Source organism: Glycine soja, chromosome 16, assembly GCF_004193775.1.
Source record: "Glycine soja cultivar W05 chromosome 16, ASM419377v2, whole genome shotgun sequence".
In the NCBI taxonomy this organism is placed as follows: Eukaryota; Viridiplantae; Streptophyta; class Magnoliopsida; order Fabales; family Fabaceae; genus Glycine; species Glycine soja.
This window is the reverse complement of record NC_041017.1, coordinates 35,551,517-35,622,015: the sequence shown is the minus strand read 5'-3', so window position 1 is coordinate 35,622,015 and position 70,499 is coordinate 35,551,517. Positions and strand designations below refer to the sequence as shown.

Here is a 70,499-nt window from a genome sequence, read left to right as displayed (position 1 = left end):
CTACTATCATCTTTATGATTGATTTTACCATAATTGTTATGGTTGTTGTTGCAACAACTACTAAGATTATCCACTACCACCATTATCACGTGATTGTCATCATGATCATGGTTATCATCTCTAGCATATTTATTAACCCTATGAGAAACTTGCACTATATTGATATAATTAATTAATGAACCTCAGGCTTTACTTATGTTAAACCAATCCAAAAGTTCATTAACAATCCTTAATAGTTAAAAGAGATGACCCAAAAATGCATCAATATTAAAGAAATTAATTAATTCTTCTAAATACATTGGACAAATATGAATGATATTATCATTTTTTTTAGAGGGACTAAGAACATCAGGAACCTTATGTCTTTTTTTAACAGGTATGCCGAAGCTTCTGGTCAGGTCATAAACAGAGCCAAATTCCCTTTTTATTCTGGCTCAATATCTCAGCACCGTAATTCTGAGTTATCAAATATTTTGGGATTCAAGCATGAGGATCTTCCTTTTATTTATTTAAGGATTCCCCTGTTCCAAGGGAAGCCAAGGAACGAAAATTCATCTTCAACCTATTGTGAACATCATCAAGAACAAGCTCTTAGCCTGGAAAGGGAAATTGCTTTCTTTCATGGGAAGAATTTTGCTCGACAAATCGGTTATCCACAACATGCTCACATACATCTTCCATGTTTATCTTTGGCCTAAGTATCTCTTGAAAGATAGTGGCCAATGGATGAAGAACTTTATTTGGAGTGGAGATGTCAAACTTAGAAAGACAACCACTGTGGCTTGGAAAGCTCCACCATCTCCTTGGATAAAAATCAATACATATGAGGCAGCCAAGGGGAATCCTGGGAGAGCATGTTGTGACGGTTTATTTATGAGCCCAATATGCAATTCTTGGGAGCTTTTGTTGCAAATATTGGCATTAATTGTGCTTTCATGGCTGAGATTATGGCAGCCATTATTGCTGTGGAAAAGACCATCTCTGTAAACTGGTTATGGATTTGGCTGGAAACAGATTCCAAGCTATTGGTCCATGCTTATAAGCCCCTTGGTCTATATATAACTATTGGTAAATTGTATAAAGTTTACTAATTCTATAAACTTTAGGATGTCTCATATATAGAGAGAGGGTAATGTTTGTGCAAGCAAGCTTGCATCTTTTGCTGCTTATAACTTAGGTTATAGATGGTGGGATTCTCCACCTATTTTCATTTCTCAAAAGCTCCTTTGGTGCTGAAATGGGCTCCCCATTAGGTTAAGATACATGTGTGGGTTAGGTGTTGTCGAGGTGGAAATGTCAACATAGTTGGGAAGCCTTTCCTAGTAGCTTTGCCTCCTCACTCCTTCCTTTTGGCTTTAAAAAAAATTCAATATTTGACATGAAAACTGACTTGAAAATATCCTTCAAGAAAAGTTACTAAAAAGAAACATCAAATAAGTATAAATACTAATGATAATAGGTTTTGTCAAGAGTTAACTTATTTTTCTAACATTTTTTAAAGCACATATTTATGAATATCATTAACAAAAACACACAAACACACCAAACTCTCAAAATACAAAAGGGTGAAATTTCTCTACATCGAATTATTATGCATTTATGCTACCATTTCTTTTATTTTCCTTTTCCAATTAATGATATATTTTTGTTTTGGTGGCTTAAAAGTCTCAGTTCAAATTCAAATGGTACTTATCCCATCTTACTATTCTGAATGGCCACAAATGAATCTTACCATCTCCAAGATTCTAGTCCAAACAAGATTCTAATGAAACATGGCATGTGCAATTCCGAATACCAACAAAGGGATGGAATCATGGAATAAGCAAACAGGTGTTTTTTGTCTCACTGAAACAGTGTGCAAGGCAAGGGGGTATATAGTGACAATTTCCCGGTCAATTTCACAATTTGTACTTGTTTGTTCGACCCACATCATCCATTTTTTTTTCCTTGATTATCACTTTAGTTTTCGTGGTTTAGGATCACACTTGGTGTCCACATTACACTTGTTTGTTTCCGTGATTTTACAAGAGGAGGTAACAAAAAGATAAGAAAACTACTTTAACTTCTACTCCAATTTGAATATGACACCCGAATAAGGACATAATCTCATCAAATAAAAAATAAATAAGTGGATAAATCGTTGAAGCAGGTTGGGGGAAGCAACACCAGCCCCACATCATATTTACATTTTTCATAAACATGAATTCACCAACCAATTTACCAAAATCTCCGAGCTAGCATTAATTTGGGTTAACTAATAGCGTGTTTGGAAACGATTCTCAATGTAACACGACATGAATTTTATGAAGCAACTAATCTTAACTTCTCTATCAATACAATGTTTTGACGTGAAAATAAAAGGATATATGTGTCTGTCTAAATTAAACACATTCCTAAACACGCACTAATTAAGATCTTTAAAAAAAGGGTTAACTGAGTAAACATAAGATAATAATTCTTTTGCAAGTGATTTTTTTATTTAAAATGAAAATCTCCCAAGATTAAACATGATAAGTAAAATTAAAAGCAATACAACTTGTTTTACACACACACAAACACCTTGAATGGGATGACATGTTAATATGAGCCCTGTGAGTTGCACTCTGGATAATGGTTTTGAGAAGAGAAGCTTAACCAAAAATGACTTTGCTTGACGTATTTAATTAATAATAATGAACAATATTCGTTGATAACAAAATCAAGGGTGATATGGTTAACTCTATAAAAAGAAAAAATATTATTATTTTTAATTGGTGATATTTTTTCCTCGGAAGAATTATAAATATCATAAAAGAATATCAAACCTTTTTAAGCTCTAATATAAGCGGCGTCCCTTGGTAGATGGTAGATGTATTCCTTCTCAATTAGATAAAAAAAAATGACGACCTTAGAAAAAATACATTTTTTATTATCTTTTGAATAAAATAACTTATACATATATTTTGTTCAACCAACTAAATTAGATATCCTCAGTTAACATTAATTTGTATTAGGGCATAAAAATTGAGTTTATTTATTTTAGAAAATATTTAAGGCACTGAAAATTTGTTAATTTAATAAAATTTAATTTATAATAATCAATTCAAAGTTAAAATTTAAAATTAGTGTGAGCTTGTTTTTGTTAAAAATGAATTTTATTGTATAGAGTATTTAGATTTTTTAAGAAAAATACAATTAAAACTACAATTTTTAACTTCTAAGGAAAATATTAAAACACTTTTATAATTTACCTAATTATTATAACAATTTTTATGCATATTATAACAATTTTAAATATGTTTTTAAGTTGATAAAAAATACTTTTTTTCTTACAATTAACACCATTTTAATAATTAATCTCATCATTTGAATTACTTTAAGATACTTATTTTAAAAATCATTTAACTTATATGAATTGTGGTTGAATAATTGTGTAAAACTTTTTACATCATTCATACATAATTTTTTTCCTTGGAAGGATATATCAAAATCGAATGGTTATTATTTTCAATTAACTAAAATTAATTTGGCCATGAAATAACCAAAGGATTACTCAAATTTAATATGTTGAAACAAAGAACGTCAACTTAATTTATTGCGATAAATCAAAAGCAAGCCCATCCTTTAAACCTACCATATCTAGGTGAGGTTTGTTTCAAAATCATAACATTGAAATCTAAAATATATATATATATATATAAAAAGCTTCGATAATAAGATTTCACAAGTTGAGCAAGAAACCAACTTAGTTGATTGAGACCGATTGGGATACATGATGAGGTTGTCTTTTGCGGGTATAGCTATGATGAATTTTCCTTCGAGTCTTTGACATGGTGGGCTCACACGAAAGATTCCGTTGTGTGCACGATATTAAGGAATCTTGATCATAACATTTTGAGATGAAAATTTCCCATTTTGCAAGGTATTCAAATACGGCAACGTTTAAAGCTGCTAGAGCACGTTATATTATGTGTTAATTTATATGTGATGTAACCGAAAACACCAATGAATGATCAATTTATCATCATCAATCAATAGATTAATTAGGAGGGTGATTACTTAAATAATGTTGGTTTACTTTATTGTATTTATCACAAATTTCTTTGCCTACAATGGCGTGAATAATCAACCACACAAAAGAGTAACAACAATTCATGGCTATTTAATTAAATATATTACTTTCCCTAACAAAACGATCAGGAATTAAGGAACATCTTCCGAACAGAAGCAAGTTATTCCAAATTGACAACAAAAATATTAATGCGTTAATTCAACTACAAAATAAATTATAATTAAGTGTGGATGATAAAGTTAGAACTTAAGGGTTAGTGCAATGGTGGAAGAAGTATGCTTCTTACTTTTCTTATTGCGAATCAAATCTTAGGGTAAGCACATAGGGAAATCGATTATCATAAATAAATGCAGTGCATCCTTATTTGAAGGTAATAAACTGTCAGCTGAAAAATTATTTAAAAACTCAAACATAAATTGAACTAGTAAAAATTTATGAATAATTTAATGAATTTAATTTACTAAATTCATGAACAATGCTACAACTAAAAATATAACGAATCACTATTTATCCGGTTCAATTCAGTTCTGTCTTGAAAAATCCATGAATCTAATTAAATAAAAAATCAGATATCATAACAACCTTTTTTTATTATTTTATTTTAATCCAAAGTACCATATATGCTCTATTTGGATTCACCCGTGGTACCATTAAAATTACCACTATTCCTTAATTCAATGTATCGAAACTGGTAGGGGGAAAAATCATGTCACTAATGAAATCAAGAAGAAATTAATGAAAGGACCCACCAAGAACAGGTGTAGTATGGTGATTGAGCACTTTGTTGGGTTTATCCTTTTTATTACTTTTGCTTCTATAAATTGTTAGCATGTGTAGCTTTCCTAGTCCTCAATGGTCTCTATATATTGTTACTGTGCCAACGCATTGTGAGGCCACAAGTACCTAACACCCAGCTAAGCTTTTGGAACTTAGAGTTAAGCAGTTACCTTCCTCCAACTATAATATCTCAACCAATCAAAATCCTTTTTCCCAATTCTCTCTCTCTCTCTCTCTGACTCTCTCCACAATATGTGTTGATTTTTTCCTAAATAAGTGAAAGTGTAGTTACACCTTTTTTTAGTGTTTTACCACTTTTGTGTGCCAGAGTTTTCTGAGTTTCATAGGAGAAAAAAATGACAGAAGAACAAACCAAAACGGCTGAGTCAGAATCAGTGACACCACCACCTGCTGCTGCTCCTTCACAGGCTCCTCCAGCTGCTGAGGCTGAACATGTTCCTGAGGCTCCAAAGGATGTGGCTGAGGAGAAATCTGTAATTCCAGTGCCTTCTTCTGATGACAAACCTGATGAGTCCAAGGCTCTTGTCTTAGTTGAGAGTAAGATATTATAATACTGATTCTGGTTGTGTTGTCATGTTCCCAAAGGAGGGATTATATATATGGTTGGTGAGGATTAAAAAAGAAAGAAAAAGAAAATTGAAATCTGTGTGCAATTTTTTGTTGGAGTCTCTCTGCATATGTTTTGTGCTTTATTTATCTTGTTTTTTAAAATAAAAAAAATCCGTTATGGTTAATCAACCTATTCTTTGAGGAACTTAATTTGTGTTTTCTTTATTGCAAAGGGTGTTTTAATTTTACTATCTTGTAACTGTTTGAGAAAAAAAAGAGAGATTTTCTTATTGACAATTCCTTTAGCTTCTTTGAAATTTCTTTTTAATTATTACATGGTTGCTCACTGGTTTTGGACTTGATTTTTCTGAAAATTTCGTGCCATATTCCTTGTTATCCTCAGAAGAATCTTCTAGCAGCAAAATATTTTTGTTGTTTTTCTCTTAGATAGTTACAAACAATAAGTTAGAATTGATTAATTTCTGAGAAGATGGTTTTTTTATTATTATTTTCTGACACTTTTTTGGAGAGAAAAAAACTCATTTTATTTGATTATTAGTTGTTACTTGTACTTGGTTGTGTTTTCTTGTATTTTTTCATATTCACTTTTGCTGGAACTTTCCTGTTGTAGTTCAATCCAAAACATTATTCTCAAATTACTCTGCACCTTTCCACTTGTATTAGCGAACAGAGTGATTCTTCTCTAAAATCCAAGCCTTGTACAACATTATTTGGCATAAAGTTTTTAAACTATTATTATCACCTAATCTCAAGCTTGTTAAGAATCTAGCTTTCATGCAAAATTCAAACCTTTCATATTTTACGCCAAAGTACCCGCAAATTTAAACCTACCCATATTTTGTATCCATTTACAACTTCAGTAGGCCTTATGATTGGAATTTTTCTGAGTTTTACTATTTTTGAGCCAGTTTGTAGCGATGCATTGGTGTGTTGGTTCAAATTTTCATAGTGCTTGTTTGTATGTGACTTAAAACAGAGTTACCTCCTTAAAAATTTTATCCACACACAAACTTAGAGGATTGATTAAAACAGAGTTACCAAAAAACTAACTAGAAATATGAGCTTTCCAGTTCAATGATTGATTGGAGCGGAATTAGAGCAAAATATTTATATTCTGTTGCATAAGTACTCTGTACTCAAATGGAATTAATTTCATTCTCAAAATAAATACCATACTTTTCTTTTCATTTCATAAGAAATACAAAGAATGAATTTTGTTCATTCACATGTGAGGGATTAATTTCCTTTCAATGTTAAATCTTGGAACCATGTTACATGCCATATAAACAGGGACGACATAAGGGTAAAGCAACTAAAGCGTAGGCTTTAGGTCCACCAGCAAAAAACTATTTGATATTAGTACTTATAAAGTAAAAAAGGCCTCATCATATACTGATAAAAAGAAAACCACATATGTTAGTAAAAATGCCCAACGTATTTAAAGTGCAAAATTTCTTTTAAAAATTGTTTTAGGTTTTGTTTATCGTTGGACGGACCCTGCATATAGTAATAGACCAACAATAGTTTGCAACAAAAATAACCTTATGTTTCATCATCATATGTATGAACATAACCTCTGTCTCCACATTTGTTTTTGTTTGTTTATTGTTGTTAATTTGGTTATTGCCAGAGACTCAAGAAGTTGCCGAAGTGAAACCAACTGAGGGCTCTGTCAACCGAGGTATGTCATTTGTCATTATGATGTTTAATTTCTCTTCATGTGCCCTTTTTTATTGACATTGCAGATTATGTCATTAAGCCTCATTTGTCTTCAGATGCAGTGCTTGCAAGAGTTGCAACTGAGAAGAGATTGTCACTAATCAAAGCATGGGAAGAAAGTGAAAAATCAAAAGCTGAAAACAAGTAAGAGTCTACACTCTTTGGTTCAGAAGCTAGAATCTTCAATTGAATCACCTTAATCATGGTGATTAATCGACCTAACATCAAGCTTTATCTAAAAATGCTCAATCTAACATCAAGCTTTATCTGAAAATTTATTGGTTGGTTTCCTTGTTTATCTTGTGCTGATCTTTGATATTTTTTGCACATTGAACTCTCTTGGAGCCTAATATACATCATAGATTCATAGTATCATACATTGTCAAGTATCACCATCATTGTCAATTTGGTAACAAATATGTCTAAATATTGATTCCAACTAGAAAATAAACCACAGAGATTCATATTTAATCACATGTTATGAATATTTGAGGTCAACAATGTCTAGGAAACCAATTTAAATGAAATTGTTGTGCAGGGCTCACAAAAAGCTTTCATCCGTTTCTGCATGGGAAAACAGCAAGAAAGCTGCTGTGGAGGCTGACCTGAAAAAGATTGAAGTAAGAATTAATTTCATTAGTAATTCTATCATGTTTTATGTGTTCATTTTCTTCTATCGTGTAATTTCAAATCTTGGTTTCTTGTGATTCTTTCTGCATTGAATCTGGCCAAAGAGAAAAAGAAATTAAAGTTCACTTTTTATTTTTTGTATCTGATAGGAAGAACTGGAGAAGAAAAAGGCAGAAGCTGCAGAAAAGATAAAAAACAAAATTGCTGCAATCCACAAGGAAGCTGAAGAAAGAAGAGCAATAATTGAGGCAAAGAAAGGGGAAGATCTTCTTAAGGCAGAGGAACAAGCTGCAAAGTATAGAGCAACTGGAACAGCTCCAAAGAAACTCCTTGGTTGTTTCTAATGCTTCAAATCTCAAGCATTGTGGGGAAAGAAAAAGTTATTTTTTATTGTGTATCTTTGGTCATTAAATATCATTAATACAAGTGTGGTTTTAGTTTACATGTTGGAGATTTAGCCCATGTTCATTTATTATGTGTGCAAACCTGACACATTGGCGTGTATATACCAACTACTTTGTGGATAAAGAAATTAAATTATTCAATCTGTGCATTAGTTACTTGTTGCCTGAAGTCATTGACCAACTTCAGTCTCTCTGAACTAGTTAGAAATAAATAAATAACTGAATATATCTTTAAAATCTCTGTATATGGCTTTATTACTTCTAGGCTTTCAAAAAAAAAATATTTTCTTTTAAAAATTTTAAAAATAATTTTTGTCACCACTTAACAGTGATGTGGTCTATATCCAATCATACATACTACATTAGCAATTATTCTGATATAACATAGTATAACCTAACATAAATAGATGCAGGTTATCAATGCCAATTATTTTAATAAAAAATCAATTTATGAAAATCAAAATACCGAAAAAATTTAGAGAAAAAATCATATTGAGTCGTACTTACATATATTAAAAACATATTTTAGTCAAATAAAAACAAAAACTAGAGTCAAGCAAGGATATGGGTGAAAAGTTATTTCTTTCATCACCATGTTATGTGAAGAGTAGACTAACTTCAATAGGAACCAAGTGATTAGGTAAAAGTTATTAATATGTTGAAGTTTGAGATTGACCATTGGCTTAGCCGTTCGTGTCCTGTTGACATAATTCTCGTTTGAGATGTTCTGCTATTATAATTCCATTTTTCATGCTGTTAACAATCTGGAGAGGCTGTGATATTGACATACATGTGCCGAAAATAACTTGAAATTTGTGATTTAGTTTGATTCCTGTGTCTTTTTTACCCTTCTCACTAATTGATTCTTTTTCCTAAATCATTTGCAAGTTTGCAACTGTTCCTAAGGTCAAGGTCTTACGGTCAAGGACTGAATCATATGCATCTGGCTCTAAGCATGTGCTGAGAAATTGTGAAGGAATAAACTGAATGAGACATGCCACTATTTTGCTACGTTGACTCCTTGATTTGAAGCAAATTTACCTGAGTATGCTAAACACCACCAGAAGAATCACAATGAAATACACTTTATTCATATCTTACTGAATTTATTTGAGTTGGGTAGGAGTACAATTCAAACAATTTGCAGAATAACTTTACATTGCTAAAATTTGTTTTGTTTTCTGTATGTTTAATTACAAATTATTCTTCCTTTTTGAACAGCCTTGTAATAGTACTTTTACATAGCATGATTGGTTAGGCTGAAATTGCTACACAACTCATTCCCGGGAATACAATTGATGAAGTCACTTCCATCCACTTGATTTGTTGACTTTAGTTGTGAATTGTAGACCTCAGTGGTTGAACTGTGAATTAGACTATTATGATACTCTTCACCAAAGTTTTCTTCTAACATATGCATTATAGCTTCTTGGAAAGTTGAATTTTGATCAAATTCATTCCCCAAGACCAAGGAATCATCAGAATTCACTGAGCTTCCACCATCTACTTGATCCACTGAAAGCCACTCAGAAAATAGGAGTTTTGGTAATGGTAGGGAACTCTGACAAGCCTCCTTGGAAAAGTTATAGCTTTGTGAGAAAAAGTTATCATTGTGTGCTATTGATTTGTCCAGGTTTTCTAACAAACTATAACTTGGATCTTGTGTTGCAAGTTTCTGAGGAGAGAGTGGGTTTTCCATTGTGTCTGAACTTGAGCTAGCATGCTGAATTTCTTTATCAGATTCCATTTCCTTGGCTTTGATCTCTTTCTTTTTCAAATATGAATGCCAATAATTTTTTATCTCATTGTCAGTCCTTCCTGGCAAATGCTGTGCTATTTGAGACCACCTGGCCAATATGATTTAATTTGTTTTCAGAATTTTCCATTAATAAAAAAAATATTATAGCAAAGAAATAGGAAAAATCAAAGAGTGTACACTGGAAAATGAGTAGCTAGAAAATGCCAACTATTGATTAATCTATCAAGCTTTGGTTTTGAAGAGTTATAAGCAATTAAGATGTCAAACATGGATCATGATGAAATGTCTCCTCAAAATAGCACTAGTTATATTGATCTTTGAATTTTATTGGATTGAGATCATGATGTCCTTTAACTAAATTAATAGTGGATATATCTTTATTTACACCCTTCACAATTATAAAAAATACTAATCCGCATTTCATACCAAAACAAACATGAGGAAAGAATACCTAGGTATATTTGCGTGCAACATATTTAATAAACCGATTGTTAATTATATATGATGGAGACGTCTAAAACAATTAATGTTGGGGAAGATTTAATTTAAATTAAAAAAAATAAAGACTTCTAGAACAATTGTCTTTTCTATGTACATTCACTTCTCCCCCTCCTTTAAAAATGGAAGTTGCTAACCATGCCAGTTCATGGTTTGATCGTCTTATCTATTTTTCTTTTTAGTACTATTTAAATAGAACCCAATTGCTTCTGCAAAATAAAGTTAAATAGAAATAGCTAACTGGCCTATCCAATTGCATTCTTTAACTCAAGGCCTCGAAAAAAGAAAAGAAAAAAAATGTTTGCCTTGACTTGTCCATTTGCACTACTTATTGGGTATCTAAGTCTGTATCATTACTCTGACCACAATTACAAAATTAACTTCAAACTTGCAAGTAAACTTAAAATCATTAAAATTTTAAAAAAAATTAAAAAATATTCTGCTTGCTTACTTACTTGTTTCCTAACATATGGTGTAGGACCATGATTGTATCTTCCTCATGTTTGCTGAACACCCCTCTCTTCAATCCTGGCCTCAAGTAGTTAATCCACCTTAGTCTACAGCTCTTCCCATTTCTTTGCAAGCCTAGATATTTAAGTGAAGTTAGTTAGCAACTCAACATCAAATAAAATAAATAGAAACTCACCTTATATGAATACTACATAAATAACGAATAATTAAAAGTTATTCACAACCAACACCCATCATATCTCTTCTTAAATTCAACATTTTGAATTTTACTATAATGTTGGCTCAAAATGCGTATCTAATCGGTCATAAAATATAAAAGTTTGCAAATCAGAAGCATGAAAAATGCATAGGTAGTCTTTCACAATGAAGATTCTGAACTTTTAACCACATTTCACCCTTTTTCTAATTTTGGAATTGATTGGACAAAGTTATTAGAATTGATTCAGCCAAATAATGTCTTAACTATTAATTCATTTGACTAGATATGTCAAATTTATTAGTGCCAAAAAGTTTCTACTTGGTTATTTAATCTGAAGTTAAGTAAGTTCAAGGTAAGAGAAACCAAGGAATGATATATGACACCATAAGAGCCAAGAATAATGAACCTTTACTAGGTATTAGGTAATAGGTATACATCATGAATATGCTCCTGATATGAGTGATAATGAATCATAGGGAATAAAAAAGGACTAACCTGCCTTAATAGGGACAGAGCTCCAGCAGCCATGACCATGCTTAATGATATGGTTTCTGAGTTTATTATCTTCTTCAGGTGACCATAAGCCTTTTCTGTATTTTGGTTTTGCTTTTTCTAGTGGCTGGCTCTCCATTTTGCCTTTTTTCTGTCACAATTTCAGTTTAATGGTAAGAGTGGATTCCCTAGCATAGATATGAACTAAAGAGAGAACAAACAGACACACAGAAGGGAGAGAATATTTGGCATTGAAATAGTGCACAAGCAGACTAATATATAATGCAATAGATAGTTGTGATTGTGCAGTATATGATCATAATTTATGCCAAAAAAAGAGTTGAAACTTGAAATGAGAATAAATAAATAAACATATATAAACCAAGCATGAAATTCCTAAATGATAACTTAACTACTTCTACCTCACTAGAAGGGTACCAACTTGGAAATTGTTGACTTAGTTTTGTACCACAGGTATCATTGTTTGTCAATTTTATCGGCATTAATCAATCATTCATAAAAATAAGTATACCACAGTTCAAAAATCCCAAATGAAACATGATTATTTTTCGTTGTGCTCTGAATGGCCCATCTTTAAACATTTTTATTTGCAGGTACTTTCAGAAATCTTTGTCGTGACCATTTAATTAAAGACCATACTTAACAATTGTAAATGATCATATATATTTAAACCGTCACCTAGTATTTTAATATCTATAATTTGTTTTCTTACCTAATATCAAAATCTTATTTTATGCAAAAGCCCGTTAAAGATATAAGAGAAGAATCTTCAAACTTCACCTACAACTTAAATTCGGGGCATTCTAGGGTAGACAAATTGATTAGGTTGTAAAAAGTAGCGTAAAGTACACTGAAAATGACCAAATAACTGCGACAACACAGGTGGAGCGAAGGGTTTGTTGACAGAGCAACCCATTATTTGGAGGCTTAATCAAGTCAACATTTGCCAACACATTCTCTATCTCCAATAGCAATCAACCAAGTAGTACTATATATTACAAAACTTGATCATTTCTAATTTGTTCCACTCTAACTAGTTGTTACCTACAAATAGTTAAAGTACATGAAAATACACAGAAATCTTCCATTGTATGCTTTCATTTTTAATTCCTTTCTCCAAGACTAGTAATAAGATTTACTAGAGAGGAGGAGAGAGAAAAAGGAAAAGAAATGAGGGTAAAGAGTATTAAAGAACATTGAACTTGTGCAGTTATAAGTCGTGTCTCACAAACAAGATTAATTCGAGATGACAGATTTTGATTTTAATCATATTTTGGGTATTGTAGTATCTTTTATGTTCTAGAATTTCATGATTAAAAATTCAAACCATTAAATAAATGACAGGGAATAATCGTACTTTTGATAAGTAATGACAAATGGAGAGAAAGACCATTAGGTTGGTATTGATGGCATATAATTAATAAAACGACTTAGAAATGAATATCTAGATATAGAAGATGATGACACAAAGAAAAAGACAAAAAAATTGGTATGAAGAAATCCCCTTATTCCTTTTACATACATCAAAATCCAAATCCAAATATTGTTACAAAGTTAATGCAGTTAAGAAAAACAATGTTTCTCCTTAGTCATTGGCTGATGACATAAATACCAGCTCCAACCAATCAGTTATTATTCAAGAATTTGAGATTTTGTGCTAGTGAATGCTATAGGAGTAAAATTGACTCTACTAGAGTCCTTACACCTTCATAATTTGCTTGTTAAAAGAAACAGTTTTTTTTAATCATTTTTTTAACGAATATATATAAGTATTTTTTACATGATGATGTAATTTTGGTTGAATCGAATAAAATTATCTTTGAACAATAAATTTTTTTTTTTTTAAAAAATATTCAAAACAGTTTCATGCATACACAAAATTGTTTATCATTAATTAAGTTAAAATAATTATGCTTATTTTATTTTTTTATCAGCTTGTTCAGTTAATCTTTGCTTTTAGGGATAAACAGTTGTGATAATTAATTGCATCCACAACGGAGTGCATGATGAGAAATTCAGTAAGCAATGGATTACTGGTTATATCATTTATAATCAATTGATAATATAAATAAAATTATACTATTAATTATTTTATTCAATTTACTTAATATTGTTTTAACTTAACTAATGATCTTGATTTTAAATTTAAATGTTTGTGTTAAATATTCGATTGAAATTTTTTCCCTCGTAATATACTAATTATTTTATTACCTTTCTCAGTGATCTAGGTGGTTTCTCTTAATCTTGTGTTTCATTTACTCATAAAAACTCTCATGATTATTTTTTCAAATATTGTTACTTAAGTATTGTTTGCTATAATTTAAATTTTAAATATTGACATGATGTTAAACTGTCAGAAATAAAGATATATGTGTGCTGTAACTATCATCTAAGTTTAAAATTTAAATTGAACAAAAAGTAAAACAAAAAAATAGTGGAATCGATTTTTTATTTTTATAATTTAATTTTTTTTCCTTTTTCTTTTTTACAAAACAAAAATCATTGTTATCCATGTAAATAGTGTTTCTTTTATATTTTATTTTCTCCCAACCAAATTAAAAACTCTTAAGGGGTAGTGCAAGCAAAATTTAACTTTTTATAATTTTTTTCTTAGAATTAAATATATTTTTAATTTTTTATAAAATGAGTGAATTTTAATATTATTCTTAAAAAAATTAATTTTCATCTCTCAAAAAAGTTAAAATGAACAACATTTTAAATCAATTTTTTTGGTGTACACTCCTTACAAGTTTAATAGAAGGTCAAGTTGATGTAGGATTGGATGATGTATCCATGATGTGACATTACATGTCTCAAAATTATACAATTAGATAGTAAAAAAAAAACTTACTTCGCCCAATTAAAATCTAAAGAAAAATAAAATAAACAATCTCACAATTGAATAGTTAAGGAATAAAATGTGTAATTAAATAAAAAAAATTATACATTAATGAAAAAAGTAACATTAAATTATAAACGAAAGTGAATTTTTTAACACAAGATCAAACGAAAGTGAATTTTTTAAGGTGAGTTGAATTAAATCACACTTATGCACACAACCATAAGAAAAAATATCAGGTAATTAATAAGTGGATTTGAAAAAAAAAAATCCATCGTAGAGTAATAAAATATGATCACGTTTGGAAGAAAGAAAAAAATAACAAAAAATTTAATAAATAACGAGTCATTATGATTAGTTGTAGGATTCATTAATTGTAGAAGATAAAATTTAAAATTCAAATGTACGATTATTCTTTGACATCCTATATAAATAAATAAATAAGACTTTAACATATTTTTTATTAGTTGGCACATGTATGCCCAATTAAATCAATAAAATTGCATCCTAATTGTACTATAGTGAGAAGGATGATCCTATTTTATCCTTATGTTTTATAATGGAACCCGGTACATCTACAAGTTGGAAGATTTAAAAGTCTTTGATGTAGACTTTTAAATTTTCTAAGTCCAGTAATGATTATATGTAAAGACTTAGCAGTGTTTGATGTAAAAAAAAATCATTTTAAAAATTCATTTTGGCATAGAAAAAAATGTTATAATTTATTAGGATTTTTTAAAATATTTTTATAATTAACATTATGATAATATTTTTTTATAGAATGTGTTCAATTATTAATTATTTAACTATCATTAAAATAATATTGATAATTAATCATTTGAGAAAGTTTGTTTTTATTTATTTATAAATTAAAACTTTCAATAATCTTTTATGTCAATTTTTTTTATTACGTAGGGAAAAAATGTATTGAGAAGTCGATTTTTTAAAATATTAAAACATTTCCCATATAGCAAATATCACGTAACAAAACGAATTAGTTGGCACGTGTATGCATAACTGAATCAAGAAGAAAAAAAGATCATATTATACTACATGCTGGTAGTTTCCCAGAACGAAGCATATGCCAAAAGTGATACAGGAAAATTATCGCATTTAATTTGGAACTAATTAATCTCCAATAGGCTTATTAAAAAAATAATCCCCAATAGGCATTTAGGTTGGTGAAGAAACATGCGAATCTGAGAATAGACAAACAGACACGACAAGTAGATATCAAAAAATTATTAAGAGTCAAAAACTATTATGGTATTAGCTAATCTTTATATAATATGAAATAATATTAAAAATAATTAAATGAAAAACTTAAATGCATATTATGAACAGACTAATTAGAATTACAAACAGTTAAAAACTACCTAATAATTTTTCCTTTGGACTGTGGCCATTTCCTTTTACATTGTAACAAGAAAATCTCAATCTAAACCATAGATAATTTTTATTTTTATTTTATTAGATTCATCTAGGTTTAAGGGTTTTTCATTGTACATCCACTGCATTGGATTAAACCTCCTCCGTCGTGCGTTGTCGTCGTAAGCAATTTCCCACGATGGCACCACGTCGTTTCCCTCCTTCATTCATTGTCATAGCTGAACTAATTCAGTTATTAGTCTTGAGGAGGTGTTCGAGAACCGATGTAATAAAGTCTCCCATAAATAAATATATCTATATAAACATAAAAAGTTGACTTTGATTGATTGAAATCTTTTGAACAATACTATGTCTTATATTATGCTTGATACAGAATCAACTCAATCCACTTGCACTTAATTTCCTATCCAACCCATGCTTCACATTACAACAAATTCTTTCTCTTTTAAGGATCAAAATCTAAACCTGTGACAACTTTTTTATTTTTTATAAAGTGTGGTAACCTTTTATATTTACTTAACTTATTTTAACAAACACACCTTCCATACTTGATATAGATCCAGTATAATCCATACTCTTTATTAATTAGACCCGCGCTCCACATGCATGACAACAAATAATTGCTGTTTCAAAGATGAAAATCATATCTTAGACTCAAATGTAAACAACTCCATTGTTGGTAAACAACTCGGATTCACCAAGTATTTTTATTTCTCCACGTGATGAGCAATCAAGAGGGAAAAATTAAAGAAAACACAAGCCAAAGTATAAATGGACATTTGCTATATATTGGAAAAATAAATTCAGCCTCAGCGGAATCATCCCATTATTCCCAATCTTTCAAGCTATTGTACCTCAAATTTCTATATTCATGCTTTCACAATCACACGACAATTCATGGTTAAATTAGTTTATGTTTGATCGACAGGGGATCATAATAATTATTGTAAATATCAACAATGAGGTTATTCATTGCATAAAATAAGAAAGTTTATTTTAATCTTGTGCTTTAACTCATACAAGACTAAAATCCCATGCCAGACTGTACTTGCAACCAAAAATTGGTTAAAGTACTAGGCATGTATATTTAGTTAATTGGAGAAAAAAATGTCGCGAAATATAGAAATTGGACATGTGATTAATTATTAACTTACATTAAAGTTGTGTCTTGGTGATTTGTTGGTCGGGTTCGAATCCGGAAACAGCCTCTTTGCATATGCAAGGGTAAGACTGCGTACAACATCCCTCCCCCCATACCTCGAAGAGCCTCTGGACAGCAATAAGAAAAAAAAATAATCTAAAGCTGCAGTGACCTTTTTTAGCCTTAATTGTCCATGAAAATTTAAGACAGATTACGCGTATATATAACGTGAGGAGGCTTTTCTTTGTACATAAAAATTATATATACTTTAATAAGTATAATTATATAAATATGAATTAAAATAAAAGAATTATACGGACAGACACTTCATTGGTATAAATTAAATTCAAATGAATAAAAGTATACAAACAAATTAATGAAAAATTATATTAAAAAAACAAAGAGTTTTAAGCTAAAAAAACATATAAACACAGAAACTAATACTATTTTATTTTATTTTATTTATAAAAAAAAACTAATTTAAGGGTCGTTACTCATTATGACTTATGACTATGGCAGTGATAATGAAATGGATGACAATCAGCAACAACGATGAGACAATGAAAATAATTAAATAAGGAATATAATACTCCTAATCATAAGCAATGATAATGGTGGGAGAAATACTGGCTGCAGTAACAAGGAGCGGTGATGACAGTGAAATGGTGTCGGTGATACCAAGAGTCTAAGAGAATTTTTTTTTTTTTTTAACAGTAAGGGAAAAATGTTGAAAAGATACTAAAGTGTACAAATAAACTAATACATTCAAAATTAACAAGTAAATATTTAATAATTTATTATATTATTTTTATGTAATTAATGATAAAATAATATTAAAAGGATGAAAAAGTAAGAAAGTACATTTATATAATTATCAGCTGATTTTTTAAAATTTATTATACGTATTATTTATAATTAATTAGTAATGATTATAAATGTAGTTTATTTTTTCAATTGTGCTTTACTCATTCAGATAATGACAAAAATAAATAGAACGTATTATTTAATGTTTTTTATATCTCTAAAAAATGTAATGTTGTGATATTTGTAATATTTCATATATTATTCTGTAAAAAAAATTGTTTCATATATTATTTGGCAAATGTGTAATTATTGGTTGGATACATATATAATTTGGCCATGCTTAGAAAAAGCATATATTTTGGTTTAATATATAGAGATGACAACCAGGAGATATTATAATAAATTTTGGTAGCATATATGATTCTACACATGCAATTTGGTCAATATGGATGGATAGATACTAAAATCTGCTTTAGTTTCTTTTAACTGAATATAAGTGAGATGGTAGAAAAGTAAGAATTAATGTCTCAAAAGACATCTGATTTATATAGAAATTAATAAATAAACAATTAATATTTAAAAATTAAATTATAATTAAATTTAATAGGAGAAATTTTTAGAGTTAATGATATTCAATAAGAAGAGTGATTATAAAAAAAAATTAATATCCACTAACGTAAAATAAGATTTTTTGTCTAAATTTTAAGATGTTAATTTTCTATAATTAATAATCTAAAACTTCCTTTAAAGTTTTTACAAGAAGAAATTAACAAAGTTAAAAGATAGTTAGGGATTGAAGTTGGAATAAAAAATATCTCGATTATTTTATAAGTAATAATGGTTAAAATCTCCTTTTAAGCTTGTATTAGCATTTCTTAAACACCTACTAATGTAACGAGTAGAACTAGAGATACCCTTGTATTCCATTATCTAATAAAAAATTATCTTTTGTTTTGATAATTGATAAAAAAAAAATATAAGAAAATGTCTTCTGTTACAAAAATTGCAATTTCCTAGTTATTCGTTATAGCAGTGAATGTCATGCTTCTCGGACTATATAGCAGTGTATACGATTTCAACAGCAGACCAACAGAATCAAATTCTTATTTATTAACATTTTCATATACTGCATGTTTAATTAGTTAGATTATTTGAGCATTCAAATAGCTTAAAGAGATATCCAAATCAAACAAAATAATAAAGACCGTCCTTGTTGAAAAAATCTTGGCATGGGATTCCCTTCCTATATTAATTAAGATGAATGATTAATTTGCTCCATGAAACAACTAGTATTTGAACCAGACCTTTTTGTGGCTTACGCATGGCTGTGTCATGTGTTATGTATATATGAAATTAAATCTATAACTGTCTTTCCCTTAACATCCACATAAGTCTCAAACACAGATGCTTCGAATTAATGTCAACAGCCAACACCATATTAACTATGATTATGGAAATATATATAGTCATTATCAAGAAATTGACGAAGACTTTGTTTTGTTTTTTTTGTTTAACTATGAATTTTATATGCCAAACTCGTACACTAATTAACACAAATAATGAATTTTAATTTTTTTGGGGTATATCCTGTGGTTTTTGTGTTTAATATATATAGCTTGACTACCGGCCAATTAATGTTAATCATTAGTTCCTCCATTCTGAAATGACTATATGTTTATGTTTAAGGTTTTTTCACATAAATTCAAAAATAATAAATATTCTAAAAGAATTAGTATTTATTATAAGATAATTTTATTAAAATATTTTTTTCTTAATTTTAATAAATATTTTATTCAATCTTTTAAGATAACATTATTTATTAAAAGACAAATAAAATTAAAATTGTTGTTTGAATAACACATTAAAAAGAAAGAACATCGGTCAATTTAAACAAAAAAGAAATCAAAGACTAAAACTATAATTATTTTGGAATAATGTGAGTATTTGTTTAGATCTGTTTTATATATTCATAATATATAATACTTGAGAAGCGAATTCTTGAAATAGTGAAACAGCATTTGAATTTCTTAAACTTTTATTATTTACCCGTGTAAGTAAATTTTCACTTTTTTTTTTGGCTAAATGGATTTTTAGCTTGCTTTAATTTCTAATAAACTAACATTAATAATAATTTCCAGTCATTAGTTAGTTAGTTAGTGTGTGTTTAATTAATGTAAAATAATAATTACTGCAATTCATTGTATGTGGGTTATCGTGTCTCATTTTATTTAGTCAAATTGAAAAATTCATTATCTTTATTCATAGCTTTTCTCGATTCACTTCAACAACATTCAACATATATTATCATTTCTTTATTTTATTTTTTGATCTTGTAACATTAATTTTTAGTATTATAGCCTATTTTAGTTATTATTTTAATAGCCTTTATATTTCTTTCTTTTACCTAAAATTTAGGTGATTGAGTTGAATTTTTGGATTCATTTGGAATAGGATATGTCTCAAGGCTCATCGAATATTTATAGAACTACTTATATTAAATAATCAACATAATATGAAATATTTGACTACAATTATATTTCTTAAAATGTTTGACTTACAATTATGTCTCTTAAATATATGATTGAGTTATCGATCTTCAAATTCATGTGTATAGAAAGGAATTTATTAGGATAGGTAAGTACTTTAAATAGATCTTGATTAGTTTTTTACTCTTGGTGGAAGGATATGTATTCTTGACACCCAGTTATACATGTTTGATCGAGTATGTAGTTATATAATAAAAGCACCAGAACTTCTGAAGTCATGCTCTTCAAGGTTTATGCAGTGTGGTTTAGAAGAAAAATATAGATGAAAATAAAAGAGAAATAATTTAAAAGAAAAAAGAGAAATAAAATAAAAATGAAGTGATATTTTTTGTTGTTTGGTTTAAGATAAATAAGTGAGAAATAAAATAAAAATAATACTATAAAATTATTTGATATAGACGAGATATGGAAGAGGGAATTAAATAGAGATACAAAAATATGTTTGTGTCTTTATGTGAGTAGGCCCGATACCTAAAGAAAATCAATTATTTTTTCCCTCAAATCATCTTTTTACCAAATATATATCTTAATCTCCCACTGAGTTGCCGCTTACTTAAAAGACGGAAATTTTAACTTCTGACCAAAAATTATTATGTTAATTCTTTTCATAGTCAACCCAGTACCAAACTCATAAGTAAGTAATATTTTTTGTCTTCCCTTAATTAATTCCGTCGTGCAAGCCAAACAAAACCTTTGTTTTGATAAGAGAGTTGCAAATGCAAGACAGTGAGTTTTTTCTGATGGATAAAGTTATTTACTTGTTACTTTTTTTAATTAATGTTCACATTCATTATCACAAATCTTAAAAAAAAATTTAAAAATATGAAATTTTAAGGATCTTGAAAATATGTATTTATTAGATCGCGGAAAAGAAATAAGATAAATGTTTTTACTATTCTTTGGAACTGTGCGGGACTTGAAAGACCACTTTGCAGGCTAATGCTGAAAGAAAAGTATAAGCTTTTAATATAAAATTAGGCAATAGATGCATTTTAAGGTTGCACATGCTTATGAAATAAACTTGGAAGACATTAAACCAGAACACATGAGTATGGAATATATTCAGGTAATTCTCAAGAACAAAACAACTTGCAGGTCATTTTCTTAGATTCTACGGACTAGTTTGTTTAATTTTTTTAAAAAAATAAAGCAAACATTTTAAAAAAAGTTAAGCAAATGAGATTTACTTCTTAAAATAAGTGAAAAAAATTAAAAACATAAATAATTTAAATAAACACGTTAAAAACAGAAAATTACTTACTTTATTTACATCAAGAACCATAATTAAATATAAAAATACATGCATGTTTCCCAGCTAGCCCGTACATTAATGGCTAATCATTCAAGAACCAAAGGAAAAGTGCCTACTCTTATATAGTAAACAAAGTACGAAATAATTAAACGATCCAATAGTTAAACCAACCAACACCAAGAATAAAAATGATTCAAGACATGGATTATGAACAGGGGAAGATACTATAGAAAAGTTTGACTTCAATAGTAGTATCAAGACGTAGTTCACAGGTATTAGTGAACCAGGAGTTAGTGTTATAATTATATGTCTAGCTCTTTCACGAGCTTTATGATTCAACACCTACAACTTGAAAACAGAAAAGAAGACTATCTAACCTATCCACCAAATAAATTAAATGAAACTGGAAGAAAAAGATATCGTGCAACACATGCGATGCAAAAAGTTATATAAATAGGTGTTGTTATACATGAATGATTGATATGCCCAGTGTAGGAAAAATAATGTATTAACGAAGTAACAAACCGATAAGTAAATACATTCCTCATAGAATGCAGACTGGAGCAACAAAGAAATGATTGGTTTCAAATGACATATTAACAAAGTAAAGAATAAAAACAATACACTGACAATGTGACTTTGAGAGTGAGATTGTAAGAAGATTAAAATGGGTGATACTATTGATCCCAATAAAATTGCTCTTGGCCCCTCCTAGTCAAGAGCAATCATTAAACTACCTTTTTCCCACCCCACCCTGCAATCACTTTGCCATTTCCCCCCCATTTTGGAAATTAAATAGAATCATGATTTCATTTTAAGTTGTACAACAATAGCTTAATGCAAATTGAAATTGTGATTCTATTTTGCAATAAAAGCTGTTGTACAATGAAATCATAATTTTACTTTATAAAATTTTGCATTTTTATTGTACATTTTTTTCTTCGAAAAATATTAAACAAAAATGCAAAATTTCACACTTCCGTTGTACAATGGAATCACTTTCATTAGTATCTCTTTTGGAGAGAAAAAAAGATGTACAACAAAAGTGTGACTATTATATATTTCTTTTTTCCTATAACAAAATCTAAATAAAATTGTGATTTTGTTATAATGTTGTACAATAGAATTATATTTCCGTAGTACTCTCATGTTTTAACCCACCCCCCTCTTGCATAATGAAATTGTGATTCCATTGTGCAAAAAATTAATACCCCTTTTATGTAGTAGAAATACAATATCGTAATGCTTTTCAAAAAAGGATAATCTTAAAATTTTGAGGGATTATAAGAGTCAATTCCAAAAGCTATTGGGATCAATAGCAACTCTCTTAGGATACTGGTACTACAAAGAGTGTTGGGCTAATACAATTTGGGCCTCACCATTTTACATGTTGGGAGTTACTATTCTCACCATATATTCTCTATTCTCACTCCTTATCTTTATTGTATTCTTTATTTAAAAAATACCGTTTTGATGGAAATGTGATTCGATTGTTTCTTTATCAACACAGAATTGTGTTTACTTTGTGTAAGAGTGGATGCACTAAAATATACACCGAATATGTGATTCTGTTGTTTATTTTGATCAACCAAATTGCATTTTTGTTGAGTATTTTTTGCACCCATAACGAATGTGTTCTACCTTTCTCTCCACCTTTGGATGGAAGCTATTTTGAATTGGGTTCAGCAAAATTTACTCCTTCCTTTAAATTTATTCAATCAATCAAACTAATGGAGAGATTTTATAAGCACGGTTTCTTTCCTTCTCCAATCTTTCATCTCATAATTCACCAAATCAAATTAAACACAAAACTAAATTTGAGTTCTTAGCTTATTTTTAATGAGTTCTGTTTTATTTTTCCACTTACAAAAATTCTAATTTTGAGTCAGAAATTTTTTTTTTTTTAATTTTTAAGCAACCTTTGCGGGAGGGTTTTATTTATACCAAACCTTTGTGGGAGTTATGTAAGTAACTTTCACAAAACATTACAAAAGGTCACCTGCTTGAATTACGTTTTAAGATGATCAACTCGAAGATCAAATAATTTATTTGATCTTTTATTTTATTTTATTTAATTTATTTTGGTCTTTTATTTTTTTTAAAAAAAATTATTTTGATTCTTTATCTTTTCAAAAAGATTCAAAACAGTCATTTTGTTAGTATGAAATTAGCATGTTAACAATAATCATACCAACAACTAAAAGTTGTCACAAAATAAAAAATAAAAAAGAAGCACCCGCGCATTAACAATTTCATATTTCACAAATCATAATTCCCTTTTTTCCAAATCAAAAATCACAAACCTTACACAATTTAATTAACAATTTAGCTTTAGTATAACATCATCCACATAAATTTTGATGTGCAACCTAACTACCTTTTCTAAAATCACTTGCACAATATCCTTTTTGTTTTCTTATCTCAGCTTACAAAATTGTCGACCCACAACCTTTTTTGCATTCAAACTCGAGGAGGTTGGTTGGATTCAACAAGAACCTCAATTCTCCAACGAAATCATTCACAGGATGTCATAATGTGATTCTCCCTCATCCTTTCAACAAGAATCTGGATGGCTACCTAAATGGGTATTTTTATTCCTTTTTTTGCTTTGATTCTTGAATTTGTTATGCAATTTTGAGGATTTTCAATTTGGATGTGAGATTTGTGATTTTAAATTTAAGAAAAAGGAGATTAGGGGAATGATGAAATGGTTGGTACCCTGCTGCTTCTCTTTTATTTTTCATTTTGTGGTCATTTTTAGGTGTTAGTATTTGATTATTGTTAAGTGTGTTAACTTTAAACTAATAGAACGATCATTTTAAACCTTTTAACAAGATAAAGAACAAAAATAATTTTTTTAAAAGATAAAATTCAAAATGAAAAAAATAAGATAAAAAACTAATAATTCATATGGTCTAACTTTAAAAACTAATCTAAGCAACCATTAGAGATGCTTTAAGATAATTAATCAATGCAATTAAAGCTTAAACTTTTGATTTGCCGTTAAGGGCAAGATAATTTCAAGTAAGTGAGCGATCATAATCATGCATTAATTTGGTGCAAAAACTATCATTGAATTCGAATTGCTCTTATTTATTGCAGGCTCAAGTCTTTGTCCAGATTCACTATTGATTCGGCATCATACAGAGATTTGACTGATTCACGGTGCTGTACATATCTTTGATCATTCCAAGTACAATATCACCAGTTATAAGCCAGAATTCACGAGTCACGACAGAAAGGGCCCCTTGTATTTCATAAATACCATCACTTTTAACATAGAACTTTCGAGTCACTAGGGTCCCATTACATCACATATAATTAAGAGTAGAATTAATAGGGAGTTGCTAAAGCAATATTCGATGGTTGATATTTGGCACACTCAACTTTTATGTATTGAATTTTAACACCTTATTATTCCTAAAGTCTAGTGTTTCTCTGTAAAATTGTTGGACTACAAATTTTTCTTTATAGTCTTGCGGCATGTGAGGATGAACAATGAATTTGGAGGTCCACAACCGTGAGCGTGTCCAATGTCATCACAAATACTGTTTTATACAATTTTTTGGGATAAATATTTGGTTAAATTTAGTTTTGATCATTTCCAACGATTTTATTTACTCTGATCTTCATCTTGAATATATTCTACTATCAATTAATGAAGACGTAACATATGCATCATATCCTACTTAAAAGTGATTGTTCACATGACATGTCTATGCATGTACACATCACAACTGACTAGTGATAGAAATCATGCATTTTTAATAAAATTAAAATTCATAGCAACCAATTCTTACAATTTTTAAAAAAACTAAAACTCCATTTAATTATATTTACAGGGGTTAAAAATACATTTATTTATTTATGTGTTTAGCGTACAAGTATTATTGTAAAAAATTTTACATCCACAAGATTCAAATGGAAAACGTTACTAATAAATAAAACATAGGACTACACAATGATTATTAATTTGAGCTGTCATGAACTCATTTGAACTACTAGTAACTTATTGTACCAGAATAAACGGGAAAGTAGTGAATAGTAAAACGGTACCATAAATTTAAAATTCTTCATCATTGCATAATATTGATTACTTGATTAGGGATTCCTACGGCCTAATAATATAGTAACATCATGGCTGCTTATGGCCCGCTAGGAGAAGAGTGTGAATTATGCCTTGAATGGGTTTTCATAGAAAAACCTATTGAGCATTGCTAATACTGTATTTTTAAAATAAAGTTAATCTTACACGTTTAATAACTTTTGCCATTGAATTATAAAATATTATTTTATATATGGAATTTCACATACATTGCTAAAATTTGTTTACAGAAGCTAGATTTTTAATCTTTTAGAAAAAATATTAAAATAATACTCTAAATTTTTACTTTATGAAGAATTTTCCAGCTATCAATATTTATAAAAATTCACTTTTTTTTTTAAAAAAAAGAAACGACTTGAAGTGGTCAAGGAATCATAGGGACGGGTCATATTTTTAGTAGGAATTTCAATAATTTTGATATTTTATTTATTTTAAATTATTATACAGTCATCTTGAAAGAAATTAATGTGTTGCATTATATTGTATTTTAATATAAATAATTTTGTTATGAACATTTTTTTTAAGATGACTCTAAAATATAACTTGATGGAGAGATGTTGTCTAAACCTTTTAATAGTAATTAATACATCAGTCTCAATATCATACTCTTTTAAAAATATAAATTAATTTTTGTATTAGTTATTCTTTTACCAAAATATTTTTAATTATTTTAACTTTGGTACTCAATAAATAATACAGTAAATTGTAATAAGATAAATTTATTCTTTTTCGTGTGATAATTAAAGAATATGGCTAATACATATTAATTAATTAGGTAGAAAAAATGAAATAAAAAGAGAGAAAATGAATCCCAATCATTTTAAACATTATTTTGGAAATATAAATTATTAAAAGAATTAATATTACTAACTAAATTAGTCATTTTTAGTAAATGTAAATTAGTTTATATATTCGTACAATTAATATCTTATTATCTTAACATGGTTTGCTTATTAAACCTATGCTGGACTCGTCTGCTTTCTTAGAAAAATAATTGGAAACCCATAATTGTGTGCTCAAAAACAGTTTTATTTGGAATGGCGAATTCGCTAGCCAGTTTGGACTTTGGTGCCATTCGGCTAAAGATCAAATGACCCACAACAAACCAATAGGAGGAATTTCTTGATGATCGAAAATTTCTTGGTTTCTGTTCATAAGCATTCATGTTATCATAGTCACAAGTCGCAAGAGCCACTTGCATAACATAGAAAAATAAAATAATCAAATCATTTGCAGTTTTGCACTACGATTTTATTATCATAACAAATAACAATTTTGAAGCCAACCAATTTACCATACCTTCCCTGGTTCTCTATACTAGAAAATATAAAACAGAGAGAAAGGGAAGAATTAAAAATTGATGTTGTCTTTGTATCTTGTCCACTGGCCAATTCTTAGGATACTCTTTTATTATAACTCATTTCCTTCTTAGCAATTGAAGATTGATCCATGCTTCAGAAAGGATTGTGAGCAACAGATTTGAGAAGAAACCCACATTAGCAAAAAATAAAAAGACTCTATAGACAATTTTTGCAGCTAACAATTGCTTCTGAATATGGGAAAATATGCAAAACAAAATAAAAAAGAGAAAAGAAAATAAAAGGGTAGAATTAGACAAAACCAGATGATAATCAAGTATTGTCTATTATTTTTTCTCCTCCTTCTTCTCTTCCTTCTTTTCTTCCTTCTTCTCCTCTTTCTTCTCCTCCTTTTTCTCTTCTTTTTTTTCTTCCTTTTTCTCCTCTTTCTTTTCTTCCTTCTTCTCTTCCTTGGCAGGTCCAACTGATACTATATCCACTTTTCCTACTTTCTTCAGCTTCTTCACTATTTTCACTGTGTCCATTTGACCAATCACAGTCAACTTCTGCTCCTTCACATCAGCAACAATTGAATCAACCCCTTTGGATCAAAGCACCAAAAATTAAACAGATCAATTAATCATTGGTTATATAACTAACTTATATTAACATGAATTCAAGGTATAGAAAATTTGGCTTTGATTTTTACAAACTACCCACCATAGATATCTGCAGCTGCTTCTATAGCCTTTTGCTTTGTTTTGTCATCAGTCATAGTCATAACCTTTAACACAACCTTCTGTTGTGGATCCAGTGAGGGATAACATGCACAAAGAGAAAGGGAAAAAATGGTAAATAAAATTATTGATCACATAATTTTTTATATTATTTCTATGGATCATACATATATAAGTATATAAATAATAAATATGTAACAAAACAAGCATGAAGATGTGCATAAGGAATCCAAGGGAAAGAAAAAAAAATTGTGAAATGAAAATTGGTACCTGAGCCATTTGAAGAGGTAGAAGTGTGTGTGTGAAAGCAAGAGTGAGAGAAGAAGGGGTTTGAGAATTTTGAGGAGCATGTACTATATAAGAGTAAAGGCGTGAGGTTTTAGAGTTTCTTTTTTATTTGTGCGTGTGACTGTGAAAGTCACATCCAACAGATGGACCCTCTTAATGCAAATTTCTTGCTGCATATATGGTACAATTCGACAGCACACAGGACAAATTTTTGAGTGTTTTAGGCATGCTGATGACATTCTGTGCCATTTGGTTTTTTCTTCTCTTTTCCTTTCTTTCTCATCTTTTTATCTTTTCCGATCGACTTTAGGAAAACGAAACTTGATCATTGCACATTAGAATATGTAAATGCAAAGTGAATTGGAATTTGGAGAGGAAGAGGAAAAAAAAAACTTCATGAAAATCAAGTTAAATTACTCCTAGTGTGTTTGAATAACACAATAAAATTAATTCTACCCCACAAAGTCACATTGGTACCATTAAAAAAAGTAAAAATAACTATTTATTATTTTGTGTTCATCACAAAAATTAAATGATTATTTCTCATGATAAAACACCTTTTATTTTTCACTATTATTAATTTTTCAAATCCAAACCCATTATTCATTGATAACTCAAGAGAGACTAGAATTTTACAGTTGGATCACTCTTTTCGCTACATTTTTTTATTACTCATTAAAACTTTTACTAAATAATGTGGGTCTAATTTATCTAACGTTCTTATTATTTAATGAGATTTATGTAAAGTTCACTTAAATTTAGGGAGCATCTCAAAACTTAAAAGAAGTATGTTATTAATATTTTTTCACTTGTTGATTTCTAGAATTTCTTTTTCATAGGGTATGTTATCTTTTCCTTTTTATTTTTTTATTATTTCATTTAGGAGAATATTCAATAAAAACAGTAAAAATGGTGGTCAAATGCAATGTCCAATGTCATAAAGTATTTTTAGATTTTGTCGTTTCTTTCTTCTTTTATTTTGTAGCACAAAAGTTTGAATGTTAGTTTAGATCCTTGGTAATTTTGTACAAGATCTAGCTCAGAATTCCATTATGTTGAAAATCAAAACAAAATACAACATTCAAGTCAGTTGATCAGTTTTACATACGACAAATATTGACATTCAAACACATGCATCATTTAATATATATATATATATATATATATATACACCAATGCCAATGGGGCACCGACAGAATATCCTTATCAACAAAAGTAATTCTTGCATGTAAAATTATGATGAAGAAAAGAGTTGTCACTTCGCATAAGATATACGATGGCTTACATACACAATATTCTTCCTAGATTGTCTGCTCTAATGGCATATGCTTTTCACGATCTTCTTGTTACCTGAAAACTTGTGAAAAGGAAAGATGATATAGCTCTCGAGTCCAGCGAAACTTAATCAAACTTACCCAAAACAAATTAAGTGTATATTTAGTTTGCAGATAGAGTGACTTACAAATAATTATTATCCAAACCAACAATTTTTTTTTGTCTTGAAGCTCGAAGATATCAAATATATTTTTCTAACTTTAATCAGAACATAACCAAAGACATTCTTAAAAGAGTTCATTTCTTGTGTTAATTTTGATTAATTTCTCTTTCTTTAGGAATGTAATACTATTCACACAAAAAAAGGAAATGTAGCACTAGAATTTTTTTAGTTCGATATACTAACTAACATCTATTATTAATTATTTTAAATATAAAAAAATTTTACATTAATAATGCATAAAAACTAAAGCAATGATATATATTTAGAAAAGTGATTAATTTGTTTTCTAGCAAAGTCACTCCTCCGTCCATCTTAGCAGAAATGAGCTACTAGTGATGCAAGGACGATGATAATTATGGCGGATTCAAATTGAATGGTTGAAAGTGGAAATTACAGTTAGTGGGTGAATTTGGCTGGGCCTAATATTGGAAAGGACCTTCTCGGCTGCTTTCTTTTGTAAATCAAGATTCTCCTGACCTGCATGTAAAGTACTACAGTAGCAGTTGGTACACAATATAATTTAATGAAGCCCCTTCAATATCTCCACTCCATTGTCAGAGTCATAACTCTATTGGAGAATATTTCATAAGAGTTTTCTTTTTTTCTTTTTCATATCTTATCTATTGGAGAGTATTTATCAATTTTGTGAATAATATATTTGAATTAAAACCACTATTTTTAATGAAATCTTATTCTATGGGTAGGAATTGAAGAGATCATCAAATGTTAATAACAACTCAACTTATATATTATATTTAATCAACTGAATTATTTTCCTTAATAATTTTAGTGAAAATTTTCTACTCAATTATATTTTTTCTTTTATAAAATTGAAGTTCAAAAACTTAAAATATTCAAGTCTAGTTTCACTCGAATTAATAAATTGTTAGTAGTTCATTAGATTGTTTTATAACATACAACATAAATTAAGAATATATAATTTTTTTAAAGAAAAATTATTCATTTCATTCCTATAATTACACAAACTTTATCTTCTAATCCCTATACTTAAAAGGTAATTTATTGTTTTTATAATAATTACTTTAATTATTTAAAATCCATGACTAAGATGTTTTTTTATTTAACTGATGGTTATAACTTTTGATGCATGCATTTTACCTTTTTTAAATTTTTTATACGACAAACAAAATCAGAAATGTAAAGATTGGAAATGGATCTCACTTCCTTAAACAAATTTTTGTCTTTTATATATTAAAATGATCAAATATTTAAATGAAAGTAATTGTTGATACATTTTTAAAAAAAATTGTATAGCATCTTAATATGTTAAGATTGCATGAGTATTTCAAAAGTTATTCACAATACAAGTAATTGTTATTTGAGTCCTTTAAGATCTATTGATTGGATGTTGAGTTAAAATACATAAGGTTATATGTTTTAATTTCAACAAGGTCATTATAAAAAAAAATTTCAAAAAAGAAAGGAGCCAAGCAACGCAATGGATATTAAAAGGAGGCACATGATAACACACTCAAGAAAACTGGCAAAAAAAATTAACCAATAAACAAAGCACAAAATTCCCTTGGAAAAGATGCCTCACTCAATTTTGCTTCTTCACCTTCTCTTCAAATAGAAACTAACCTTAAGTGAAGAAAACAAGTATACATGAACCTGGTTTAGTTCAATTACATTATAGTGCAAGCATGTGGGTTATCATCACTAAAGAGAGAAGCAAAGGCTTCATCAGATGCCACAGCAACTGAATACACTGCAGGGGTGTGGAAGAAAGTGTGGACTCCATTGGTAGCTTCACTTTTGTATGCATCATAGTAATGGTTAACAATGTAACTAGGGTACTTGTAAAATGAGGAAAAATGAGCATGCCCTGGAAATGGCCATGGTTCTGCTGCTTTCCCTGCACGTTTGATTGCCTTAAGAACCTTCTTTTCCTCCAAACCATAGCCCCTCACTGTTATTTTTTGTGCTTCCATTTCAACTTCCACCTCATCTACTCCTGCATATCACACATTCAAAAGTTAACATGTTGCATACAAATATGCAACTAACTTAATCATACATGTGACTAAAAGGTGACCCAATTTGGATTATGTAAAAGTTACTTTATGGTACTTTTTAATTGCTTTTGGGCATGCTTATTTTCATGCTGAATGAGAGCTCATCATGCCATGTTTTTCTTGACCTCACTTTTTAAGAAAAAAAAAATGTATTTCTTTGTAACATAATACACATTGTGAAAAGTAATGAAATAATTCAGGGTGTATAACTTGCAAGCTTTTACCTCGAAATTAGATTACTAAATAATAATAGCAGTAGTAAAAATAAGAATGTGAAGGTTCAGTTTCTTAAAAAAAGATAATACATTTGTTGTAACTGTAAGCCTATAGAAATGCTATTTTTATTTCTGATGACAAATAATGTCATTTGGTTAAGGTGTGACAGAGGAGCCACCTTTGCATGAAGAAAAATGGAGCCCAACAGGGAGGTCTACATGGACCCCAGAATGGATATGGTGTACCAAATTATTGACTCATTGTTCTACTCTTACCAAAGCAAGTGAGGAATGCACATGGGATTTTGGAAATCAAAGCCCAAATAAAATGCTAAGATTCACACAACTGTTGCCATGCAATGGCCCATGTCTACAAACTCAACCCATAGCCTCCAGAAAATAAAGGACGACCCCAAAAAGCCAACACTAAAAGAACTGCTTATGCAAAGTGTACCTTTGAGCTTGAAGAGAGCTTTCTTTAATTTTGAAGCACATCCTTCACAATCAAGATTTGGAACTCTCACCTCTATCATATTCTGCAAGAAATATGGTTGTTAGTACTTCTTTTGAACTTAATAATGTATTATGTATAAGGCCTTGTTTAGATATCAGTTGGAAAAGTACTTTTACGAATTTCTAATGTACAATTTCAAATTCCAATCCACAAAACGACGAAGAAGAAAAAATTGTTACTTTGAGGGTCAAATACTTTTGAACTATCCAACTGAAATCCAAAAAATACATGAACTCATAATAACTCTGTTCAAAACCGTTATATCATGACTGATTCTGCAATGGCACACACATTGCACAAATCTCAGTCATAAAACTCCTAATCAACTTCTCTTCAAAGACACAAATAAATGGTATGAACAAAACCATTCTGTGTGGCAAAGAAAGAGATGATTAAAAGAAGGGACTTACAGACATTGCTTGTATATCCTAGACTGGAAGATGGAAATAGCTCTTCTTGTTTGAAGCAGTGAAAGCCTCTATCTATGATAAGAAAAAGAAGAGGGTGGTGTGGTGTGGTGTGTTCACTGACCCTTGACCTTTGCCTTTAACTTGGATCAAAGTGAAGTTGCTGCTAATTGGTTAACAAACCTATGTGAAGGGTCTCTTTTAAACAGTTAGGCTGAAAAAGGGATTCATTGGGTTTTGAGACCCCCCAAAAAGGTGCACAGTAACAGTATAGTATAGTATATTCACGCGTGGGACAACAACAAAAGCGTGGCAACCTCTCACGCTCCCCAATTTTGAGGCACACACCCTGTCCTCTGTCTCTCCCCTGTTTGTCCCCATTGACTTACTTGCTACCTCCTCTGGACCACCCCTGTTGCCAATAAAATTTGAACATCTCTGAGTGGAAATGATGCAAATGGTGGACATCACTGATCAATTCCCTCTCTTTTCTCTCTTTTCTTTGTTGGACACACACCATGATGGCTAGTTGCATGCATATGTTGTTGTGGTGTAGGACCTTGCTTGTAAACTAACCAAGGTGCATGGTGGGTTGCCTTGTAATTAACATGTTTAATGCCCATTATCTTTAATGAAATGAATCCTAATTATTTCTCTTTACTCTTTTACGCTTTTTTTTGTATATATTAAAGATTGATCATTAACTTTTGTTATGAATGGTCAAGTCATATTAAGCCATGTTTATGTTTGTGTTGTCGTTGAAATCGTGGTAGCGTGAATTCCCATGGGCTTTAACACAAAAGTAACATTGGAAATCCTTTGGGAAAACTACGTTTTAGACAACTCAAGGTTAACACAAACATACACTTAATTTTTAAGATGTCATGTTTTTAAAAGTAATCATATACTTTTTGTCAAGAAAAAGTGATCATATACTTTTTTAAAAAAAATTAATTTTAATTTGTTTTCCTTACTCTCATTTAAAATTTATTTCCTCATTACGTTTATTCCTCTCCGCATACATATATATAATCTCTTCTAAAAAAAGAGATAGTTCACATTCCAGTGTCATATTATTATTTAATAATATTTTATTAGACAATTTTATCTTAAAGTCAATTATTGGATTAGAAGTTTCTAACTATTACTTAAATTATATCTACAAAATTTTAAAATGACTGAAATTATTTTATGCCAAACATGGCAGAAGAATGAAACACCCTCAATTCTACTAAGTTTAACAAAAATGACATATTAGGATTCTCAGTAAAAATTCACGCAGAAAAGTATTGCACAAACTTAAACTTTAAACAATTTTATTAAGTCACAGCAACTTAATTAATCTTTTGAAGTTACATTAAATATTTAAAAGTTGCTACACGAATGTATAGGACACAATTGATTTTGTTAGCTTATTGGCCTCAGTTTAACATCATTCAGCATTTTATGTATGTTTTAAGGGATGTAAAAGATGGTACGTATGACACCAACTTTTCTTTTTTCATCTAAAAAGGATCAATCATATACTTCAAAATTGAGTTGGAGGTTGGTGCAAGCGTGCTAGACATGTAACATCAGAAACTAAATGATGTAACATTTACAATTCCTGCTGCTATCGCATCAACGCACAATGGTTTGCAATGCATAGAACTTAATTTTATATTCCTCTAATTAGTTTCAAATGGTTGTTGTTACCTTAAAGTTCGGTGCCTATAGTAATACTCATCAAAAGGTTAAGAAAAAAACAGTTACCTCAGAAAAAAGAAAAAAGAAAAAGAAAATAACAGTTTGATTTCAACTTCCTAGTTACTGTTATTGTCTGCTGAGTCGTCAATGCAATAATTTTATGCTTATATATTAAATGTGAAATATTTGAGATAAGGCAAAACAAACATGTTAAATGTATAAAAAAGATTTAACTTAATTGATTAAACATGATGTATGAGTGATTATAAATTTTTAGTATGTCTTTGATTTTCACCAATGAAAAAACATGTCAAAATATAATTTATAAAGAAATATGTAAAAAAAAAAAGTAATGAGGTACTATATTACTTCATACTTGGTTAGTATGTAACCAAAAGCATGGTGTCATGATCACCTCATGTGTTTGATTACTTTCAGAAGAAAAAATAAATTCTTTTAACAACATTAGACCATTAGTCCTTGCTGTTTGTATTATTTTATTTTGAATATTTTTGTCAATTTTTGTTAATTTACTATTTCTTTTTAGAAAATTTGCATTCCCATATAAAATTTTGAAGATATGCTTATAATTATACTTTTAAACTGTTTTAATTATTTTATTGTTACATAAAATAAAATCTTCTAAACTAATCTTGAAATATTATTAAAAAACATTAACTTTTTAACATTAAATGTTAAAAACATATGTTTTAAAATGACTAACATTTGCTATTTGATTGACCACCTGTTAAAAGCACTTTCGCAATCGAAACTGAAAAGGCAGATATCGATCTTCTGGAGTAAAGCTGATTTCAAAATATTCCTCACAAGAACTTCTTTTCACAATAGGCATATCTTGCAAACAAAACTTGATAAAAATACATCAAAAAAAAAAACAAAGGGCTGTGTTTAAATTCTTCATACTTCATACATAAATCTTCATCCAAAGAACAACAAACTCTATTATCTGAATATAAAAAAATTGACACCATAACATGGTATAAAAAGTATTTCTATCTCCCACATTTTTTTATCATTTTTATATATGCTAATCTTAGAAGTACACTCTCAAATTGGAGGAACAACACTTTGTTATTACCCTTTTGTGTTCACAGAACATTGTGTCTGTAAAACCATATTCTTGCATGTGATGAAAGGAGCCAAGTACACATGATGGATGTTGAAGACTATCATCACCACGTTGAAAACAATTTATCAGCATAAAGAAGTCAAAAAAACCAGAGAACAGTTATGTGTATATATAGGTGGAGGGACTTGACATATATTCTAAAGCAAGCACACTTTACAGCATAAAGTTGGGCAGTTCCAGCATTAGCTCTGCTAGTTACTCTTATACCAAGGACCTGAGCCAACTTCACAAAATCTACTTTACCACTGAAGATTCAAGAAGCAACTCAAAAAGTAGTATCTTTTTTGCTCTTAACAAAAAACATATAATGGATTAGCATATTCTATACATCTTATTTTTATATGTTTTTCGTAACTTTTCCTTTACACACATATTATTCATGTTATGGATAGTTTATAAGTTATAACCAGTATCCAATTTCACTTATCCTAACTAATAAGATCTATTTAGGCTATGGAGAAGAAAGATTGTGATTTAATTAAAATCAAATCACAATCTATGATATGGTACACGAACCAAGATGAACATGAACTTTAGGTCTAAACTCATGGATTTCTAATAATAGGCCGTGTATACTCAGTAAATTGCTCAAATATGTATAGACTATGCTGTGTTACTAAAACATTTTATAATAATTTAGAGAATTGTTTTAATCTTAATTGAAAGCATATCATTCTCTTGATCCTTTAAAGAGTAGGTCCACTTGATCCTTAAAACATCATGATATTAGTAGATTATTTTTTTTTTTAATTTTAATATATTAGCAATGTAAATATTTTCACTGTCAGTTAATTAAAAAACACCCGAAGCATGGGGTTGAAATTAATTATTACAAAAATTAATAATTTTATCTTATGAAAATTTATGATTAGATGGAAATATTAAAAAATATTTACATTCTCAGTACATTGTAATTATTTATTTTTATGAAAAAGCTGTTATTAAATTAGAATAATAAATATACAAAATAGATATCAAATTCATCCTTTTGTGTTCTTCCATATATGTGAAAATTATATTTTATGCTTTTCTAGAAACTATTTCAGTCCAAATTTTTCAAAGAAAAAACTAACATGTGATTTTCTTATCCTGTTGGACAATCAGTAGAGTGAGTATTTACTCAACCAAAAAATATTGACATACACAAATGACACCATTGTTTCATTAGAATTGGAACACTGAAGCTTAAATTGATGTTGGGCTTTTGGACCCAAAATGTATGATCTAATACCCAATCCACATTTGTTGGACCACAAACCGTAATTTCCATTTTCTTATTCCCGATCACGCTTTTATTTATTTAAAAAAATAAATAAAAAATATGGATACGTCACCGTTGCAGATAACAGGTACCTCCTTGGATAAGGCTTTTTCTTCAGTACTTGTTCTTGGTGGAACAACCTTGTAACAATGGCTTCCTCAGTTACTTCCTCTTTTCGCATCAGGTTAAGCTCCTAACTCCCTCTTTCTCTTCCTTGCTCCACTTATTCTACTTCACTTTCTTAATTCCCTGCGTTTTGAAGCACCACCAGTGTTACATTGCTTTGTTCAATAACTGTTATAGGGTTATCAAGTGTTGCATCACTTGAATGAAAAAACACCCATTACGGGATTCTGAATCCTTTGTCGTAGCAGCACACAAAGTTTCGAACTTTGGGACAGCCCAATTTTCTGAACTTTCTCACTGTTTCACTTAGTTGCCCTGAGTTCTTCAAGTCTCAATTGGGTCTAAAAAATTATACGCTGGCTCAATGAATTGATGGGTCTTTAGTTGAATATGGTTTTCAAAATGATTTGCTAGTAGATGATAATGATAGTGATAATAATCCCATCTTGTGAATCTGTACTTGGAATTCAATGAAGTGGGTGTTGCGTGCATTGAGGATATTTGATGAAATGCTTGTTAGTGGTATAGTGAAAATTAGAAGAATAATGACTCTGATTTTTTTTTTAATCAAATGCCTGTTATCAATATTTGATGAAATGTTTGCCAGTGGTATAGTGGCATGGGGTTAGGTCTTTGATCCCTAGTCCGTGCGTATAAAAAAACATATGTTACGAGAGTTTAGTCTCTTAAATAAATCTAAATTCTTCGAAGAATGGTCTTTGACTTCCCGTTTGGGATATCCTAAGTTCACCAAAAAAGAAGATTAATGACTCTGAACGTGTTTTTCATATTGCAAGTGACAAGTTCAGGCTTGATGAGAAGTTGAATGAGCATGCTTGCTCAGTAGTCCAACGGGGAATTCTTGATAAAATCATTTTTGTAGGGAATGTGAAATATTTTACTGTTCACAGAAAGGATTGAAACATTATTGTTTCTGCCGCTTCATTGGTTGCTTTTTCCTCTAAATTGCATTTTAACAATGACTACAAAGGCTACGAGGTGGAAAATAACTTAAAATTTAAGGAGGACATTAAATTAAATGAGCCTTTTATACAAGCATGGTGATGTGAGGCATGCATTGTGTTCATATGATTGATATAATTTGATTAATTTCTTAGTTGATGAAAAGCTGCTTTAACTCAAAGTTAATGTTCTATAGGTTTGAGAAATCTCACTAGTCATTCTGTTCTATTTCAGCAATTTGAAGTCGGTTTTTGTTGGTGAGACTAATAAACTCAGAGTTTCAAGTGTTCCTGGTGCCCATGTTGGTTTCAATAGAAAGACTGTAGAATGTAAGGAATCACGAATTGGGAAGCAACCAATTCCTGTGCCATCCAACGTCACAGTCAAATTGGAAGGACAGGATATACAAGTGAAAGGTCCTTTGGGAGAACTTGCATTAACTTATCCTCGAGAAGTGTTGGTTGAGAGGGAAGAGTCAGGGACTCTAAGGGTTAAAAAGGCAGTTGAAACCAGAAGGGCCAATCAAATGCATGGGCTTTTTAGGTACTTCATTTTACTGATCTCTTTTTTTAAAAATAAGAATTGGGAGTATTACATTTCCATTTTCTCTCAATACATGCTGATTGCCTTTGCACCTATTTCTTATTATTTCAAAACTATTTTCTTAACACACTGAAAAGAAATTGGAAGAAAACCTTTATTTTTATTTGATTATAGGAAATATGAGATGTGGCCAATTTCTGTGGCATATTGGGTCAATGTTTGTGGGATAATTATTGTTGTAAATTTATAACCTATTATTCATTTTTTTGGCATTGCTTTCTCATTAGTCATGACAATAATTTATTTGAGCTAGATATTGGTAGCTATTACTTAGTCATGACAATAATATATTCCAGTATAGGGACTCTAAGGATTAATTACTTGAGAGATAACACAGGAAAGTAGTGATACAGAAGGACGAGCTTGCCAATTGGGCAATGTTATTCTTAATCATGATAATTTATTGGTTTATGATTATATTATTTGGGGAATTTTGTGATCTTGACCATATGTTGGATGACTTACTTGTTTTCATGACACTATAATTTGATTAGAATTTCATATCTGATTAGATTTTTGTATTGCAAGGGTAAGCATTGATTCAACTGTAAGGTTGCTGGCTTCACTTGTGACTTGAAAGTCAATAGTTTCAAATCCTGGAATAAACTCCCCAGTCCCCATTTGATACCGCTTAAAAAGAATATTATGTTTAGAATATTCAGTGTTTATGAATTCAGAGAATATCTTGGTTATCAAAACCCTGATGGTTCTTGTTGTTTTTCTTGTCCCTTCTACAACAAACAGTAACTAATCATGTTTGGGATAAGGTTCCTTGAAGTTCTTATTGATAACTTCCATTTTGACGGCCCCCTCGCAATTCCCCCCAGCTCCCCTTTCTTGGCATGTCTATAATTTGATGAAAAAAGCTTGTGTTATTTGCAACTTTTCAAAGTTGGTGGTGAGAACATTGATCACACTCTCAGTGTACTTAGCTCTTACAAGTAACCCTTGGTAGTTCAGAGATTGGTTATTTCTTGTTATTGAGCTTGAGATATAGTAGTGTCCCAAAGGATTTAAGTTATAGACTTGTGCCTGCATTTATGAATAGTCTTGAAACTATTCAAATTTGTGCAATACATTTTGCAGATCCTCATCATTCACTTTTTTTGTTTGTTATTGGGGGAAATGAACTCTTGGTATCTCTTGGCTTGACATAATGCTATTATTATTGTTGGTATTGCTTTTATAGTGATCATCATCATCACTATCATTCCATTTCATGTATGAAAGTTTTTTTTTGTACGAGTAGAATTATAAGTTTCACCTTTGGAAGCTTAAGCAGTGCTTCACAATTTGGATTCATAAAAATATGAAATCCAATTATATTTCATTTGTCTGTATTCATACTTGACTCATGTGCTTTGCAAATAAATGTTATCAGGACACTTACAGACAACCTGGTGACTGGAGTATCTAAAGGTTTTGACAAGAAACTTCAACTTGTTGGTGTTGGTTATCGTGCTATGGTAGAAGGAAACGAAGTTGTGCTGAATCTTGGATTTTCTCATCCTGTTAAGATGACAATCCCTGATGGCCTCAAAGTGAAGGTGGAGGAAAACACCAGAATCACAGTTAGTGGGTATGACAAATCTGAGGTTGGCCAGTTTGCTGCTTCAATTAGGAAGTGGAGACCCCCAGAACCATACAAAGGAAAGGGTGTCAAATATGCTGATGAAATTGTAAGGAGAAAGGAAGGAAAAGCAGGGAAGAAGAAGTAATGGGGGGTTTCAATTTTCCTTTTTCATTTATCTCCTGTTGTTTTTCCTCATTTGTTAGCAATGGAAATATTTTAACCGAGTAAAAGAAATTCATATTCATTGAGATAAGCTTGAGTCACTTATGCTTATGATGAAATTTAAAAGCATAGCAATCCAAAACTGTCACTATAGTGTGAGCATGATAATAACTGTTGATGGATAATCTATCATGATAATAACCAATTTTGTTTTGCTTTTGGTTATCTTGAGATAAATCTCACCAAGAAGCATACACTGAGAGTGGCTTCTCATCATTTGGGAAATTGAGTGCGTTTGTCAACCTTATAAATGCAAACTATTGATGGAAAAAATTGAGGGATTGCAGCTCAAAAACAAACTACACTTGGCGGCCTACCTTTTCTGGCCTTTACTTTCTTCCTGACTTTTTTTATTTTTTTATTTTGGTAGGGTGCTTTTTCTTTTTCGGGTAAAAGGGCACTTTTTTTTAAGATATATAATGGTTTAACTAAGAGTCTCTTTGAAGAAAAACACTTTGCATCGGGAAAAAAAAGAAGATAAACACCTACCTTTTAATATAAAATGTATGGAAAATGTTTCTGATCCTTGAATTTCGGTTAAATTTGGTTTTGGTCTTGTGTTTTTAAATTGACCAATTTAGTTTTTCAACTTTTTGAAAACATATGAATTTAGTTTCTCTTTATGTTTAAATTTAAGATTCTGTGACAGTTTTTAACCATCACAATCTTATTTATTAATTCTCTTGTAGGTTTAAAAAGAAAAGAATATAGAAGAATTCAAATTCCTTACAAAGTTCCGTGCACTACTGTCTAACATCAAACATGTAAAATAAAGTCCATCAAGCCATTAAGAGATGCAAGGCAAAATCTATCACACATGTAAAAGATGTCTAATTAAGAGATGCAAGGCAAAATCTATCACACATGTAAAAGATGTCTAATTAAGAGATGCAAGGCAAAACAAAAATGTTTGTAGTTAACAGAGGATGGTAATTTTGGAAAATTCCAAAACTAGTTATTACACAGCTACATCACCTCGGATTTTCCATCATTCTTATAAGTGCAAATTTAGTTTTGCATTCGAATATAAGTGAATAACTTGTTCTAGAAATGTTAAGAAAAAATATATTAAAATGTGTAACTTTTTTTTTTAGTAAAATGTACAAGTGTTGAAACTAATCAAAGTATCCTACAACTTCCTCTCTGTTGACTTTACGTATTTTCATAGAATGACGAATTCTATTATGGAGAAGACTTCCATATATATGGTTTATGGTGTACCACAAATAATAACCATTAGATTAATCTTGTCCTCACAGTTCAATTTGTATAAATTTATTTATTAAAACAATACTTATTTTAATAAAATAAGCCTATTTAATCAAGTAAATGGAATACAAGTGATTAATACACTGAAATTAAAATTGAATTATTCAAGTAATACTTAAGTTTAATTTTTACTAAAAATAATTCTTGATCAAATTTTATTTATCTTTTTATCAAATATCGGATTAATTAGTTAGAATTCTTTTCATAATAAAACATAAGATTAACACAAAAAAAGTTATTTCTAATTATTTTGATAAGCAAATCATATATACTTATTAATTATTTTTTAAAAAAACATTTATTTTAAGTTTAAACAACTAGCTCCGTATCACCATGCACTCTTCACCCTATATATTCCTTCTCCTTCCCTCTAGAACTCCTGGTTGTCATGCATGGGCTCCTTGATGTCGTGTACTGGATCATTCGCTCAAGTCCAAGACTGTTGGATTTCTCTCACTTTTATCAAAGAGAAGTTCATAACTTCTATTCAAACAGTTTATGTACCGCTGCTGATTTAACCGATCCTATCCTAACCTTTGAACATTTAGATGTTACTATTGCGCTATCAAGAGGATTAAAGGACAAAGATATCCATTCAACAGTGAATTCTTTAGATTCAACTTTAATTATGCTCCAACCTCATGACCTTTTGACTGCCCAATCGGGGCAGACGATGCTGATTCTACCATCTTCCTCAACATCGTGGACTAAGGATGGAGGTTCCACAATTTTGTCTGTGCTCCTCTTTAACACAATACATTCAACGCTTATTTTTTTTTATTGGTTAAACTTTAAATTTATTAAAAATAAAAAGTATAAGTGAAGTCCACTAAATAAGGAGTGAGGATATACAATTTTTTTCACCAAAAATAATCTCTAACCTTTAAAAAAGAGTGTAATGTGAAGAATTAAACCTAACACATTGTTCAAATGATTGTTTCACGATCAATTAGACTAGTTTGCTTGCTATCTTATTTTCTAATAAATTAGCTAAGAATATTGACGTAGAAAGTATATAAGAATATTTTTATTTAATTATATAAGTAGTTTGATTTTTTTAATCCGCAAAAATAAAATATAACTATTAAAGGATTTGCAACATCTAAGTAAGATTGGTATAATATAATATAATTGATATCAATTTCCTTTTAATTGTACTCAAATTGTGAAATAATATTCAATTAATCCTCCTGTAGGGATGTACACGTGTCAAATATTTAGCATGACCATGAAAGAATAATAAGGTGAATTTTCTCATCAATTAAAATCACACTCAATTAATTTGATTTTTTTAAACAATCAATGAGAATTTTGAAAGGAAAAACAATTATTATAGTAATTAATTACGATAACCAAATAATATTATAACAAAAAAAGGAAATCAATTTTAAAATTTTAAAACAAATATTACAAGAAGTTATTATACCAAAAAATTGTGTACTTTTTCCAAAATTGTGTGTATATATATATATATATATATATATATATATATAAAAGAATCAATGAGACAAGTCAGGCAGCTGTATACTCACGAGATTCAACCTCAAAAGGTTTCCTCGTGTCCTTGAATTGATTCAACCTTCTCTCTCTCTCTCTTTCTCTCCCTCATGTTAATTGTCCTTTTCATTTTCCGCACCTTTGAATCTGTGATCTACATGCCCTCAATTTGTAATAAAGTTAAACATCTTTTTTAGATTCTTTATCCCCATTCGCATTCTTCTCAACTCCAATCTACACACATTCAACACAAGAAAAATTTACAGCAGGTTCGTATCTTTGTCTTCTTTGTGTCGGTTATTATGATCTTCTGTGAGCATATATGTTTGGTTCTACGTTCCAGAAGTAACTTTTTACATTTATTTAAAAGTTAGTAGTTATAGTTTTGAAATTTTATACCATAGTACTCATTTGATTTTTAAAGTTTATTCAAAAGCTAATGCCTATAACATAATTGACACGATTTATTGCTTTTCAGTGAGTTTCCAAACACACACACACATATTATATTTATGTATCATGTACTCACCTAATTTTCTCGATCTTTTCTTCTTCTTCAGCCAGTATTGGACAAAAACAAAAAAAGAAATTAACATAAAGGGTATCTTTTTGGTCTTCAATTTTTGCAACGCAGAGACACATCTCACCGACCCAATTGAAGACCCATTTCAGAGTTTTCATTTTTGATCCTCTCCGTTCACAAGAAGCTCAAAAACTCAAAAGGGTAGTGGTGGAGTAACACAACACAACACGACATTAACACAGCCATAGAAACAGAGAATGAGAGAGAATAACAACGAGGTTGTAATCACGGCGGGGGAAGAAGAGAATCACGTATCGGGAGGGCATCTTCGTCATTCCAGGGACGGAATCTGGTGGTCAGTTGCGAAATCATTGCCACGATCCACGGCGGTTCTCATCTTCCCCGTCATGCTCATCATCGGCGCGTTGACTTACACGCGCACGCTAGACACACATGTGAGTATTCTTTGTTATTATTGTTATACTTTTACCTCAAACGTGGATTGGCTCAATGTGTGTGCTATTTTTAACGTTGTTAGATGCTACTTAATTGTTTGTTTCGTACGTTAATGCTGTCTGAAGCAGAGACACGTTGGGGAATTCCTTAGGAATAGTTAGAAATGGTGTGTGAATTCCCTTGGCCCGAGACATGCATGATTGAAGTGACGACGAAACGACATTGTCGTTTCTACGGTTAGCCCACTATATTCGTGTGGCCTGTAAAAGCGTTTCTCACTTAATCTTACCCATTAATTATTTGCATGTTAAAGTGGTAGTAATTTGCTATGTACAAAAATATAACATTAAGTGCACATAAAATGTAGGGATAGTAGCATAGAACTTGAAGTCCAATTATTTAACCGTCATGTAGCTGAGTGTACATCTATGTTTATATTGTGCAAAAGCTGAATGAAATTCCATTAAGATAGTTTTAAGATTATAGTATATCAAAATTTTGACCATTACATTTTTACGGACAATTTAACAGTAGGTATCCTTTTTTTTAGGCGTGCGTGGTTTAGGAAAAATAAAATTTTAAGATAATTGTATATATTAATTAAATGAATTTGATAATATAAAGATGACATGACTTTATAAAAAAAAAAGATGACATGAAAGTTTATGAAAGATATAGTGTGTGTGTGAGCAAGAGGGATATGTTAGCTATTTAGGTGTAACTTATTGGAAAGTAAGATATAGATGTGGTAGTTTAACCCTTGCTACCAGCCAAAAATTAAGTGGGAAACATAAAAACAAAAAGATAAAAACCCTCAGGGTAGCTTATAGCTAGGAGGGCTAGTATCTCACTTTTTTTTTTTTATCAGCCAAATAAATGATTATCATTAAAAAGTGGTACAAGAAATACCACTATTAGATACAAGTTTAACATCAATAAAGAGCTGGGAACTTTACTAATACTGGCTCTATGGCTCGCTTGACCAAACAATAATTTGACTAAAACTTGATGACAATTGAATAAGGATTCAAGTTTTAAAAATGAATCATAATTAATGTATTGAATTTGTGCCACATTTTGGATTATCAAACGATTCAAGCAAGATTCGGCATTAAATTTTAAATTTTTTATTTATTTGAAAATTAGTATTAAATTATAAGACTTTTTATTTGAACTAATATTTTTATAAAATCATACTAGTTTTGTGTATATAATTTACTTTAAAATACATTTAGCGAAACATTATTTAGTTTTAGCTTTATAACTTTAAAATTTTAACAATTAATATATGAAAAATATCTATTAAAAATAAAAAACGATATAATAAAAAAGTGTGTTAACATCTCTCTTGAAATAAATTAGTGTTTTTGCTAGCCTAAGTTCCTAACCACAACAGGCGCCGAAAATGTCGGTTGACCTAACATAGAGTTTTATTTGAAGATTGTGGAATTGTAAGAAGTATTTGTAAACAACGTGTCCTTAATACTTTACGACACACCAAAAAGAAGGGACCAACCCATTCTTGACATTATGGGATTGTGAGCCTAGCTTGTAATTTTGTGCCACCTGTTTCATGCACGTAAATTATGTCGGACCCATAACCTTGTCGCTATTGTACCCTTATATTATATTGAATAATTCTATTTTAACTTACTCGTCATGTCTTTTTTTCTCACTTCTCTATCTTATTTTAACCATTTCAAAGCTTTGAAGTAAGTATTAAGCTTACGTAATACGTCGGTGTTTTTGTTTGGTGGTTTATTTGACTATTTGTGATGTTATGCTAAGTAAATTTAATTAAATTTATTTTTATTTAATGATATTTATATTAAATACCTTTTATTTAATTGTATTACTATTTTTAAGAATTTTATTTTATTCTTAATATATTTAATTTCAATGAAAATATTTTAAAAATAATTTTGTTTTTTATTTAAGATTTGTGAAATTAGATGGTTTTATCTAATTTTCTTAATTTAGGTGAAAATGATATTTTTTATTTATACATGACTTCAAAGGAAATATATATCTAGTAGTCATAGTTTTTATTATTAATTAGTTGGATTCCATGTAAGTTTTGTGTAATACTACTTTAATTTTTATGATTTTGTAATTTTTCATGCTACTCCCTCTAAGCGGACCCATTAATTATCTCATGGATTTAACATAAAATTTCATTCAATTATAGAACACCTATCACTTTCTATATTTTACTAATATTAATAAAATGTCAGAATAAGTGGTGCAGAGAAATATCAAATATTAGAGGTGATGTCTCTTGAGAAACAAAACTTATACTTTAACCATAGAGAAAATATTACATATATTATAAAACATTATAACAATATATATGCTAATTTAGTATTCTTAATTTTTATTCTGTGATATCAATTCAAATTGCATAATATCCTCAAAGCAATATTTTTACCTTTCTGGAGTTGCTTTGTTGATTATATATTTGATCATTTTAAAAAAAAAACCAATGCATTCAATTAGTGTCATAAATTTATAGGACAGAGTAGCCAAGGATAGAATCTAGATTACGTTAAATTGGTGAGCATCGTTTAACGAGTTGATTAATTTTAGATATATTTAGCATTTTTAGCTTTTTTACAATTAAAAAATATATATCTACGTGTCATAAAGTTGTTTAAAATTAAGCTTTAGTTATTTTTATAAATAATTGTTGCTTATGATTTTAAAAATATTTTCTTGGTCATACAGGGATGAATCATTTAAGGGTTATTTAAAATTATACAACTGAATAAAATAAGTATGAGTTGCATAGTTATGATATCACTTTGTTAGAGATCAAGATAAATAATTCAAAAAGATTTGTTTAAATTGTACTCTCTAAGTTGTCTATTTCATATCTTAATTAAACTTTACCTATAATTTGGTAATTAAGCTAGTATGTTACTACTCCTAGCATGATAATTTTCTGTGGTCATTTTGTGATATGTGTAGCCTCTCTTTTCCGGAGCTTCATCTACAAAATCAGCACTAAGCACCACACCATACAACACTGGTCCATTCACAGTCTCCATCCGGAAGCCTATAGAGATCCCATTGAACTGCACTGCCTACAACCTCACCAGAACATGCTCCACCAACCAATTCCCAATCCCAGAAAACGATCAGAGCCATCCATCCAGTGCCACGTGTCCAGAGTACTTCCGTTGGATCCACGAGGATTTGAGGCCATGGGCCCGCACAGGCATAACGCAAGACATGGTGGAGAGGGCAAAGGAAACAGCAAATTTCAAGTTGGTGATATTGAAGGGTAAGGCCTATTTGGAGACTTACGAAAAGGCCTATCAAACAAGGGATGTTTTTAGCATATGGGGGATTCTACAATTGTTGAGAAGGTACCCTGGCAAGATACCTGATTTGGAGCTTATGTTTGATTGTGTGGATTGGCCTGTGGTTTTGGCTGATCGTTACAATGGCCCTAATGTTGAACAACCACCACCCTTGTTTCGCTATTGTGGGAATGATGCTACTTTGGATATTGTCTTTCCTGATTGGTCCTTCTGGGGATGGTAATTAAGCTACTAAAGCTAACTTCACTCTTTTATACTATTTAATATGTAATGTTAGTACTTAGGATGTATGTGTTTGAGAACTAGTTGCACTCAACGTAACTCTAACATGATATAAAAAAAAAAGTTACCACCTCACATTACTTTGGCTTTTGTACCGTAAAAAGCGTATTATTCTGTTGAACGTGAGTTTAAATGTTTAACCAGACACCAATTGTAGGAGGAGTAAATAGGGTTTAATTTGGTTTGGTGTAGAATGTAGATTAATTTGTCACGAATTTACAATCTAACTAAAAAATAATGTTACTTGAGAATTTTTTAAAGTTTTATAGGTGCGTTTGTTTGATGATAGGAAAGAGAATAGACAAAAAGGGAAAACACAAATGATGAGGCATTATTTGGTAGAAGGAAAAATGAATGGAAAAGAAAGAGAACATTTGATATTTAGAAGAAAACAATTCCTCCTATTTCTTCTTTAATTTAATTTTCAAAATTTTCTATCTCCTCTTTACTTTCTTTCCTCAAGACCACATAGAGCGTATGAGTGTTGATGGCATGTTATTGTATCTCTGCTGCGTAGGGCTGAGGTTAACATAAAGCCATGGGAGATTTTGTTGACAGAGTTGAAAGAAGGAACCAAGAGGATACCATGGCTGAACAGAGAGCCTTATGCATACTGGAAAGGTAATCCAGTTGTTGCTGAAACCAGACAAGATCTCATGAAATGCAATGTTTCTGAAAATCAAGATTGGAATGCTCGTTTATATGTTCAGGTATCACACTTCTTAGCTTTGCTTAATTACTCCTTCGAAAATAGTTTTATTATTTGAATATAAAAAAATAATTTTTTATAGGATTTTTTTATTATATAAATTGGCTTAATTATGCACAACCTAGCACTACTAAAATGCAAATCCAAGCAACACAATCCAGCGGCAATATTATATATATATATTCAATACAAAACTTAAAAGTACATTCAAAATTAAAGGAAATAACCTGTTAACAAACATTTACTGAATTTTGCTTTTCAGTATTTCCCTTTTAACAAAACGAAAGTCCACTATATTTTGTCTGTCTGCAAAGTATTGGATTCTTTGCCATGTGTAATATTAATTGACTATCACAATTAAGCCACATAGCATGCTTACGAAAGTTTTCTTCAAGGATTGGGGACGAGAATCACAAGAGGGGTACAAGAACTCAGACTTGGCAAGTCAATGCACTCACAGGTATAACATTCAAACTGTGCATTCTATCTATGAATCATGAAAGGGACAAAATTTGAATTCTTGCTTCAATTCTATAATTTTGTGTAATAATATATATAGTTATTGGATATATATGTTCAGTTTATCAACAAATAAATGTTTCAAGGTGAATTGGGGATTTTGGTGCTTAGGCCAAGAGGGTGAGCTAGTGCCAACCTAGTTGGGATCACCTTTCCCTCTCTTGCCTCCCTTAATTTTTCCTTGCCTAAAAAAAAATTGTGGCCATTACTTGAAAAAAAATGTTTCAATTCAATCATATATATGCTTCGTGCAGATATAAGGTGTACATTGAAGGTTCTGCTTGGTCCGTGAGTGAAAAATACATTCTGGCATGTGACTCTCCCACCCTACTTGTAAAACCCCATTACTATGATTTTTTCACAAGAGGACTAATTCCGGTGCACCACTATTGGCCCATAAAGGAAGATGACAAGTGCAGGTCCATTAAGTTTGCTGTGGATTGGGGCAATAGTCACAAACAAAGGGTAATCTTGAAGTTTTGCTTATTCATTAAGGCTAGAATATAAGTCTTACCAAGTTAATCTTAAAAGATTTCGCCTCTCTGAATATTTAATTTAATGGTGAATCACTTATTATAATCAGGGCCAAAATAAATTACATAACACCTTCTCAATGTTTAACTTGTTTCGTTTCATTGTTATATGTGAAATTCATCAGGCACATCAAATTGGCAAGGCTGCAAGTGATTTCATTCAAGAAGAGTTAAAGATGGACTATGTGTACGACTACATGTTTCATCTCCTGAATTCATATGCTAAACTCTTTAGATACAAACCCTCTATAAGTGCTAATGCTACTGAAATATGTGTGGAGTCAATGGTTTGTGGAGCAGAAGGACCAGTAAAGAAATTTATGATGGAATCATTGGTCAAGGTTCCTGCAAATACCGACCCTTGCACCATGCCTGCCCCTTTCGATCCTCCATCTTTGAACGCTCAATTACAGAGAAAGGAAAGTTCAATTCAACAAGTTGATTCATGGGAGAAAAGTTACTGGGAGAACCAAACCATAACATCTTAGTAAATATATATATCTTTTTCCATATTCAAGTAGACAAATTCAGTCTGTAGAATATTTATCCCTTCCACACATATATATAGGGTTATCTTTGGAGAGGATATAAGTAGAATTTAGATTATCTTTGTACTTGTTTAAAGAAACCATATCATACTTACGAATTATGAGTTTTAGACTACACGAGAGAAAAAAAAAACAATTTAGTTTGTTAATTTCGTAATATGAGAAACTTGTTATTTTTCTAAATGGAAATGCAACAGAGTAAAATGTTCCACATTATCTATATATAATTGTCTTCTATATATAATGCATTCCCCTTCTTCAAAATTACCTGTATTTTTCTGCTACAACTTAAAAAAAAACAACATAATTGATAGTAGCTAGCTAGTACGAAGATTGCCATGCATAATCTCTGAGTAGTATTGGTACATTTTAAAAAAAAGAACTTCAGATCCAAAAATTACAAAATTTAAAAAAGATGACAACTAAAATCAAGGAATTAAAAGTTGAGATCCATCAGCAATGTCAACACCCCAGTCCCAATCAACATATTTTCACATCATCATTTCCATGTCAATACTTTATAGATACATAAACATGTCCATCAGATATTGGGTACAAGTTAACTAATGAATCAAATTTGTAAAGAATACAAGAAATGCTGTCATTATTCAAGGTCAAAATCCGCTGGTACCCCAAATTTGTTGATAAATCTGAATTTCTAACAGATTATTGACGCCCAAAATTTGGTCAGTAATATTATCATCAGGAAAAAAAAGTTATCAACGGATTTTTATATTCTATTAGTAATTTCCAACGGATGCGTAGAAAATATCCGTTAATAGTTACTGACAAATAATAAAACTTTTAATATATTCATATTTAACATCGTGCCTTTTTTATTTGATGACATAGCAAATCGAAATGTTCTCTTGTTCTTCATTTTGTTTTACCGAAGGAATATTATATATTACCGACGGAAAATACATTAGTAATTTTGTCGGTAAATTTAAATTACCAATTGGATTTGTATTCCTGGATGAAATTCGTTTGTAATTACCAAAGGATCACTACCAGAAGTGGGAGAAGGACTGATAGAGCCACCATTGGAGTTCTGACCAATTTGATTAAAAGCTTGAACTTCAGGTGATTTAGGAACCAAGTGCAGAAATGCTGCTCAAATCATTTCAAACAAGAATTTCTTGAGAGAAAATCAAACCTCAAATATTTTTAACTTTCTGAGTTGAAAACTCAGATATAACAGATTCATAAACTGACTAAAATTGGCAGATTTAGATACCCTTCTTTTTTCCCTCTTTAAAGCATGTTATTTTCTAGTCACGAATGAGAAAAGTAGAAAACTTTGAAGTAGACGACTTGTTGACCATTCATTTTATCATGGGGTTTAATCTCTGACATTAATGAATTGGTAGGTTTAAACCCAATTTATGTTACATATTATTTCACAATAGTAGTTAAGCATTTTAGTTAATTGAGTAGAATTTGGGCAATTCTAAGGATGGAAAACACTCCTAACATATAACATGAAGCATAGAAAATTCGTTACATTAAGAAAAATGCTCGAGACAGATCGAGCCAATAACTAAATTCCCAAGATCTGCAAGTATCACACTTCACCGGTTACTTCTCCAACTTGTGCACTCTTCCTAAATTGTGGCCATCAAGTGTTCATTTTCTACACCCTCAGAAGACATGGGGACCCTTTATATTTGTCCCATTTGATTTCATATAATTCATAGCACTATATATATAAGAATCACTGGGACAGGTCACGCAGCTGTATACTCATGAGATTCAACGTCCAAAAGGTTTCCTATCGTCTCCATGTTGAATTAACACTCACCTCCTCTCTTTCTCTCTCTCTCTCTCTCTCCCTCCCTCTATTATGTTAATTATCAATTTGTAATAAAGCTAAACATCTTTCTTAGATTCTTAGATTCATTCGCATCTTTCTCAACTCCAATCTACTCATACAACACATGAAAAATTTACAGGCTCATAACAACTTGTAGTTTCACGCTTTGTAGCACATTTGATTTGATTTCTGGCTTTTCAACGAATTTCCAAACACACATTATATATATAATATTTATGCATTATGTACTCATCCAATTCTCTTTTCTTCTTCTTCAGCCAGTATAGTACCAAAGAAAAAGGAGGTATATATCTTGGTCTTTAATTTCTGAAACAGGCACACACATTAGGTCAAAACTCACCGACCCAATTGAAGACCCATTCCAAAATTTTCATCTTTGAGCCCCTCCATTCACAAGAAGCTCAAAACCTCAGAAGGGTAGGGGTGGAGTGACACAACACAAACATTAACGCAGCCATAAAAACAGAGAATGAGAAAGAACAACGAGGTAGTATTCACGCCGCAGCAAGAAGAGAATCACGAAATGGTGGGGAATTTTCGTCATTTCAAGGACAGCATCTGGTGGCCAGTCGTGAAATCATTGCCACGATCCACGGCGGTTCTCCTCTTTCCCGTCATGCTCATCATCGGCGCGTTTGCTTACACGCGCACGCTCGACACACATGTGAGTATTGTTTGTTATTATTGATATTATTGTTGTTCTTCTACCTCCAACGTTGGTTGGCTCAATGTGTGCGCTTATTTTAACGTTATTAGATGCTACTTGTTTATTTCGTACGTTACTGTTGTCTGAAGCATAGACACGTTGTGGAATTCCTTAGAAATTGTTAGGAATGGTGTGTGAATTCCCTTGGCCTGAGGCATGCATGGTTGAGGACACGACAAAATTAACACATTGTCATTTCGTCGCTTAGCCCACTATATTCGTGTGGCCGGTAAAAACGTTTCTTACTTGCTCTTTTACCCATTAATTATTCGCATGTTAAAGTGGTACGCAGTAAGTTGCTACCGACAAATATATTCAGAGTTATGATATTTAGACATTCAGGTTTATTGTAAAAAATTGGATGAAATTCCAATAAGGTGGTGTTAAGGTTATAGTATATCAAAATCTTGCTCATAAGTTGGTATTTTTATCCTTTTACGGATATTTTGACAATATGACTCCATTTTTTAGGAGTGTGTGGTTTAGGCTCATTCAATTTAGAAACACTAGATGATTATACAGAGATTTGCTTAAAATATCAAGATAATTGTATATTAATTAAATGAATTTGATAATATAAAGATGAACGTGAAAAGTTTACGAAAGATAGTGTGCGTGAGCAAGAGGAATATGTTAGCTATTTAGGTGTAACTTATTGGAAAGTAAGACATGGTCATGTAGATGTGGTAGGTTTAACCCTTGCTGCCAAAGTCAAAAATTAAGTGAAAAAAAAAAAGATAGAAACCCTCAGGGTAGCTTATAGTTAGGAGGGCTCAATATCTCTCCCTTGACCAAACAATTTGACTAAAACTTGAAGACAATTGAATAAGGATTCAAGTTTTTTATATATTGTCGGACGAGTCAGGCAAGATTCGACATTACATTTTAAATTTTTTATATAGTTGGGAATTAGTATTAAATTATTAGACTTTTTATTTGAAGTAATATTTTTACAAAATCATAATATTTTTGTGTATAAAATTTACTTTAAAATACATTCTGTAAAACATTTTAGTTTTAGCTTTATAATTTTAAAAACCTAAGACTTAACATATGAGAAAAATTTGCTAAATAAAATATGAGATCAGCTGAATTTTTGTATTTTAATAAATTTTAAAATAAAAAATAATATATTAGAAAAGTGTGTTAACATTTCTCTTGAAATGATTAGTGTTTTTGCTAGCCTATGTTCGTAACCGCAACAGGCGCCGAAATTGTGGGTTAACCAGGCATAGAGAAATTCCAAAGGTTGTGAGTTGTAAGAAGTTTTTGTAAATCACATGTCCTTCAAACTTTACACACATCCCAAAGAAGGGACCAACGAATTCTTGACTTTATGGGATCGTGAGCCTTGTAGTTTCATGCACGTAGAATTATCTTGGACCCATAATTTTGTCACTGTTGTACCCTTACATTATTCATTAAATAATGCTATTTTAACGGCACTCTTGTTTTATTCTCACTTCTCTCTAGCTTCTTAATTTTAACCATTTCAAAGCTTACGTTCCCATGCAAATTACAGCCGTGTATATACGTTTTTCTAGTTAAACTCTGGAGCTACGTGGGTGTTGTTTTTATTTGATGATGCATATATGGTTTGTTTGAATATTTGTGGTCATTGAGTGACACGTGGTGTACATGTAGCGTATGTTTTCCGGTGCATCATCTTCCAAATCAGCACAAAGCACCACGCCATATGGCACGAGTCCTTTCACAGTCTCCATCCGGAAGCCAATAGCACCATTGAACTGCACCGCATACAACCTCACCGGAACATGCCCCACAAACCTACAAGACCATCAGAACAGTCCAGCCACCGCCACGTGTCCAGATTACTTCCGTTGGATCCACGAGGATTTGAGGCCATGGGCCCGCACGGGCATCACGCAAGACATGGTGGAGAGGGCAAAGCAAACGGCAAATTTTAGGTTTTTTTTTTATCGGTCAATATTAATTATTAGTTTTTGTTAGAGAAAAAAAAAAGATTCAAATCCATCTGTATTTTTTTTTTTATCATCAAATCAACTTTATAACTTGTGCGAATTATTTTAGGTTGATAATATTAAAGGGTAGGGCTTATTTGGAGACTTACTCAAGGCCCTATCAAACAAGGGATGTTTTTAGCATATGGGGGATTCTACAATTGTTGAGAAGGTACCCTGGCAAGATACCTGATTTGGAGCTTATGTTTGATTGTGAGGATTGGCCTGTGGTTTTGGCTGATCGTTACAATGGCCCTAATGTTGAGCAACCACCACCCTTGTTTCGCTATTGTGGAAATGATGCTACCTTGGACATTGTCTTCCCTGATTGGTCCTTCTGGGGATGGTAAGCTACGTACTAAGCCAACTTCACTCCTTTTTTCTTCTTCCTACACTTCAATAATATATCTGCCTATTCTTCTTGTAAATTTTGAATTAGATAATCCATAATGTAAAAAATTAACTTAGTGCAATTTTTGTTGAGCATGTTTGTATTTTGAAATTATATTTTAAAACGGAAAATTGAAAATTCACAATCAGCCCTAACGGGACCTTAATTTTTAAACAAGTAAAAAGTATTGCATGTGTGGTGCACAGGGCAGAGATTAATATAAAGCCATGGCATATTTTGTTGGGAGAGTTGAAAGAAGGCACTACGAGGATACCATGGCTGAACAGAGAGCCTTATGCTTACTGGAAAGGTAATCCAGCTGTTGCTCAAACCAGACAAGACCTCATTAAATGCAATGTTTCTGAAAATCAAGATTGGAATGCTCGTTTATTTGCCCAGGTATCACACTTCTTATTAGCTTTGTTTGATTACACTTATTGAAAGTAGTTTTATTATTTGGATATGAAAAAATTAATTTTGTATGTAATATTTCTTATAAGCAAAAGTTTCATTATATAAAATTGGCTTATGCACATGGTGTGCATAAACTAGAAATAACAGGCAAATTCAAGCAACACAATGGCCAGTACCAATATTGTATATAACATTATACACTTTTTTAACTTTTAATCTTTTATTAATACACAACTTAAAAGTACATTCAAAATCAAAGGAAATAACCTGTTATTGAACATTACTGAATTTTTCCGTCTGTACAATATATTTTGTCTGTTAATTGACTCACACAATAAAGCCACACATATAGCTTCCTTCTTGACGAATGAAAATTCTGTTCCAGGATTGGTTTCGAGAATCACAAGAGGGGTTCAACAAATCAGACTTGCCAAGTCAATGCACTTATAGGTATAACATTCAAATTAAACTGTCCATTCATGCTTCAGTTATAATTATATGTAATAATATATTTTTGTTATTGGATATATATGTTTAGTTTATCAATAAATAATGTTTCAATTCAATCATGATCGTGCAGATATAAGGTGTACATTGAAGGTTCTGCTTGGTCAGTCAGTCAAAAATACATTCTGTCATGTGACTCTACCACTCTACTTGTAAAACCTAAATACTATGATTTTTTCACAAGAGGACTGATTCCAGTGCACCACTATTGGCCCATAAAGGACGATGACAAGTGCAGATCCATTAAGTTTGCTGTGGATTGGGGCAATAATCACAAGCAAAGGGTAATCTTGAAGTTTTGCTTCTTCAATAAGGCTAGAATATAATTCTTATTAAGTTAATTAATCCTAAAAGAATTCACCTTGGAATATTTGATTTAATGGTGAATCACTTAATATTAATTAGGGTGGACTACAGGTTTTAGTGACACCACATTCTAACTCAAAACTTTAAAGGCTCAAGTTTATGGATCTTCTCCTTACTTAAATGGTATTCAATCTTTCCATTTCCACCCAATGTGAAATTTCCCACAGTTGTACTCAATAGGTGTAACATGTTTCATCCTTTACATTATTGCACAATCCATATGCAGATATACTATATACTAAAATGTGAGCTTATATGAATAATAAACAAGAATTACCTACTAATGCAAAACTTTTTGGAGGAAATAAATAAATTAAACAACACTTTCTCAATGTTTAACTTGTTCCATTTCATTTCTATTTGTGAAATTTATCAGGCACATCAAATTGGCAAGGTGGCGAGTGATTTCATCCAAGAAGAGGTAAAGATGGACTACGTGTACGACTACATGTTTCATCTCCTGAATTCATATGCTAAACTCTTCAGATACAAACCCTCCATAAGTGCCAATGCTACAGAACTATGTGTGGAGTCAATGGTTTGTGAAGCTGAAGGATCAGTAAAGAAATTCATGATGGAATCATTGGTCAAGGTTCCTGCAAATACTGACCCTTGCACCATGCCTGTCCCTTTTGATCCTCCAACTTTGTATGCAACATTACAGAGAAAGGAAAGCTCAATTCAACAAGTTGAATCATGGGAAAAAAGTTATTGGGATAATCAAACCATAACATCTTAATGAATATTTTTTTTTTCCATATTCAACTTAACTCATTCATTCTTAGAATATCTTGGGAGGATACAAGTAGAATCTAGATTATCTTGTACTTGGCTAAAGAAACCATATCTTGCTTGACGAATTATCAGTTTTAGACTTTACGAGAAAAAAAAATAGTTTGTTAATTTTGTAATGTTATAAAATTATTATTTTTGAAAATGGAAATGCTACAAGGTAAATGTTCCACAGTATCTCTATTATTCTCTTCTGAAATGCATTTCGCCTCCTTCAAAATTACCTGTATTTTTCTGCTACAACTTTAAGCAGACAACATAATTCATAGTAGTATATATGTAAGACGATTCCCATGCATAATCCCTGAGTAGTATTGGTATATTTGAAAAACAACACTCCTACTCCAAAATCGCATAATTTTAAAAATATGGCAACCAAAATTGAGGAATTAAAAGTTGAGATCCATGCCAAGACTCTATTTTCACATATTTCCTCATAAACAACTCCATCAAAGATTGGATATCAAGTTAACTAATGAATCAAATTTGTAAAATTTGAAAATATGGAAACGAACCGAGCAATTGAAAACTGGGATACCATAATCATCTTCAAGTGTTTTTTTCACTTCACTTCGTACCCCATTGTCCAGAGGCTCTTCGCTATGCGAAGGTATGGGGGAGGGATGTTGTACGCAGCCTTACCCTTGCATATGCAAAGAGGCTGTTTCCGAATTCGAACCCATGACCAACAAGTCACCAAGGCACAACTTTACCGTTGCACCAGGGCTCGCCCTCATAATCATCTTCAAGTGTACTTCAAAAAAATAATAGGATTTTAATTTCTATTACTACAAGTCGTTATTTCTTATTAGAGATAAAAGACTTTTAGGACTGAACAATAAGATTTGTGTAACAAGCATATAGTTGTATGAGATTAAAGGCAAAATGCTCACAAAAATAAATCTCCAATAAGGTTTTGCAATAATATCTATTGTGAGTCTGTCAGAGATTTAATACACTCAAGAGTGTAAATATTTTTGCACTATCAACTCATCAATGGTTTACATTTCAACGTGATATGAAAATGGTAATATATAGGTAGTATTTGAGTAAAGCTCATGAAAGCCAAATTAGAAGCCCTGCAACTGCAACCAAACTTTCTAAGAATCTCTTCCCGATATAAGATGCACTATTCTTAGCTGTGGCCGTTTCATCTGTCCCCTGGTTTTTACCATTCTGGGAACTTCCTTCAACTGAATGCACAAAAGAACACATTAAAAATAAATGTAAAATTTAGTACTACACCATTGAAACTCAAAAGTCAATGTCAAAAATAAATTCCAAAAATGAAATATTTTGTTGAAAGGATCACTACCAGAAGGAGTGGGCGAAGGACTGATAGAACCACCATTGGATTTCTGACCAATTTGATTAAAAGCTTGAGCTTCAGGTGATTTAGGATCCAAGTGCAGAAGTGCTGTTCAAATCATTTCAAACAAGAATTTCTTGAGGAAAAATCAAACCTCAAATATTTTTAACTTTCGCAGTTGAAAACTCAGAGATAACAGATACACAAAGTAAAATTGGCAGATTTAGATGCCCTTTTTTCCCCCTTTAAAATGTGTTATTGTCTAGTTATGAATGAGAAAATTAGAAAAGTTTGAAGTAAATGACTTGTTAGCCATTCATTACATAGTAAATGGAATGCAACACTCTTTTGTTCTTTAAGGAAAATGAAAGGCTTGATAATGTTATCATCAAACAATGAAAGATAAAAACATAAGTTGATATATGGTCACTAACAAGACTTATAGATCATTCATTGCATAGGAAATGGAAACATAACACTGTAGTGTAGTGTTCTTTAAGAAAAAAGGAAGACTTAATTTGAAATTGAACATACCAGAACACTGTGAGAGATTATCAGGTGTTTTGCAAAGAGAAGGGAGACCAACAGCAATTGTCATGTTAATCTTTAAGCCAAGGTCAGGATCATCCCTGTCTTTGAGAATAAGGCAGACACACTTCTTGTTGGTCTTCATGGCTTGTGTGAGACCACTGCAACAATCTGCTGTGGGTGCTTTCGTGTCACCACCCAAATATGGCAGACACGTTGCAACACCTGTCAGGGATTCTGCACATCTCTGTTTGTCTTGAGCTGAATCTCCCATTGCATAACTAACCAATACCAATGTTACTGCTAACACTAGCAAGTGTGGTAGACAAGCATTTTAATCCATTTTTCAATCTTGATGAATGAATGAGTGGAGATAGATTATATTATAGTCTATGGAACAAGTTTAGAATGAGTATACAGAGCAGGGTTGTAGGTAGAAATTGTTAAGTTGTGGTGCTACATGTAAAATGTTGGTTTTTTTGTTTAAAAAATTTTATTAGAAGGTTCTGTAGTGTGTTATGTTTTAGAAAACATGGTAGTTGGGAAGGAAACTAGTGGATGAAAATAAATTCTGTGGTTTCATTGTGAACTCACTGAAGAAGACCAGTTTGTTGACTTTAGTCTGGATCATTTCAATTTTGTACAACGCCAATTGTCCACTAAAGAGTTATATATTATTAAACTAACTATAGAGATTTAAAATAATATTTTTAAATATTAGAGATTTTATTTAAAGAAAAATATTGTCAAACATCAAACACAAAAGTTAAATATATATCAAGGATAAACACATAATTTTATTTTGTTAAAGTACATTTTCCGAATACAAAAGTGTTAAATCCTCTCATTTTATTGTACCCCTAGTAGTTATTTGTTCCTGAATGAGTCTCTTTAGTGTCCAATTTGCTGATGAAGGGTCCCAATGAAAATGTTGTCACAAATTTGAAATGAAACAACTATAAAAAAAAATTATAATACAGATAGACGAAAACAATGTTAAATACTAAATCAAATTAAATATGTTTTTATCTGTAATAAATATTTAATCTTTTATTTGTTTTCTAATAAATTTTTATTTCATAATGAATTTCTAATAAATTAGCACTTTTATTTTTTATTCTTGATATTTTATTTTAAAAAATCATATTTATTTCCTAATAAATTAGTGAGTTTTATTTTAGTCTGTATTAATAATAAATGAAAAATATTTATTATGAAAAAAAGATTATTAATTTATTAGGGATTAAAAATAAGTGTTAAAAATCAAACATAAAATTATTATTTAAAATCATAAAAGGCTTAAATAATTAAGTGCGGTCTAAAACCAACTAACATTCCAAAATTCCTCACCAACCATCCCTATTATATTAGACAACCACACCCGTGCTGACATTTATAGTGCGGTCTCATTCCACTGTCTCAATTAAATAAAAAATATACAAAAAATCACAATAAGGATATGTCAATTAAGAATTTAATTTAAATACACTTTCATTTGCATTTAATTAATTATATATATTTCCTATAATTTTTTTAGTAATTGTTTTACAAATCATTTGGTGATTTCTAATTAATTAACAATTTAAATTTTTACACTATCTATCAAAATTAAACTCATATATTAACAGCATCAAAGTTATTTTCGTTTTAATTTTGATACTTTTGTTCTAATTAAGTAGTACTAGCAGTTGCCATTCTCATTATTTTATTATACGCACATTCTACATTCTGCTTACAACTTGCAATTAATGGAAAAAGTTGAGCTTGGACATCATTTGTCTGCATGACATTCACACCACTCACAAAAAGTGAGTGGAAATTTTTGGACAAAATAGAATTCCCTTTATAAACCACATAAGTTGTTTCTCAATTGTCATAAGAAAAAACCACTTGCACTAATGGGTTGGTACAAGGGTCCTTGTGGCAGCCATCATGCACAACAATGCAAATTCCCTGACTTGGTAAAAAAGGCTAGGAAGGAATTCGTAATAACCACTGAATCAAATTCTTTTGTAACATTTGGAAATATGTGAGTGAGATTTTCAAAACACCAAACAGTTATAGTATCAAATGTTGTATCTTCAAATTTGGCTTCTTTCTAGGAAATAAAGTTGCAAAAACGGAAGACCGAGAGCTTAATTAGACATAGAATTCAAAGGGTTGAAACTGGAGCATATCATCATTGACATGAAGACTGATGAGAAGTTTGAAATAACATTTCTTACATAGAATTCAAATATATATTTCACACGTAGTCCATTGTTTAGAATAAACTGCTACATATATATAACCCGTTGTTACAAAAAATATAAAAGGTTTAATTATCCTTTTGCCCCTTAAAGTTACAACAATATTTCTTTTTAGTCCTTATAATTTAAATAATTCTATTTTAGTTCAAGTTGAATGTTTTTTTATACTTTTGATTCTCACCATCAAGTTTCGACTAACGTCAATTGTTGAAACTAATGTTGTGGAGAGGGCAAAGACACTCTCCTATGCACACACCAGACGTGGCTGATCATCTTTTCCCTCAACAACAAACCGGCACCTGCAACATCATCCCAACTATGAAGGCACAAACTACCTCACCTCTGTTACTCATGGGACCAGAAACTCACAATCACACTTTATCTGCAGCAATCTTTCCCGCAAGGTCCAAAAGGTAAAAAAATTATAAATATAGGAACCAAAATGAATGTCTTAAACTATAGGGACTAAAAAAAAATTATCACAACTATAAGGACTAAAAAGAGTAGTTAAATCAAAATAAAATAAACTAGTGCAAAATAATGGTGGTGTGGTTAGACACTTTTAATCCTAAATGTCTCGTTGTAGACATATATACCTCTACATATGTGTGCATTTTGCAACCACCACCATTAGTGGAATAAAATTTTAAATGCAAACCCTTCTATGGTATATATCCTATATAGGCATTGTTAGTAGTAAATACCAACCGTGAACCAGAAAATTGTGGATTCAACCTTTTTCGTCTTCCTTCTTCTTCATGGCAGTGCTATTTGCAACTCATGTTCTTCTCTTGATATTGTCCACTGCTACAACTCTCCAGTTCAGTGCAAGCAAGGCAGCAAGGCTCAATATGACTTGCAGTGAGAAGGAAAGAAATGCACTCCTCAGCTTCAAGCATGGACTAGCAGACCCTTCAAACAGGCTTTCATCGTGGTCTGACAAATCTGATTGCTGCACATGGCCAGGGATTCACTGCAACAACACTGGTCAGGTCATGGAAATCAATCTTGACACACCTGTGGGCTCTCCCTATAGGGAGTTGAGTGGAGAGATTAGTCCTTCTTTGCTTGAACTAAAATATTTGAATCGGTTGAACTTGAGTTCAAATTATTTTGTTCTTACTCCAATACCAAGCTTCCTAGGCTCAATGGAGAGTCTGAGATACTTGGACCTTAGCTTAAGTGGGTTCATGGGATTAATCCCTCATCAACTAGGAAACCTCTCAAACCTGCAGCACCTTAATCTTGGATACAATTATGCTCTTCAGATAGATAACCTTAATTGGCTATCAAGGCTATCTTCCTTGGAGTACCTTGATTTGAGTGGCTCAGACCTTCATAAACAAGGTAACTGGCTTCAAGAACTGAGTTCACTTCCATCTCTTTCAGAATTACACTTGGAGAGCTGTCAAATTAATTACTTAGGACCACCAAAAGGAAAAACCAACTTCACACATCTCCAAGTCCTTGATCTTTCAAATAACAATCTCAATCAGCAAATCCCTTTATGGCTATTTAATCTCTGCACAACCCTTGTCCAACTTAATTTACACAGTAACCTTTTACAGGGAGAAATTCCACAAATAATATCAAGCCTTCAGAACATAAAAAATCTAGACCTGCATAACAACCAACTCAGTGGGCCACTTCCAGATTCATTAGGCCAACTTAAGCATCTTCAAGTTCTAGATCTAAGTAATAATACCTTTACATGTCCAATTCCCTCACCATTTGCAAACTTGTCATCCTTGAGAACTTTAAACCTGGCTCACAACCGACTGAATGGAACCATTCCTAAGAGTTTTGAGTTCCTCAAAAACCTGCAGGTATTAAATCTTGGAGCTAATTCTTTGACTGGTGATATGCCTGTAACTCTTGGAACTCTCTCAAATTTTGTGGCGTTAGACCTTTCATCTAATTTGTTAGAAGGATCTATAAAAGAGTCAAATTTTGTAAAACTTTTGAAATTAAAGGAACTACGTTTGTCTTGGACAAACTTGTTCCTCAGTGTCAACTCTGGATGGGTTCCTCCTTTTCAGCTTGAATATGTTTTACTGAGCTCCTTTGGAATAGGTCCTATGTTTCCAGAATGGCTAAAAAGGAAAAGTTCTGTAAAGGTTTTGACAATGTCTAAGGCAGGTATTGCAGACTTGGTTCCAAGTTGGTTTTGGAATTGGACTTTGCAAATTGAATTCCTGGATCTGTCAAACAATCTGTTAAGTGGAGACCTATCTAACATCTCTCTAAATTCCAGCGTCATAAATTTGAGTTCTAATTTGTTCAAGGGTAGATTGCCAAGTGTGTCTGCAAATGTTGAAGTGCTGAATGTTGCCAATAACTCAATTTCCGGAACAATTTCTCCCTTTTTATGTGGAAAGGAAAATGCTACTAATAAGTTAAGTGTGCTTGATTTTTCAAATGATGTCTTGTCTGGTGAGCTTGGTCACTGTTGGGTGCATTGGCAGGCTTTGGTGCATTTGAACTTGGGTAGTAACAATTTGTCTGGTGAAATTCCAAACTCCATGGGGTATCTGTCTCAACTTGAGTCTTTGTTGTTAGACGACAACCGCTTCTCTGGATATGTTCCTTCAACACTGCAAAATTGCTCTACAATGAAATTCATTGACATGGGCAATAACCAACTTTCTGACACAATACCAGATTGGATGTGGGAAATGCAATATCTAATGGTTCTTCGTCTAAGATCCAACAATTTCAATGGCAGCATTACTCAAAAGATGTGTCAACTTTCTTCCCTTATAGTGCTGGATCTTGGCAATAACAGCCTGTCAGGATCCATTCCAAATTGTTTGGATGACATGAAGACAATGGCTGGTGAAGATGACTTCTTTGCCAACCCTTTAAGTTATTCATATGGCTCTGACTTCAGTTATAATCACTACAAGGAAACTCTTGTCTTAGTTCCCAAAGGAGATGAGTTAGAGTACCGAGACAATCTGATATTGGTGAGAATGATTGATCTTTCAAGTAATAAGCTGTCTGGAGCAATTCCATCTGAAATTTCCAAGCTATCTGCTTTGCGGTTTTTGAACTTGTCTAGAAATCATCTGTCTGGAGAGATACCAAATGACATGGGAAAAATGAAATTGTTAGAATCCCTTGATCTCTCACTAAACAACATTTCAGTTCAAATTCCTCAAAGCTTATCTGATTTGTCCTTCCTCAGTTTCCTGAATCTATCATACAACAACTTATCAGGCAGAATTCCCACGAGCACCCAACTTCAGAGCTTTGAAGAACTTAGCTACACTGGAAATCCTGAGCTTTGTGGTCCTCCTGTAACAAAAAATTGCACAGACAAGGAAGAGTTGACAGAGAGTGCTTCTGTTGGACACGGTGATGATAATTTCTTTGGAACATCAGAGTTTTATATTGGTATGGGAGTTGGATTTGCAGCAGGATTTTGGGGTTTTTGCAGTGTTGTTTTCTTCAACAGAACTTGGAGGCGTTCTTATTTTCATTATCTTGACCACTTGAGAGATCTGATTTATGTGATAATAGTTTTGAAGGTAAGAAGGTTACTTGGGAAATTATGAGTTTACCTGTTAACTGTTAGGAGTGAGAGACATTACAACGTGTTAGTCTAGCCATTAAAAATGTGAAAAGGTTTACCATACTATGTACCTGTTCGTATGGAGTGTTCTGTCTGTTTTGCTTTCATTGGTATTAAATGTTCTTAATGTTAAGAGAACTAGACGAGCTTGAGACTTGAGTATCAAATTCTGTTTTGTATTTATGACGCATTATTGTCTTCTACTATCTATGCACTAACAATGATTAGCATTAAAATACCTGAAATGACACACTCAAGAAGATTGTTTTACACAACATGTAACTTAGAATTTGCCTGAATGAATTTAATTAGTGTAGAAAGTTTGAGCTTGCATAGGATTCTGCAGTTTCTAAACCCTTCCACATCTTCCTTCTCTCGCTTTTCCTTACTCTGATACATTCCACATTCCCATTTCCTGAGGAGTATTGATGCATTTTTTCTATAATACTCATTAACAAGTTCATTTGACAAATCATGATTGTTTAATTTTTAAAAATCATGGGCTATTACTTTTTTATTTATAATAGTTCCTATCATTTTATACTAGGGTCATTAGTTGTATTGAATTCCGTCATACAAAATAAAGTTTCAAGCTATCAGATATAGGGTTTCCATCACACCTGTGTCACCAGTGTGTGTATTAGAGAGAGAGAGAGAGAGAGCTGGTATCTTTATTAAAGAAATAGTGAAATACCCAAAAAGATGGTTGTCATGACCCATATTCTGCATGTTTTCCATCTGTTCATTTTCTTCCAGTGGCCGATGTCAAGTTCTTTATCCACCCTATCTATTTTCACATCTGTTTCTAGTTCCGAGATCATAAATGTAGGAAAAAATAGAAAAAGAATAGCATATATATACACTATATATGCATGTAGAAAAAAAAAAAATACAAAACACTTGTCAAGTCTTTTTGCTCCTCAGACAATGAAGACAGATTTAGAATACTCTCATAATTTATATTTAGTTTAATTTCACTTTTGATCTCCATGCATTAGAATTGTACAATTTGGGTTCCCGAGTTCTAATTAGGTTATAAATTAGGTATCATAATTTTGTAAGTTTGGTCCCTTAGATGTGGCTTATTCACTTTTGCTTCCTTATGATTGCAATATTCTAAGGGATCAAAAGTGTAGTTCAGTATGTGTTAGGCAACATGGTAGTTGTCATATTATCTACCTTTCATCTAGTGTCATGCCAGTAAATATCTGTTAAATATTCAAAGAAAGATGGATGGAGGGATTGAAATTGCAATGCCTAGTGGATCCAATCCAATTCTCGCAATTGGAACTCAATAGACCAAAATCACACAATTACTGTAACTGAATAATAAAGAATGCAATTAAAATTTTATATTTTTTTATCTTTAATTTTAATTTCATAAAAAAAATCTTTTCAAACTCAAATATTCAGTCAACTATAATAGAACCACAATAGTTTTTTTTCCAAGGAAACCACACAACAGTTTTAAAAACATTTATATGCTGTTTTTTTTTAATTAAAAGTCAAACCAGAATTCAATGCATTGAATTCAATGTATTAATTGCTTTAATTCTACTAGAAACACCAATCTTTTTAAAAAAAATACCAATATATATTTTTTTTTCTCTTCTTTCACTATTCTTAAACTATCAGCAAATAAGTAAATGAAATTTAGACAAAAACTTTAATAATTGAAGACTTTGTGGTCTAACAATAAATAGCTAGGACCATAAATAAATAATTTAAAAAACATGCCACACTTCTTTGTAGATCTTCTAATTTACTTTTTAAGTTAAATATGATCCACTATACACGGAGAAATTAGGATCAACAGTTATAAAAGGAAAAATTATGATCTCAATAATTATGATAGACCAAGTTAAACAAGCGATTTACCCTTCTTTGTATCTCGCTAATTAATTTTTAATGAAAAAGAAAATAATGTACATGTTAAAATACAATTAGAAATAGATGGCCCAACAACCTTTCCAATTGATAACAATGAAAACTAGTCTTTTTTTTTCACGTATAAGAATAATATTGTTTTGGGAATTAAAAATGGACCAAAGTTAAATAGTTAGATTGGAACCAAATAGTTTTTTTATAGGTTTTTTTTTAACCGAAATAGTCTTTTAAATAGATCCTTTTCCTATAATTGATGTATTCATCATTTATAGTTTTTTCCTTGCTTGACATAACACTAAACATTTGCTGTCAATGATAAGGAACTTGATATGAAGGTAATGTAGTGACCTATGGTTCAAGTTGAAGAAGTGGGGGGACATTGACATGAACTTGGTGGAGTGGCCTATGGGCTATGGATCAAGTTGCAAAAGTCAAACACCTTTGGTGGAACTTTGTGTAGTGTCCTAAGGTTCAAGATGAAAAAATGGAGGACCTAGAGATGAACCTCATGGAGTAGCCTATGGTTCAAGTTGAAAAAGTGACGACCTTGATATGGATTTGGTGGAGTAGCCAGCCGATTGTCTAGGAGACAATTTTGTTTTCATTTCTTTTATTTTGAATAATAAAAATTTGATAATTTAAAATTCATTATGGATTCAAATTGAATGTAATATAATGTTTGAAATTAATAATGCAAGACTTTTTGCTATTTACTTAACACAGGTGTAACGAAAGGATTGATTTAAATAATAGTTAAAATTTGAAGACTAATTGAGCCAAATTTAATTACCTTTAATGTAAACTACACAAAGTATTAAAAAATATTAATATTTTCTTAAAATAAAATTTTCATTGATTTAAGAAATTATATACAGTGAACTAAAATAATTTTTTTCTTCTTATTTTAGTATTTGGCACAAGAATAAATTGTATTTCTTGGTAGATTATTTAAGTTATCTTATGAATATTTTTTTGAGAATATTATATTGAACTTGAGTACTTTTGTGATTGCTTAAATTTGTCAATTAAAATTATTTAAAAAGTAAAATGGAAATTAAAATTATGTTTCTCCTTTTATTTAAGTTGAAGACTTGTAAAAGAAATACAAAATATGCTACAATTTTTTTTGAGAAAAAAGTTAATATTATTTTTCACACTTTATTTTATATCACTAATTAATTTTTATATGATAAAGAAAATAATATTCACGTTCAAATACAATTAGAAATAGATGACACAACAATCATTCCAATTAATGACAATTAAATCTAGTCTTTTTTTCATATATAAGAGAATATTATTTTTTGAGTTAAAAAATTGATCAAAATTAAATTGCTAGATTTGAACGAAATAATATTTTTTATATAGATTTTTTGACTGAAATAGTCTTTAAATTAGACTATTTTTCTATATTTGAAATAATTGTTGCATAACGCATGTGAATTATTTATTATGAAATTGGTGAGTATTATCACGTCTTGATTCAAGCGTGTGATTCATGTGTAATGTGATTGATGATTGAAAAATGAATTTTAAATGATAAAGTGGTGAAGTGACATAGATTATATTAAGTTGAACTTATTATACTTATATTAAATAGATATGATTTTGTTTATCCCTATCTGTTTAGGAATGAGATAACTCACTCCCTGTGGCTGTTTGTGTTTGAATCCTGTGATGATTTCGAATCTTGTATTCGTGGGAACAGATGACTAGGTAGATTACTTTTAGGAACTTTGTGATGGAGCACGACAAGAAACAATGCTCTGATAGGATGTGACATTGGACATGCGTTTTTGTTTTAATTGCATGATTTTTTTAGCTTGAAATGTTTCTGGTATGTTTTATTTAGTAATCGTGAAGTGAATGTGAACCTTTTTACCCGTGTGGATTTGTTTATGTGATGTGAATAAAATTGATTTAATTAAATTTTATATGTATGTCAGGGTAGAGGGTGTCACAAGAAACAAGAAACAATTTTCTTTCTTAAGCCGATAGTAATGATTTTCAAGAAAGCTTGGATTTTATTCTTTTTTTATTTTTTATTTTTTTATTTTGGCAGTTTTAAACACCCAGACATTATAATTTAACAAACACCCAGTGTATGCAAAGTAAATTGAGATGAAATCAATGAAAAAATCATTGGGGTTTAATTTCATATTCATATTTAATAAAGGTTATATTATCATAAACCTACCATATTAACTTTAATTTCTTAAGTGAAAAGACCTAAATCCCTTGATTACACTATCATTCCCTTGAATTAATATAACCAAATGATGTGCATTAAGATAAAGTGTTTATTGATGCTCAATTCTTTTTATCTTATTCCTAGACATAAAAATTATTAGGTGTTCTTTCAATTCGTAGCTCAAAGGAATTTTTCAATTACAATTGATAAAAAAAAACCAGGTGATCAAGCCAAAAACACATATTAGACATAGAAGAGAAACAATTACAATGCTTTATTGAATAAAAAATAGTCATTACATGAAAAAAGAACCAATTACATTAAAGTCCAGCAGAAAAGAAGATTAGTTTATGGCAATAAAAAAACATAAAAGACATATATTACATAATATCCCAAAATGACACCAAAATCTAAGAATACATGATAATTATCAATCATTCAAACTTAACATACGATAAAAAAAGTAGCATATTAAAATTTTATAGGGATAGAAATGATATATTTTAGCCTATTTTTTCATGCTTGACTTAACTCTCAACATTTGTTGTCAATGATAAGAAACTTTGACATAGATTTGATGGAGTGGCCTATGGTTCAAGTTGAAAAAGCGGGGACCTTGGTATGGATTTGGTTTGGTGGAGTGACCGTGGTTTGTCTGTTTTCATTTGTTTTACTTTGAATAATAAACATTTGATAGTTTAAAATTAATTATGGGTTCAAATTGCAAGTAATAGAATATTTGAATTTTATAATGAAGACTTTTTGTTATTTACTTAACACAGGTGTAACGAAATGACTGATTTAAATAATAGTTAAAATTTGAAGACTAATTAAGCTAAATTTAATTACCTTTGATGTAACCTACTCAAAGTTTTAAAAAAATCATTAATATTTTCTTAAAATAAAATTTTCATTGATTTAAGCAATTCTATACGGTAAACTAAAATAAAAAAATGTTTCTTATTTTAGTATTTGGCACAAGAATAAATTGTACTGCTTTGTAGATTGTTTAAGTTATCGTAAGAATTTGTTTTTCGAGAATATTATATTGATCCTGAGTATTTTTATGATTGTTTAAATTTTGCACTTGCAATTATATAAAAAGTAAAATGGAAATTAAAATTATCTTTCTCCACTTATTTAAGTTGATAACTTGTAAAAAATATGAAATATGATACTGATTTTTTTTTTGAGAAAAAAAAGTTAATATTCTTTTTCACACTTCTTTTTATATAGCTAATTAATTTTTATATGATAAAGAAAATAATATTCAAGTTCGAATACAAACAGAAATACATGACACAACAACCTTTCCAATTGATGACAATTAAATCTAGTCTTTTTTTTCATATATAAGAGAATATTATTTTGTGAATTGAAAAATTGATCAAAATTAAATAGCTAGATTGGAACTAAATAATCTTTTTTTATACAATTTTTTTAACCGAAATAGTCTTTAAAGTACACCCTTTTCCTATAATTAATTTATTCATCAATTATATTTTTTTTCCTTGCGCAACATTTGTTGTCAATGACAGGGAAGTTGATAGGAAGGTAATGCAGTGACCTATGGTTCAAGTTGAAGAAGTCCGACCTTAACATGGCTGGACTTTGTGGAGTGTCCAAAGGTTCAAGATGAAAAACTGAAAAACCTTGAGATGGACTTGATGGTGTGGGCTATGGTTTAGAAGACAATTTTCTTTTACATTATTTTTAATTTGAATATTGAAAATTTGATACAACAACCATTCCAATTAATGACGACAGATCCATTACGTTTGCTGTGGATTGGGGCAATAATCACAAGCAAAGGGTAATCTTGAAGTTTTGCTTCTTCACTAAGGC

At 30.6% G+C, this 70,499-nt stretch overlaps 9 protein-coding genes and 1 long non-coding RNA gene across 12 annotated transcripts; 5 read left to right on the top strand and 5 right to left on the bottom strand.

Annotated features, from left to right (window-relative positions):
- Nucleotides 1-4,904: 4,904 nt before the first annotated feature.
- On the top strand, nt 4,905-8,324 carry LOC114390349 (remorin-like). The gene is made up of 5 exons (XM_028351056.1): nt 4,905-5,386; nt 7,050-7,100; nt 7,195-7,282; nt 7,677-7,758; nt 7,918-8,324. The coding sequence occupies exons 1-5, from the start codon at nt 5,185-5,187 to the stop codon at nt 8,110-8,112; spliced, it is 618 nt and encodes a 205-aa protein (XP_028206857.1). The 5' UTR covers nt 4,905-5,184; the 3' UTR covers nt 8,113-8,324.
- Nucleotides 8,325-9,237: 913 nt separating this feature from the next.
- Nucleotides 9,238-11,876, bottom strand: LOC114390348 (transcription factor LAF1-like). Its single transcript, XM_028351055.1, has 3 exons — nt 11,595-11,876; nt 10,885-11,014; nt 9,238-10,019 (listed from the first exon to the last, which is right to left on the bottom strand). Exons 1-3 carry the CDS (start codon nt 11,728-11,730, stop codon nt 9,410-9,412), a joined length of 876 nt encoding a protein of 291 aa, XP_028206856.1. The 5' UTR covers nt 11,731-11,876; the 3' UTR covers nt 9,238-9,409.
- Nucleotides 11,877-15,921: 4,045 nt separating this feature from the next.
- LOC114389499 lies at nt 15,922-17,216 on the bottom strand. Its single transcript, XR_003661783.1, has 2 exons — nt 16,995-17,216; nt 15,922-16,058 (listed from the first exon to the last, which is right to left on the bottom strand). It is a non-coding gene; the product is annotated as an uncharacterized LOC114389499 (long non-coding RNA).
- Nucleotides 17,217-27,038: 9,822 nt separating this feature from the next.
- LOC114389556 (heavy metal-associated isoprenylated plant protein 39-like) lies at nt 27,039-28,247 on the bottom strand. Its single transcript, XM_028350252.1, has 3 exons — nt 27,994-28,247; nt 27,707-27,785; nt 27,039-27,587 (listed from the first exon to the last, which is right to left on the bottom strand). Exons 1-3 carry the CDS (start codon nt 28,000-28,002, stop codon nt 27,334-27,336), a joined length of 342 nt encoding a protein of 113 aa, XP_028206053.1. The 5' UTR covers nt 28,003-28,247; the 3' UTR covers nt 27,039-27,333.
- Nucleotides 28,248-30,952: 2,705 nt separating this feature from the next.
- LOC114390252 (heavy metal-associated isoprenylated plant protein 31-like) lies at nt 30,953-32,875 on the bottom strand. The gene is made up of 3 exons (XM_028350963.1): nt 32,685-32,875; nt 32,215-32,296; nt 30,953-31,484 (listed from the first exon to the last, which is right to left on the bottom strand). The coding sequence occupies exons 1-3, from the start codon at nt 32,688-32,690 to the stop codon at nt 31,156-31,158; spliced, it is 417 nt and encodes a 138-aa protein (XP_028206764.1). The 5' UTR covers nt 32,691-32,875; the 3' UTR covers nt 30,953-31,155.
- Nucleotides 32,876-36,843: 3,968 nt separating this feature from the next.
- LOC114388974 (50S ribosomal protein L6, chloroplastic-like) lies at nt 36,844-40,353 on the top strand. The gene is made up of 3 exons (XM_028349527.1): nt 36,844-36,962; nt 38,102-38,410; nt 39,852-40,353. The coding sequence occupies exons 1-3, from the start codon at nt 36,928-36,930 to the stop codon at nt 40,186-40,188; spliced, it is 681 nt and encodes a 226-aa protein (XP_028205328.1). The 5' UTR covers nt 36,844-36,927; the 3' UTR covers nt 40,189-40,353.
- A 2,693-nt stretch (nt 40,354-43,046) lies between these two features.
- LOC114389031 (O-glucosyltransferase rumi homolog) lies at nt 43,047-50,107 on the top strand. Of its 2 annotated transcripts, none has more exons than XM_028349612.1 (7): nt 43,047-43,300; nt 43,666-44,009; nt 46,978-47,552; nt 48,133-48,325; nt 48,720-48,784; nt 49,098-49,308; nt 49,502-50,107. In XM_028349612.1, the coding sequence occupies exons 2-7, from the start codon at nt 43,812-43,814 to the stop codon at nt 49,862-49,864; spliced, it is 1,605 nt and encodes a 534-aa protein (XP_028205413.1). In that variant the 5' UTR covers nt 43,047-43,300; nt 43,666-43,811; the 3' UTR covers nt 49,865-50,107. The 2 variants fall into 2 exon arrangements, with proteins under 2 accessions (XP_028205413.1, XP_028205414.1); XM_028349613.1 differs by having other exon boundaries at nt 43,592-44,009.
- Nucleotides 50,108-51,482: 1,375 nt separating this feature from the next.
- Nucleotides 51,483-57,099, top strand: LOC114389003 (O-glucosyltransferase rumi homolog). 2 transcript variants are annotated; one of them, XM_028349574.1, is made up of 8 exons: nt 51,483-51,690; nt 52,016-52,422; nt 54,109-54,392; nt 54,517-54,792; nt 55,044-55,236; nt 55,637-55,701; nt 55,832-56,042; nt 56,501-57,099. In XM_028349574.1, exons 2-8 carry the CDS (start codon nt 52,228-52,230, stop codon nt 56,861-56,863), a joined length of 1,587 nt encoding a protein of 528 aa, XP_028205375.1. In that variant the 5' UTR covers nt 51,483-51,690; nt 52,016-52,227; the 3' UTR covers nt 56,864-57,099. The 2 variants fall into 2 exon arrangements, with proteins under 2 accessions (XP_028205375.1, XP_028205376.1); XM_028349575.1 differs by lacking the exon at nt 51,483-51,690 and having other exon boundaries at nt 51,717-52,422.
- Nucleotides 57,100-57,802: 703 nt separating this feature from the next.
- On the bottom strand, nt 57,803-59,250 carry LOC114389004 (protein YLS3-like). The gene is made up of 3 exons (XM_028349576.1): nt 58,760-59,250; nt 58,232-58,333; nt 57,803-58,109 (listed from the first exon to the last, which is right to left on the bottom strand). The coding sequence occupies exons 1-3, from the start codon at nt 59,025-59,027 to the stop codon at nt 57,973-57,975; spliced, it is 507 nt and encodes a 168-aa protein (XP_028205377.1). The 5' UTR covers nt 59,028-59,250; the 3' UTR covers nt 57,803-57,972.
- Nucleotides 59,251-61,593: 2,343 nt separating this feature from the next.
- On the top strand, nt 61,594-64,759 carry LOC114390328 (receptor-like protein EIX2). The gene has a single exon (XM_028351031.1). The coding sequence runs from the start codon at nt 61,761-61,763 to the stop codon at nt 64,557-64,559; it is 2,799 nt and encodes a 932-aa protein (XP_028206832.1). The 5' UTR covers nt 61,594-61,760; the 3' UTR covers nt 64,560-64,759.
- The last annotated feature ends 5,740 nt before the right edge of the window (nt 64,760-70,499 follow it).

What these genes read in the sequence shown, in the direction of transcription:
- LOC114390349 (XM_028351056.1), top strand. Translation starts at nt 5,185, where the DNA reads ATGACAGAAGAACAAACCAAAACGGCTGAGTCAGAATCAGTGACACCA. An exon ending in GGCTCTTGTCTTAGTTGAGA is followed by an intron (nt 5,387 to 7,049) that starts GTAAGATATTAT and finishes GGTTATTGCCAG; the next exon opens with AGACTCAAGAAGTTGCCGAA. An exon ending in CTGACCTGAAAAAGATTGAA is followed by an intron (nt 7,759 to 7,917) that starts GTAAGAATTAAT and finishes TGTATCTGATAG; the next exon opens with GAAGAACTGGAGAAGAAAAA.
- LOC114390348 (XM_028351055.1), bottom strand. Translation starts at nt 11,730, where the DNA reads ATGGAGAGCCAGCCACTAGAAAAAGCAAAACCAAAATACAGAAAAGGC. An exon ending in CTCTGTCCCTATTAAGGCAG is followed by an intron (nt 11,015 to 11,594) that starts GTTAGTCCTTTT and finishes TTAAATATCTAG; the next exon opens with GCTTGCAAAGAAATGGGAAG. An exon ending in CACCATATGTTAGGAAACAA is followed by an intron (nt 10,020 to 10,884) that starts GTAAGTAAGCAA and finishes CATATTGGCCAG; the next exon opens with GTGGTCTCAAATAGCACAGC.
- LOC114389556 (XM_028350252.1), bottom strand. An exon ending in AGCAGCTGCAGATATCTATG is followed by an intron (nt 27,588 to 27,706) that starts GTGGGTAGTTTG and finishes TTTGATCCAAAG; the next exon opens with GGGTTGATTCAATTGTTGCT.
- LOC114390252 (XM_028350963.1), bottom strand. An exon ending in AGCTCTCTTCAAGCTCAAAG is followed by an intron (nt 31,485 to 32,214) that starts GTACACTTTGCA and finishes TGTGATATGCAG; the next exon opens with GAGTAGATGAGGTGGAAGTT.
- LOC114388974 (XM_028349527.1), top strand. Translation starts at nt 36,928, where the DNA reads ATGGCTTCCTCAGTTACTTCCTCTTTTCGCATCAG. An exon ending in ACTTCCTCTTTTCGCATCAG is followed by an intron (nt 36,963 to 38,101) that starts GTTAAGCTCCTA and finishes GTTCTATTTCAG; the next exon opens with CAATTTGAAGTCGGTTTTTG. An exon ending in CAAATGCATGGGCTTTTTAG is followed by an intron (nt 38,411 to 39,851) that starts GTACTTCATTTT and finishes AAATGTTATCAG; the next exon opens with GACACTTACAGACAACCTGG.
- LOC114389031 (XM_028349612.1), top strand. Translation starts at nt 43,812, where the DNA reads ATGAGAGAGAATAACAACGAGGTTGTAATCACGGCGGGGGAAGAAGAG. An exon ending in GATTGGTCCTTCTGGGGATG is followed by an intron (nt 47,553 to 48,132) that starts GTAATTAAGCTA and finishes TCTGCTGCGTAG; the next exon opens with GGCTGAGGTTAACATAAAGC. An exon ending in ATGCTCGTTTATATGTTCAG is followed by an intron (nt 48,326 to 48,719) that starts GTATCACACTTC and finishes GTTTTCTTCAAG; the next exon opens with GATTGGGGACGAGAATCACA.
- LOC114389003 (XM_028349574.1), top strand. Translation starts at nt 52,228, where the DNA reads ATGAGAAAGAACAACGAGGTAGTATTCACGCCGCAGCAAGAAGAGAAT. An exon ending in CGCGCACGCTCGACACACAT is followed by an intron (nt 52,423 to 54,108) that starts GTGAGTATTGTT and finishes GTGTACATGTAG; the next exon opens with CGTATGTTTTCCGGTGCATC. An exon ending in AAGCAAACGGCAAATTTTAG is followed by an intron (nt 54,393 to 54,516) that starts GTTTTTTTTTTA and finishes GAATTATTTTAG; the next exon opens with GTTGATAATATTAAAGGGTA.
- LOC114389004 (XM_028349576.1), bottom strand. Translation starts at nt 59,027, where the DNA reads ATGGGAGATTCAGCTCAAGACAAACAGAGATGTGCAGAATCCCTGACA. An exon ending in TAATCTCTCACAGTGTTCTG is followed by an intron (nt 58,334 to 58,759) that starts GTATGTTCAATT and finishes TGATTTGAACAG; the next exon opens with CACTTCTGCACTTGGATCCT. An exon ending in TCCTTCGCCCACTCCTTCTG is followed by an intron (nt 58,110 to 58,231) that starts GTAGTGATCCTT and finishes TTGTGCATTCAG; the next exon opens with TTGAAGGAAGTTCCCAGAAT.
- LOC114390328 (XM_028351031.1), top strand. Translation starts at nt 61,761, where the DNA reads ATGGCAGTGCTATTTGCAACTCATGTTCTTCTCTTGATATTGTCCACT.